General features: G+C 40.4%; 1 protein-coding gene across 1 annotated transcript; it reads left to right on the top strand.

Annotated features, from left to right (window-relative positions):
* The first annotated feature begins 16,212 nt into the window (after positions 1 to 16,212).
* egln3 (egl-9 family hypoxia-inducible factor 3) lies at positions 16,213 to 51,203 on the top strand. Its single transcript, XM_060828387.1, has 5 exons — positions 16,213 to 16,827; positions 39,839 to 39,958; positions 43,583 to 43,719; positions 50,545 to 50,618; positions 50,706 to 51,203. The coding sequence occupies exons 1-5, from the start codon at positions 16,489 to 16,491 to the stop codon at positions 50,735 to 50,737; spliced, it is 702 nt and encodes a 233-aa protein (XP_060684370.1). The 5' UTR covers positions 16,213 to 16,488; the 3' UTR covers positions 50,738 to 51,203.
* Positions 51,204 to 72,089: the final 20,886 nt, after the last annotated feature.

Raw genomic sequence — 72,089 nt, 5'->3', positions numbered from 1 at the left:
CACTGACTTTGCAGTCAGAAATTAATGGAAGGACCCACAGTGTTTTTCGTGCACATAACAACAGTAAAAATGCTCACTGTTCACTCCAGTGTGCTATGTCCTAGATAACGTGTACATGAGGTTACACTTCAATTCATAAGAGAGGGCAGAAATGTATTTTTGCAATAGGTTTGTGTTGAAATTATCAGAAGAAAATTGCGTTATAACAATTTATTGGGCAATACCTTTGTACCATAAAAACAGAAATATTCAGCATGTCCATCAACATATGTGGAGAGAGAAACAAAAACAGTTGGAATTTTACCCCCATCATGTCTACGTGCCTCTGCTGGAGTTTTATCAGTGGCAGTGTAGTTGTTGGGTTGTCTGCCTGCCTTTTAGGCCAATTGAAGTAATTAGTTTCATAATGGTCTGAAGAGAAATGCAGTACTCCTCATAGCAATAGAGGGCTCTCTTCTGGCATAATGGTAGTGTTTCTACCCCTGGACCAGTAGACATGTCCATAAAGCCTCTTAAACTAACTTTTATTGATGCACCATTAAATGCATCCTATCTGGATACATCACAGCTTGGTATATTCACTGCTGTACCCAATACCGCAAGAAAGTACAGAGAGTTGTGAACTGAGCCCAGTCCAACACAAATACCAGCCTTTCTTCCATTAACTCCTTCTACACTTCCCTCTACCTTGGGAAAGCAGCCAACATAATCAAAGATATCTCCCACTCTGTTTATACTGTCTTCCACCCTCTTCCATTGTGCAGAAGATACAAAAGTTTGAAAACACAGACCAACAGATTTAAAAACAGCTTCTTCTCCATTGTTATCAGAATTATAAAATGACTTCTCATATATTAGTGCTTATCTTTCTTTGCACCTTCTTTGTAGTTGTAATACTGTACTTTGCATTGTTCTAATACCCTGATTTACATATGTAAGGTATGATTTATCTCTCAGAACATGTGACAAAAATAAATCAAAATTATAATCTCTCACCAAAATAGAACACAATCCTCCATGACCACAAGTTTTGCAGGTGAGTATCCTGCATTTGGGGATATCGCAAATGTCAGTACACCCAAAGTATCATGGGATAGACCCATCCTGGGAGAATGGCCTTCATGCTCATAGTTTGCAGGGGACATGAGAAGTAGTTAGGATCAAGGAAACCCTAAGGTTTTCTATAGGTACATCAGGAATAAAAGAATGACTAAGGTAAGATTAGGGCCAATCAAACATAGTAATGGGAAGTTGTGTGTGGAGTCAGAGGAGGTAGGGAAAGTGCTAAATGAATACTTTTCGTCAGTATTCATACTAGATAAAGGCAATGTGGTCAAGGAAAATACTGAGATACAAGCTACTAGACCAGTTGGGATTGAGGTGCATAAAGAGGATGAGTTAGCAATTCTGGAAAGTTTGAAAATAGATAAGTGTCCTGGACTGAATATGATTTATCTTGGGATTCTCTGGGAAGCCTGGGAGGAGATTGCCGAGCCGTTGGCTTTGATCTTTATGTCATCATTGTCTACAGGAATAGTGCCAGAAGACTGGAGGACAGCAAATGTTCAAGAAGGGGAGTAGAAACAACCCTGGAAATTATAGACGTGTGAGCCTTACTTTAGTTGTGGGTAAAGTGTTGGAAAGGGTTATTAGAGATAGGAATTATAATCATCTAGAAAGGAATAAGTTGATATGGGATAGTCAACAGTTTTGTGAAAGGTAGGTCGTGTCTCACAAACCTTATTGAGTTCTTTGAGAAGGTGACCAATCAGGTGGAGGAGGGTAAAGCAAATGATGTGGTGTATGTGGATTTCAGTAAGGCATTTGATAAGGTTCAACATGGTATTGCACAAAATAGGGAGGCATGGGATTGAGAGTGATTTAGCAGTTTGGATCAGAAATTGGCTTGATGAAAGAAGACAGTTAGTGGTGGTTGATGGGAAATATTCATCCTGGAATTCAGTTCTGTTTTGGGTCCACTTTTTTTTTTAGATTAGATTACTTACAGTGTGGAAACAGGCCCTTCAACCCAACAAGTCCACACTGACCCGCCGAAGCGCAACCCACCCAGACCCATCCCCTACATTTCCCCCTTCACCTAACACTCCGGGTAATTTAGCATGACCAATTCATCCAACCTGCACATTTCTGGATTTGTTGTTTGTCATTTTTATAAATGACCTGGATGAGAGCATAGGATTGGTTAGTAAATTTGTGGGTGATACTAAGGTTGGTAGAGTTGTGGATAGTGACGAAGGATGTTATAGGTTGCAGAGAGACATAGATAAGCTGCAGAGCTGGACTGAGAGGTGGCAAATGGAGCTCAATCTGGAAAAGCATGAGATGACTCATTTTGGAAGGAGTAACAGGAATGCAGAGTACTGGGCTAATGGTAAGATTCTTGGTAATGTCGATGAGCAGAAAGATCTTGGTGTCCAGGTACATAGATCCTTACAAGTTGCCACCCAGATCGATAGGGTTCTTAAGAAGGCATACGGTATGTTAACCTTTACTGGTAGAGGGATTGTGTTTCGGAACTATGAGGTCATGCTGTAACTGTACAAAAATCATTTGGAGTATTGCGTACAGTACTGGTCACCGCATTGTAGGAAGGATGCAGAAGCTTTGGAAAGGGTTCAGAGAAGATTTACTGGGATGTTTTCTGGCATGGAGGGAAGGTCTTCCGAGGAAAGGTTGAGGGACTTGAGGCTGTTTTCGTTAGAGAGAAGGTTGAGAGGTGACTTAATTGAGACATAAAAGATAATCAGAGAGTTAGATAGGCTGGACAGTAACAGCCTTGGATGGTGATGGCTAGCACGAGGGGACATTGCTTTAAATTGGGCGGTGATAGATATAGGACAGGTGTCAGACTTAGTTTCTTTACTCAGAGAGTATTAGGGACGTGGAATGCGCTGCCTGCAACAATAGTAGACTCACCAACATAAAGGGCATTTAAATGGTCATTGTATAGGCATATGGTCGAGAATGGAATAGTGTAGGTTAGATGGGCTTCAGATTGGTTCCACAGGTCAGTGCAACATCAAAGGCCGAAGGACCTGTACTGCGCTGTAATATTCTAGTTCTATGTCTTTCCTTGCCAGGAGAGACAGAGAGACTCTTACAGAGTCAAAGCTACTCACTTTGGAAAAAACTACATAAAACTGTCCATGTGTATAATCAGGCCTGGGAATATAATTCCAAAATCTCCCTAGAGTCTAGCCTGAGACTTGTTTATGGTCATAAAATGTGACAGACTATTTCAGAACTATTTTCTCCTGATTGAACAGGCAGGATTCAATACTATTCAAGGAACACCTTTTTTTTATACCTGCCTGTTATAATTTCAGCATTAAGGAAAACAGTTTCCTTAGTCCCAATCTTATTCCATGGTCAAAGTCCTTCTTTAGGATTCAAATTAGTATAACTGTTCTTTCCTTGATTCTAAGTATGTGCAGTGTCATGCCATTTGGAATTAGACTGGGTAGAAAATCCAGAGAGGATAGATTTAATAGTTGTAAAAGCCAAAGAACTGTGGCTGCTGGAAATCCAAACCAAAAACAGAAATTGCTGGGAAGACTTAGCAGGTCTGGTAGTATCTGTGGGGAGAAAGCAAATTTAACATTTTGGGTCTAGTGACCCTTCCTCAGAACTGACCGTAGGTAGAAAAAGGTTGGTCTATAAACTTAAGCTGGGCTGTTGAGGAAAGGGGAGGAGTAAATGATAGATGGAGATGGAATAAAACAATCAAACAAAGGAATAGATAAAAGTTTGTTTGAGGGAATAAATAGCTATTAATTGGGACTATCATGTGATATCAAGGCTGGTGTGTGAGGGTTGGGGAAATGGGACAAGGTACTCAGGCTCCAAAATTATTAACTTGATATTGAGCCCTGAAGGCTGAAGAGTCCCCAAGCAGAAAATGAGGTGCTGTTCTTTCAGTTTGCATTGAGCTTTGTTGTAGCACTGCAGCAAGCTCGAGGCAGAGGCGTTGGCCAGGGAAGAAGGTGATGTTTTATAACAACAAGCAACAGGAAGCTCATGGTCATGTTTATGGACAAAACATAGGCGCTTTGAAAAAAGCAGTTGCCCGGCCTACGTTTCATCTCCCCAATGCAGAGGTGAACGCATGGGGAGCAATGAATACATAGACTACGTTGAGTGAAGGTATTTTGCAGTTTCACCTAGAAAATAGGTCTGGGGGTTGGAGAGAGGAGAGAGGAAGTAAATAAGGAAGTGCTAAACTTTCTGTGATTGCATAGGAAAGTGAAGTGGGGATACGTGGAGGTGTTGGGAGTAAAGGATGAGTGCACCAGAATGCTCTAGAGGGATTAATAGTTGCTTGGTAGGACAGATCAAACAACCTGTCATATCAGGACTCGACATAACTCCCTTAATCTCCAAGTTCTAAAATCACCCTTCCCTTGAACATGACGCTCCTCCTCCCTTGGACCTAATTTCCTTCTTCCAAGATGGGACCCAACACCTTCCCAATGTCAGATGTGACACCATCTCTCACTCTGAGACCTGACACTGGCCCTAACCACAGGACCGGATATAACCTCCACTTTATTCTAGACCTGACAATGTCTTCTCTCTTCCCCTCACCCAAAGGCCCAAAACAAATCCTTCTGACTCCGGGAGCTGAAAACACCCCTCATCTTGGATGCCAACGTTCTCCTCCTGCCAGGACCTGAAATCCCCCACACACCTTAAGACCCAATACATTTTCCCCTCCTATCTACTCTCCAGCTAGACTCAACAGCCACCTCTCACTTGGGACCCAGGAGCTGTCCTCTCCACTGGACTTGACACACCCTCCACCCTCTGTGACCCAATTACTCCCTATCCCTCTAGTACTCGACTATACAATTCCCTCCATGGCCTGACATACTCTTCTCCCCTCCCCTGCTGCTCAACAACTGTTCTCCCCCAGACCTCCTTTGCCCTCAGGGATCAAAACCAGCAGCTCCAGCTGCTACCACCACCAGTCCTGACACTTCTCCACTTAACCAAGACTTGACACCTTTTTTCCCAATATCTATCTGACACCCCACCTTTATCCAACAGTCCTGATAGATGACTTCCCCCTTTCCCCAACCTGTTATCCTACACACTTGACAGTCTGGAACCCTATCAACCTGGTATCCTATGTACTTGCCTGACACCCCAAGTCCTTACTGTCCTTACCTGGCATCCTTCTCACCTGTCACCCTTAGCCTTACACTTACCTTCAAACTTGTCCTTTTACCAGGAGATGTCAAAGAGCTGTCTGGGATGCTGAAGATTTAAAGCACAGAAAATGACAGTCAGTGCTGTGAAAAAGGGGGTGTGGCTTGCCTTTGCCCAACTACCTTGCCCTATGAGAACACAGTTGGATTTAAGCTATATCCTGCATTTCTGTAGAATCCACAATCAAAATGTCCAAAATACAGAATTCTTCTTCAATCTAAAAAAGTAGGAGTGACAATTTAACTATGATGGCCTCGCCTCAAAAAATATGGCACAATAGAATTTATTGAATAATTGTCCCTGCCATTTTGCCACACTTTATAACTTACATTAAGTCATCTAACTCTTCTCTGCTATTCCAACCCATGCCATTCCATCCTTTGCACAACGGCTTTCTTATACCATCCTTATTCTCACAAACTTTGAAATCCTTATCCCATTTCTTCCAATGTTGCCTCATTCTGCAATATGCTATCCTGAACATTCTTGCACCATTCCAATGCCAAACTTCATGGCAACAATCTCTCCAACCAGGATAACTGTTGCTGACCTCCCCTTACCATCCAGTTCTTCTTCGCTATAACTATGTACTCTATTCCCAGCTTATAAATTAGGAGCAGGAATAGGTCATTCACCCTTGAGCCTGCTTTGCCATTCAATAAGATCATGATTGATCAGTTGTGGTCTCAACACTATATTCTTGCCTACTCTTGTTAACTTTTGACCCCTTTGCTAGTTAAAAATATACATAAATCTTTACATGTTATATTTGACACATTTTAAAATTGATAAGATTCAGTAATTTATCTTTATATTGTTGATGTTGAATTGACACAAAACTTGGAAGAAATCTAAATTTTGATTAGTGATAAATTTCAACAGCAGAGAGACAGTGAGACAAATAAAAGTTGATAGGTGATGCACAGAAAAGCTAAGTGATTCCTTTTGGTGGGAACAACATTGGTTGATAATATAAAACAAAGAGTCCTATTCTAAAAGGGGTAGGATTAAGGGTGTACTGGGGCATTATTGTTGAAGAAGCAGAGTAGGTTGAGAGTGGTTAACTGATTTTACGAATAAAGACAGAGTACAAAAGCTCTGAAGTTAAGATGAACCTGCATAAAGCTTAGCTCACTGGAGTTTCATGTTCCAATTATGGACACTACACTTCAAGAAGGGTGTAAAAGCATGAAAGGGGTTGCAGCAAAGATTAATGAGAATAGTTGCATGGATGATAAACTTCAGCATTGCGGATAAATTGTTGAAGCTGAGATTGTTGTCCTTGAAGAAGGGAACATTAGGAAGAGATTTAACAGAATGAGGGATCTTGACAGAGTAGATAGGGAGAAGGGCGTGCTCACTTCCAGAAGGATTGAGAACCAGGGGTCATTGATTTGAAGTGATTGGCAAAAAAAAAAGCAAGGGTGAGAGATAAAGCTTTTTACATTGCGCATGGTCAGGATCTGGAATGTTTTGCCTGGACGTGTACAGGAGACGGATTCAATTAAAGCCCTCAAAAGAGAACTGATTAATTATGAGTAGCAAAAAAGTTTTAAGGCAACTATAGGGAATGGCTTTAGATGAGTTGTTCTTCCAGAAAGCTTGCAGACAAGTGACTAACTTGTGTATTTTAAGAGCTAACCCCTGATTTTCACGATTTGTTGGACATCCCTTAAAGAGATATCATTTGTCCTTTATTTCTCGGACCAGCTTGTGGGAAATTAAATTTAGGAGTCTCCTTTTTAATCGTGTATGTTTTTTTGTGTGTGTGAAGGCACCCTTCCGTATGGTCATTAGGTCATCAGCAATGGACTTTCCCCGTCACACCCCTGAGATAACCAACCCCCTCCATAAAGGTCAGAATGCGTTTCTTCTGTGCTATAAATGTAACATGATTCTACTACTTTCACAACAATACTTAAATTTGTGAAGGAGTACTATCCCACACATAAGCACAAATAAAACATTAACGTCCCTACTACAAACATTCACTTTGATCAGTTTTCAGTTTACTTGTCTTCCTACATAATGCATGCTATCACTCAACTCCCAAAATACATTAGTCACATGCGTAGGAGTATAAATAAAAACAGCTTGGTATAAATCGAGAGTTGTGATGTACCTTCTCATGCGTGCATATCAAACATTCATTCCCCAGTACATTTTCTAACTTTATGGACTCGTTTTATAGATTGGGTGGGCGGAGGAGGTAGATGCCCTTTGGGAAACGTCCTAAGCATGGAAAAAGCTCCGAAAGCGCGTGCACTTGAAGGTTGCCTCAGGTACATTGGGGTTTTGTTAATGCAGCATAATCTGTGACTGACGATTTGTCAAAAGTTACAATCAGTGCTTGTGAATCGTTGGAAATGCGGAGTTGGGTGAGGGACGCTGCAAAGCAGCGGCAGGACAGAGGCCACGTGCAGGAAAGACAAGAAAATGACAGGGTCTCGCGGCACATCGACTGCGCCGAGGGAGAGCCCGTTACGAGCACGCGCACCAGGTTCGAAGAAGGGAAGCAAGCGCGAGATCGGGACTGTTCAAAGACCGATGCGAATTGGCTCGACTTTGGCGACTCGGTTTCCTCGCTCCACCGGCGAGACAAGGGGAATGGCACGCGTGTCGGTAACCGAGCGGGCGGCAGGAAGCGAGTTTCGTTGCCGGAGGCTTGTTCTCGTGCTCCAGAAGTGAGTGGCATGGATAACGAAGCCGAAGACGATGACACCGGGGCTCACGGCGCATTGGGCACAAGGCGCAGGTCGGGGAAAGCCGCTGCGGAGCTCGGGCACGGTGACGGTGCAGGCGGCCCGCACCGGATGGCTGTGGAGCGCGAGCGCGCGAGCGAGCTGCAACGGCCGCCCGTCGAATCTGAGGGCACGAGCGGGCTGGCGGTGGGATGCGCGGCGAACGATAATGCAGGACGGCGCGTGGAAGCCGGTGACAGTTGGCACTTCCTGGAACTGCGCTGGGATCGTGACAACCGTGCGAGCGCGCCGCTGGCAGGCTGGGACAGTGCGGAGCCACTGCGCAAACGCCCGTGTTCCCAACAAGTAAATAAACAAGCGGACATGTCGCTCCACACGTACAACATGAAGTCTCCACATGCCAGCACGGTCCACAATCCTCCAGTTGTACAACCCCAAATAGCAACACTACGCGGACATTCTTTTGATCCACTGAACACATCTTTAGTCAAAAGTTCGGGTAGTTTAGCAAGTGACGAGAAAGTGAGGAAACAGGATGCAAGTAGTGAGGATGAACCACCAAAGTGTTCGAAGGGAGTTTCTAATAACAAAGAGGATCAGTGTCAAGTAAAATGCGAATCATGGAAAGCACCTGATACCTTGAATAAACACCTTTGTACCAAAACTACAAGTAGTAAGAGAATGAACCTGTCAAAGCTGGTGTTAGATCACATAGCACCTTGCATGAATCAGTACGGGTTATGTTTTGTCGATAACTTTTTAGGCAACAAAATAGGTGACAAAATTTTGCAAGAAGTTGTAACTCTCTATCAGAGTGGTAGTTTTGAGGATGGAACACTGGCAGGGCAGAGTACCGCTTCAGATAAAGAAGTAACTGCACCATCTGGCACTTCCAATAAAACTATTCGTGGAGACAAAATAATGTGGGTACAGGGTACTGAGCCTGGCTGTGCATCTATAGGGCTTCTGATGCAAAGAATGGATAAACTTATATTGCATGCTGATGGGAAACTTGGGCACTACAGAATCAGAGGAAGGCACAAGGTCAGTAACTAAAATTTAAGTAATGATTGAAAATGTTTTTCAATATCAGCATTTTTTCTGTTTCAATAAAATAAAATTATGTTTATGTTTCTACAATGTATCCTACAATACATGAACATGTATTTTGCTATTTTGGTTGCATCACTAAATTACATTAGAATTTTTTTGGTATACTTCTATTAGATCAAATTTAATTTATTCATTAGATACATAGATAACAAGAGGCATTTTCCAAGTTAGAATCTGGTGTGTTAATTAGAAATTATAACACAAGAATTGTCAAATCACACAGTACCATCCAGCTAAGTGTGCCAATACCTCCACCTGCAATAAGGTTGTTGGCTATTGCCAAGTATTACTTGGACTAAAGAGATCAAAGGATATCGGAAATAAGTAGAACAGACAATTGAATTGAATCAGCCATGATCATACGAGTGTTGGAGCAGGTTTGAAGGGCTGAATGATTTTGGCCCTTCAGTATTTAGAGTGCTAAATCTGAACTGGTAACTATTGTGGCAGCCACCATTGGCATAGAGGCCGACAACGTCTGGGTTACTTAGGGGTCTGTACCTGCACTCTGGCCTGCTGCTGCAAGTATGAAATACTGCAATGGGTTAGAAGTTTTACAACAGCATTGCAACATTGAATATCAAACCTTTTAAAACTATCACAAATTTTCATTCACAGCAGTATGTTATCCCTGAAGAGGCAAGAAAGTAGAAGGAACAGGTGGGAGAATACCAATTTAAACCAAGTAAGGGCAAAAAGTCTAGTGAGGATCAAAGGGATAGAGTGAAATGTTTCAGTCGGAACTGAGGAAGATGCATATGAACTGTCAGCATGAATTGAGGGGAAAAGGAAGGGGAAAGAACCATCATAAACTGGGAAAGGAAGAAGAATACTAGGGTAAAATGTGAAAATTGCAATCATGAACTGGAAAAGAGAGCTTACAACAACAACTTGCATTTCGAGAGGCGTTAAAGTGGTAGATTGACCAAAGGCACTTCACAGGAACATTGTCGACAAAATTTAATATTGGATTAGATGAAGATATTTTAGGACAGGTGACCAAAAGTCTGTTCTGAGGTTCTAAGGAGCATTATAAACCATAAAGGAAGGTAAGAAAGGAGAGATTAAGAAATAAAAATAGGGAGTTTGGGAAAAATTTAGCAGGTCTGGCAGGATCTGTGGAGAGATAGTGGACTCAACCTTAACTATTTATCTCTTCTTCAGAATTGAAGGGGGCTGGAAAACAGTAATTTTTATGTTGTTGTCAAAAGGGAAGAGTACCAAGTGGAACAGAGGTGACAGTGCCCAGAGCAAAGATAAAGGGAATGCTAATGGTAGTAGAGAAATATACAGATGCTTCGCACCTCTGCACCCATCCTTTTTATTTGTTTTGAAAATATTTTATTCATGTCATGCATTTTTGTTCTCCACACAACTCATCAACTCATCGTGAATTTCTGCCCAAGTCATCACATATGACCAGTTTCAAAATTATCTAAATTATTTGTACAGGAGACTAACTTTGCTCAAATTGTTCAGACTTAGAATTCTTTTTGTTTCATGGAATGTGGACATCATTGGCAAGTGTTGACAATTCTTAATTGCCCTTGAACTGACTGACTGGCTTGCTAGGCAGTTTCAGACAGCAATAGAGAGTCAACTCATTGTTGTGGGTCTGGGATCGTGTGGGCCATACCTGATAAGGATAGAGACAAAAAAAACTGCAAATGCTGGAATCCGAAGTAGGCTGACAGGATGCTGGAAGAACGCAGCAAGCCAGGCAGCGTCAGGAGGTGTTGATGTCAATGTTTCACGTGTAATCCTTCTTCAGGACTGGCAGTGGGTGTAGAGGAAGCTGCAGATAAAGGGGGAGGCAGAGACAGGGTGGTGAACTGGGGATAGGTGAAGACAGGTAGAAGGTATGTCTTGGTTAGTCAGTGGGAGAAATGGATCCGGCTGATGGCTTGGTGCAGTGTCAGTGAGGGAAAGGATCTGGGAAGGGAGTCGGGGGATGGAAAGGGAGGTTATTTGAAATTGGAGAACTAAATCATGAGTCCTCCAGGCTGTAGGGTGCCCAGGCAGAAGATAAGGTATTGTTCTTCCAATAGGCGCTGTGGTTTGTCTTGGCAATGGAAGAGGCCAAGGGAATGGTTGGGGGAAAAAAAATGGCGCTGACTGGGAGGTGTGGTTGGCCTCTGCGGACCCGGCTGCGATGCCCGGTGAGTCATTTCCTGAGTTTACGTTCAGTCTCCCCAGTGTAGAGAAGGCTACATCGAGAGCACCTGATTTAATAAACTATGTTGGAAGAGAGCAGGTGAACCTCTGTCTCACTTGGAAAGACTGTTTGGGGCCATGGATGGAGGTGAGTGGGGTGGTATACTAGCAGGTTTTGCATTTTGCCTGGTTGCAGGGGTAGGTACCTGGGAGTTTGGTGGTGGAGATGATGTGAACCAAGAACTGTCAGAGGGAACGGTCCTTGCGGAAGGCTGAGAAGGATGGGAGGGGAAGATGTTCTTAGTGGTGGGGTCTATTTGGAGTTGACAGAAGTGCTTTAGGATGATGCGTTGGATGCGGAGACTAGTGGGGTAGGTGAGGACAAGGAGGACTCTGTCCTTATTGCGTTTGGAGGGGGGATTTAGAGCGGTGGAATAGGGAATGAAGGTGGTGTGGCAGCATGCTGTCTAGATGACGGAGGAAAATCACATTACTCAAAATAGGTGGACATTTGGATGCTCACGAGTGGAATGTCTCCTCATCTGAGTAGATGAGGCACAGGAATTGGGAGAATAGGATGGAGTTTTTGCAGATACTGGGTGGGAGGAGGTGTAGTCCAGGTAGTTATGGGAGTCTACAGGTTTGTAGTAGATGTCTGTCTGGAGACTCGCCGGAGATGGAAATGGTGAAGTCAAGAAAGGGGAGGGACATATCCAAGAAGTGAATTTGAGGGCAGGGTGGAAGTTGTGGGCGAAGTCGATGGAATGCTTCAGTTCAGCCTGGTTGCAGGACGCTGCACCGATACAGTTATCGATGTAACGGCGGAAGAGTTGGAATACGGTGCCTGAAGGTGCTGAAGAAGGACTGTTCGATATGGCCAACAAAGAGGCAGGCATAGCTGGGGTCTATCCGGGCTCCCATGGCCCCCCCTTGATTTGGAGGAAATGGGAGGAGTTGAAGGAAAAGTTATTGAGGGTCAGGCCCAGTTTGTTGAGGCAGAGGAGGAGGACTGGATGGATCTATTGGAGAAGAAGAACTGGAGGGCCTGGAGGCTGTCCTTGTGGGGTATGGACATGCATAAGGACTGCATGCCATAATTAAGGGAAAGTGCTGTGGGCAGGGAAATTGGAAGTTGTTGAAGTTATGGAGGGTATGGTTGGTATCGTGGATGTCGGTGGGAAGTGTCTGAAATAAGGGGGAGAGGATGGATTCGAGGTAGGACAAGATGAGTTCAGTGGGGCAGGAGCATGCCAAGACGATGAGAACTGGCAGTACGGGGTTGGGGCTCTATGAGTTTGGAGGCACTAGAGGGGATATCACTGGAGGCAATGATTGCACTGACGGTGTCTTGGATTTGGGCATGATGGGTCGCGGTGGGGTCAGAGGCAAGGGGAGGTAAGATGTAGTGTCGGAGAATTGGCGTTTGGCCTCTGTGATATAAAAGTCCATCCTCCAGAATACCACCATTCTGCCTTTATCAGTGGATTTGATGGTGAACCGGGGTTATTGTGGAGTGAGTGAAGTGTTGCATGTTCAGATGGGGTGAGGTTGGAGTGGTTGAGGGGGGGATGGAGAAATTGAGGAGGCTGATGTCATGTTGGCAGTCTGCAATGAAGTGTTCCAGAGCAGGTAGAAGGTCTTCAGGTGGTGACCAAGTGGAGCTGACAAGGATGGCAGATTTCCTTCCCTAAAGGCCATTAGTTAACCAGGTGGGTTTTCTGCATTAATTAAAAATGGTTATCTTTACTGAGATGCAGCTGCTATGGTGGAATTTGAAGCCATGTTCCCAAGTGTTCGGCTGGACCTTGAGATTTCTAGTCCAGTGACAGTAGTAGCTCTGTGCTACTATCTCTACCTTCATGACGGAAAAAGGCTAAAATCCCAGAAAATTATACACAAGGTACTTTAAGGAGCGTTATGTAGTGGTATAGCAAGGTGGAAAGGGTGAGAGGTTAAGGAGAAAATTGACATGCTGAAACAACACTTTGATAAAAAGAACAGATGGCAAATTTAGTAGGTTTGGAAAAAATGGGTTTTCACCTAAAGCAGAACTACATATACATTAATTGTTAGGGGCAATTTCCCTTTTTATTTTACTTCAAACATTCAATATAATTGTATTCCCTATTCATAAAATAATCAATCGCTTTCAGATTGTTGTTCTCCCCTTTTATAAAACTTCTATTTATTTTCATGTGGTAATCTACTATAGCCACAAGATCATTATTTTTAATGCAGTTACACCTCAAGGTTTGCCTTCCGAAATGTCTCTGCCTTTCCATCTCATTTTGTGAATTATAGGAAGTTGACATCACTGGCAAAGCAGCATTTATTACTTATTTCTAATTACTGGAGAAGGTGGTAGTGATGCACCATCTTCAACCACAATAGTCTGTGTTTAAGGTACTGTTTCAGTTTTGTTCGGGAGGCATTTTCTAGATTTTGACCTCAGTGCCTCTGAAGGAATGGTGATGTAGTTGTAAATTGGGATAGTGTGTGATCTGAAGGGAAACTTAGATGGTTGTATTCCCATGCACCAAGTGCACTTGTCCTTCTTGGTCATACGTTTGATCAGTGCTGACAAACAAAATGGTGAGTTGCACATTGGTACTACAAATTTCAGTCAAGGTTTGCTTGTTGATGGTGGAGGAAGTGAATATTTAAGGTGGTGGACAATGTCCGTGAAGATACTCGTTAAAACTGATGTGTGATCAAATTTTCAGCCAGTCTCTTTTGGCTAGATCTAATTTCTTTATTTGACAGTACATCTGTGTAGCTCTTTGGGACATCATCTTAAAGTGTCGCTTAAATAAAAGTTGCTATTACTTCATTATTATACTTGTTTGGTGACAACCAAAAATGAGTCCAGAAAGTGAGACTGAAAGATTTCATTCATGAAAATCTCACTTTGCTTTATTCTGGTACCTTGACGCTGGATTCAGAGTGCTGTACTGTGATTGGAGAATTGGTGCAAATGCACCCTCAAGTTTGTTTAAAATCAAATTGCATTCACCTGCACTTCTAACCTGATCTATTGCGTCCATTGCTCCCGATGTGGTCTCCTCTACATCGGACACACCAAGCTCAGACTCGGGAACTGGTTCGTGGAGCATCTGTCTCTGTATGCTTCAATCAACACCACCTTCCAGTCACCAGCCATTTCAACTCCCCCCTCCCAATCATTTAGTGACCTGGCCATCCTGGGCCTGTTCCACTGTCAAAATGAGGCCACACATAAACTGGAGGAACACCTCCCGTTCTGCCTTGGGAGCTTACAGCCCAATGACCTCACATAGGGTTCATCAACTAGGGGCGGCACGGTGGCACAGTGGTTAGCACTGCTGCCTCACAGCACCAGAGACCTGGGTTCAATTCCCGACTCAGGCGACTGACTGTGTGGAGTTTGCACGTTCTCCCCGTGTCTGCGTGGGTTTCCTCCGGGTGCTCCGGTTTCCTCCCACAGTCACAAAGATGTGCGGGTCAGGTGAATTGGCCATGCTAAATTGCCCGTAGTGTTAGGTAAGGGGTAAATGTAAGGGTATGGGTGGGTTGCGCTTCGGCGGGTCGGTGTGGACTTGTTGGGCCGAAGGGCCTGTTTCCACACTGTAAGTCTAATCTAATCTAATCTAATCAACTTCAAAATCTCTCCACCCCCAGCCTTATCCCATGTCCAGCCCTCCCTCTCTCCTCGCCTCCTTGACCTGACATACCTGTTCATCCTCCTTCTCACTATTCCGCTCCACTCTTTCTACTGACTAATTGGGGGGAGAAAGTAATGAAAAGCTTATGCTTGAAACATTGATTCTCCTGCTCCTTGATGCTGCCTGACCGGCTGTGCTTTTCCAGCACCACATTCTTTGTCACTGACCAATCACAATAACACCTTACCTGCATCCACCTGTCATCATCCCACTACCTTCCACTGCCCCCACCCTTGTTTCCCTCAATTTATTTCTGAGTATCCTTCCCCTCCCATGTCCTCATGAAGGGTCTGGAAACATCCACTTTCCTACTCCTCTGTTGTGTCTGACCTGCTGTGTTTTTTCAGCTCAGTGTTTTATTGATTCTGACTTGCAGCATTTGCAGACCTTAAATCTCCAAATTACTTAATCAAAACAGTTATTTCTTTGATAGATATAATATCCTTGAAACACATTTAATGATTAGAGTCGTAGTTTGTACAGCATGGAAACAAACGCTTTGGCCCAACTCGTCTATGTCGACCAGATATCATAAATTAATCTAGACCCATTTGCCAGCACTTGGTCCAAATCCCTCGAAGCTCTTTCTATTCATATACCCATCCAGATGTCTTTTAAGTGTTGTAATTGTACAAGCTTCCACCACTTCCTCTGGGAGTTCATTCTATACATGTACCACATTCTGCATGAAAAAGGTGCCCCGTCCCTTTTATATCTTTCCCCTCTCACCCTAAACCTATACCCTCTAGTTTTGGCCTCCCCCCACTCTAGGGAAAAGACCTTGCCTACTTACCCTATCCATGCCCCTCATGATTTTATAAACCTTTGTAAGGTCACCCTCAGCCTCCTGTGCTCCAAGGAAAACAGCTCCAGCCTATTCAGCTTGTCCATACAGCTCAAATCCTCCAACCTTGGCAACACCCTTGTAAATCTTTTCTGAACCCTTTCAAGTTTCACATCCTTCCAATAGGAGGGAGACCAAATTGTACTACTTTAGAAGATATTTAGTGATCAGTTGATATTGCTCCTACTTGGAAATACCCAAGAAAGAAGCGAACTTTATTTGTGTTCGCTTCATCATTCATTCATTTTACTAACAGTCAGGGTTTCCCAACCATAACGAAATCGAATGAATATGTCACCATTTCTTTTCACGGTTCATCTTTCTGCGTTCCGGTGCATACGAAAGGGCTATTGCCTGGTAGGGTCACCTATGAAACTTTGTCTACATGCTGTGCTGAAATTCCTCAATGGCGGTTTGCTCCTCCCACTCCCACATTCTGCACGTCGCGTCCAGTGACTAAGAGCACGTCATTGCCTGAAGCTTAACATGCAGTATACAGGCTAAGTTTAATATAGTTGGTGCTGGAAAGACAAATTTAGAATTGAGGTCCAGGTATTTCTGCGACCTAAAGTCATCCGAGATACAGAAAATATTACTAAGATTCTGAACCAGAGGCGGAAGCCGCGATATTCGTGAGAGCAAGAAATCTTGCAAGCTCACTGATTAAGGGTTACTCAAAACTTGCAGTAATTGGAAAAGTAGCATCTTGGATCCTCTGATAGGATTCGATTTACGATTTCACAAGATGGTTTTAAATCTTGAGAAGCTAGTGAGGGAGAGCGTCGTACCTCGTTTAAATGAACACGGTTATTATTACATTGATAATTTTTTGGGAAGTGCAGTCGGAGATTGTGTTTATGAAGAAGTTCGTAACTTGCATTCTGTAGGAGCGTTACGAGATGGGCAATTGGCCGGTCAAAGAACTGGTTACTGCAAGAGACATCTACGGGGTGATCAGATCGCTTGGGTGAGAGGAGTCAAGGACAGATGTTATGCGATAGACTTCTTTCTTTCGTTACTAGATAAACTTATTATTCTTTGTGAAGGAAAACTCGAGAATTACAACATAAAAGATAGATCCCAGGTAAGTTCTCTGGATACATTCGCATTATCCGGTTTGTATGAGTTTGACTGAGCTAATTAACCAGAGGTTAAAATGGGTTGTTACAAATGTTTGAAGTACTTACAGAAAAACTGATTTGAAAAGCTGTCATCAGTTGCAGTGTCCAGTTTAATATCTTCAGTTTAAAAGAGATTTTGTGCAGAGAAGCAGTATTGCACCCGCCCCCTCCGTTTCAAAAGTGTTATATTTGAGCAGAAACTTTTTAACATCTGAATGTAGAAACATGATCTTGTGAGTAAGGTAAGGAGAGAATTGTTTTCTTAATTTGATTCATTTTGAGGAGGTAGTACCTCAATCACACTGAGTCATATATAATTTGGAGGTGCTGGCGTTGGACTAGAGTGCACAAAGTTAAAAATCACAACAGATTTATTTGGAAGTGCTAGCTTTCGAAGTGCTGCTCCTTCACCAGGTAGTTGTGGAGTATAAGACTGTAGGAGACAGAACTTATAGCAAAAGTTTACAGTGTGCTGTAACTGAAATTATATATTGAAAAAAACCTGGATTGTTTGTCAAGTCTCATCTTTTGGAATGGGCATGTTTCATATGTAAATTCCAGAACTTTCTCAAAGTTACTTACATAAATCCGCATGTGATTCTGTGAATTCCTTTTTTAGATTAGAATCAGTCTGATCATTGGGGCACAGACAACCTCACACCTTCAATGCATTATCTGGGCCAATATGGCACCTATTGTTAAAGTTCACTTGAGAATGTAACTTTAAGAAAATTCTGGAATTTACATATGCAGGACCTGAAACCAACATGCCCATTCTAAAAGATGAGAGACTTAACAAACAATCCAGGTCTTTTTCAATATATAATTTCAGTTACATCACACTGTAAACTTTTGCTATAAATTCTGCGTCCTACGACCTTATACTCTACAACCACCTGATGAAGGAGCAGCATTCCGAAAGTTAGTGCTTCCAAATAAACCTGTTGGACTATAACCTGGTGTTGTGTGATTTTTGATTAGATTTCTACAAACATCACTAAGCTAAGGGCAGAAGCTGTAAAAAAAAGTGATGGCCAACGTGAGCGAGATTCTCCACTTGGTGTTTTTACTAGAAGTTATAAAAGATATGTTAGTATTATATACGATATGGGCAATTTGTACCACATTATTTTTTCTAAGTGTTAGGAATCAGAATTAATAGAAATATGAGCAAAGTATTTTCAGGTATGAAAGATGTGAGAAATATTGTTATTGAGGTATACTAAATAGGCTGTGGAAAGTGACGCCAGAAAATTAATTAAGGTAAAATTGTCAGTTTGGATCAAAGGAACAAAGATCTAAACTAGTTGCAGAATCGTAGTGTGGAATGGACTTTTAGATAGAATAACAAGCAAAAACCATGTAATAGCAAAATCTTAATTGTTCTCAAGCACCTTTATTAAGATAGCAACATGTGACAAGATGTTGCAGAGGAAAGCATAAAATTGAAATAGAACCATGCAAGGAGATATTAGAACTGGTGCAAAAGTTGGTCAAAGAGAACTTAGTTGAAGGAGGCCAGAGAAGTCAAAAGGCAGACAGATCATGGAGGGGATTTATTATATTCTGATTATTCAGTTCCAGAGACATAGTGCCATGTTTATGCTACTAGACCTAAGTGACTATAATGTATTTGGCATCTGCTAAGTAATCAGGTTGGGACCATGCATTTCACCATTGCATAGCGAGGGCAACTACAAGAACCAGCCCAACATTGATAACTGGAGTTGAGATTGATAAAGGGCTTTTTGAAGAACATTATGAGATTTTGATGGGATTATATAGTCTACGTGTTGGGTCAGAATTAGATCAGGTATGCTGTATAGAAGTAGATACAGTGGGGAGTCTGATATAACCGGCCCCAATAAATTAGGTAGGCCTATAAAAGGGAGAAGGTTTCAAATGAGAAAATTGGGCATTTTGTTTTCACAAGTCACAGGGAAAGAGGTCACTAAGTGCTCAGGCAATATAGGGATCACCATGATTTTGACAAATGGGTGGCATGTGAGGAAGGTCAAGGCTTCCAAACAATTGGGGTGCCACCTGAATGCAAGGATGGCATCAGTTTGCAATGAGGAGCAACATATTTCACAGGAAAGGTAGATCCCTGGACATAAGAATGACAAAGGAAAGGAACTAGGTGTTATATGCTTGTTTACCCTGCATGGATAAAAAGTAACCATAGTTAGTTTTACATCTGTTATTGGGGAAAAAAATGTTAGAGTTAGTTAGAAAGGATGTAATAGCAGAGTATATGGAAATGTGTACTTTACGAAGGGAAAATGATCCCTTTAACCTTGAGAATTCTTTGAGGAGGCATCCAGCATGTTAGATAAAGAAGACGCAGTAAAATATATGGAGTTATACTTGGATTTTCAGGAGGCATTTGGCAAGATACCACACATTAGACTACTTAAGAAGAGTCCATCGTGTTGGTAGTACATTAGCATGAATAGAGGATTGGCTAATTAATAAAAGACATAGTTGGGATAAAGGGGGCACATTTAGTATAGCAACCTCTAACAGCTGGAGTATCATAAGGATCAGTACTGGAGTCATAATTATTACAATATATTAATGACTTGAAAGTGAATGCCAAAGTTACAAGTGGCAGAAAAGTGGGTGAGAAGGCAAGTAATGAGCATGATACAGAATCTGTAGATCAAAATAGTCAAGTGAGTAGGCAAAAATTTGCCAGATGGACATAATATAAGAAAATAGGAAGCTATGCACTTTGGTCAGAAAAATAAAGAAGCTGAATATTATTTAGATTGAGAGATTGAGAAAGACTACAGAAAGTTACAGCATAGAGTAGAGTGTAAAAAAAGGGAAGTATTGCTAAAATATGAGGCAGTCGTCAGACCACACTGGATTACTGTGAACAGTTTTGGGTCCCCTAACTAAGGAAAGATTATAATTGCATTGGAAGCAGTGCAAAGACGATCTTATGAGGAGAAGTTGAGTAGGTTGGGTCTGTATTTATTGGAATTTAGAAGAATGAAAGGTGACCTTTTGAAACACAAGATTCATAGCAGATTTGACAAGTTGGTTCCCCTCATGTGAGAGTTTAGGAACAGAGGACATAATCTCAGAATAAGGGGTCATGCATTAAGAGCGATATAAGGGGGAATTCCTTCTTTCAGTAGGTAGTTAATTTGTGGAATTCTTTACCACAAAGGGCTGTATTCAAGGTCGACATAGATTTTTAATCAGTAAGGGAATGAAGGGTTATGGGAAAAGTCAAGGAGGCGGAGTTGTGGATTCAGATCAATCCTGATCTTATTGAATGACGGAACAAATGGGCTGAATGAACTGCTTCCCCTCTGATGCCTTATGGTCTTCTGGGTACTCTGCTGGCCTGTATGGTCAATGCCAAAATTGGACAGGAGTGTGTGCTGCAAGGATAATTTTTTATAAGTGATTGGGATGTGAATATAGGAGGTATGGTTAGTAAGTTTGTGGATGACACCAAGGTTGAACAGTGAAAAGGTAACCCAAGAGTACAAGAGGACTTTGATCAGATGGACCAAGGAACCTCAAGTAGAGTTTAATTTAGATAAATGTGATGTGTTGCATTTTGCAAAGGCAGAGCAGCAGGACTGTATGGGTTCTGGGGAGAGTTGCCAAACAAAGATCATGGGGGCAGGTATTAGTTCCTTGAAAGTAGAATCGCAGGTAGACAGGGCAGTGAAGTAGGCGTTTGGTAACGCTTGCCTTTATTGGTCAGTGCATTGAGTATAGGAGTTAAGATGTCATGTTGCAGTTGTACATGATGTTGGTTAGGCCACTTTTAAAATACTGCATTAAATTCTGGTCTTCCTGCTATAGCGAAGGATCTTGTGAAACCTGAAGGGGGTTCTGAAAAAATTTACAAGGATGTTGCTGGGATTGAAGGGTTTGAGCTATAGGGAGAGGCTGAATAGACTGGGAATACTTTCCTTGGAGCTTTGGAGACTGAAGTGTGACCCCTATAGAGGTTAACAAAATCATGAAGGGCATGGATAGGTTGAATAGCCAAGGTCTTTTTCCTAGAATAGGAGAGTCCAAAACTAAATGACATAGGTTTAAGGTGAGAGGAGATAGATTTAAAAGGTACTTGAGTGGCATCCTTTTCACGCAGAGGGTGGTGTGTGTATGGAATGAGCTGCCAGAGGAAGTGGTGGAGGCTGGTCCGATTACAACATTTAAAAGGCATCTGTATGGGTATATGAATAAGAAGGGTTTAGCGGGATATGGGCTGAATGCTGGCAAATGGGACTAGATTTATATAGGATAGCTGGTCAGCATGGATGCAATGGACCAAAGGGTCTGTTTCTGTGCTGTATATCTCTGTGACTCTATGATGAAGGAGGAGGAGAGGCTGTGAGTTGCCTTCACTGACTGAATAGGAAGCAGAGAGTAGGGGAGTTTAGTAATTTGGGGGGGGGGGGGGTGAGTTGGCTGCGAACCACTGAGTGAACATGATACTTGAAATAATGAAAGTTGTAGTCTATGACCTTTGGTGAGAAGCATTTGCAGTGATAGGGTTAGTGAGTGGTGGCCATGTCAGTATGAGGTAGCAAAGATGGTATTTAATTTCACAGAACAAAGATGATCAAAACCTTCTTCCTGAACCAGGACACTGCATTTACCCAGCCTCTGTCTGAGTCCAGGCTGTCTCTCTGGTGCCATGGCCTTCTTTACCAGCACTGCTCTCTTCTCCACCATCCAACTTCTGCATGCACTCGGCACCTTTCTATCTCAGCCATTGAAATGAGGCACTAACCTTCCTTTCCTGGCCATTTCCTTGGGGATAATGATGCACAGCCACAGTATGAAGGGAAGTTTGTGTTTTGCAGCACAGAAGTGCAGTGAAACTAATTGTTTTTAATATGACGCCTTAGCTTCTCCTGTCACACAAGTCGATGAAACAGGCACCAAAGAGGCTAACCACTAATAAGATGAGGAGTGGCTGTTTGCATGAGAAGAGTCGATGTGGGCCATGGAAGACTCTTGCCAAGTTGGGAAAATTCAGTCCATTGTATTTCACTTACAAGACTAGTTCTACTGAGTATGAATTTTTAAAATCTGTTTAACTGGATTTTTCCACCTTTAAGCAGTTATAACATTTAACTTGAGCTTTTTTGCCTTTAAACTGTTCATAGATATTTTGTTATGTAATGATCATTTTAAAGATACGTAAATATACATATCGCTGAATTTTTTTTTGGTTAAGTGCGAGTTGCATCAAGTTTGGTGGAGTGATTCTGGCCACGAGGCTGAATGGATTCCCTTGCCCTATTTTGTTAAACTTGATATTAAGTGAGATTTTTAACCCTTATGGCGAGTATGAAATGCACTCCTCAAACTGTTGTGAGCTTGGAGTTGTGACTTGTACAACTGGTTTCAGATCTTCTTAGTGAAGACCAAATGTCTTGCACATTGTTTCTCACTGTCTCAAGTGAGCGAATTGCTCCCATTACATCCTGGCTGGATATGACCACCTGTTGGGCTTATGCCCGAAACGTCGAATTTCCTGTTCCTTGGATGCTGCCTGACCTGCTGCGCTTTAACCAGCAACACATTTACAGCAATTTCCATTATGTCTTGCCATGCACTATTCTGGAGCAACTCGTTACTCACCAGTCACTCCAAATTGATTGTTATCCCTGCCACTGTTGGCATATTTATAGAGTCCAGTTGGACAATTTGGTTCCTGACATCTGCACCAAAATGATAGAAAGGGTGAAATTACTATCCTGCTTTATGGACATGGCCCTGCAGCTCCTCTTGGCTGTGATGCATTGGTGGGACTTATTCTTCTCAAACGATCAGCAGTGGAGAACATGACACCAGATCATGCTAGCCTGGTGTGAAGTTGCCACTGAAGTTAGCAATTGCAGCCAGTTGGAGGAATGGCCAGCACTTAAGGAAGAAGGTCAATGTGCTTCTCTATTCTATCAGCTTCTCTCCGATTGCTTACCCTCCCTCTATCTTTGCTACTGGACTTACCTCCCACCTAGGCTCATGCTCTATCACTCCCACTAATGCTTACAGCGTCATCCCCAATTGCCCTCACCCACCTCAATGTTTGACACCATTAACCCCGCTGTCACCCTCTGTGTGCCAAACTACTCACTTGGGAAAACTCCCCACCTGCACCAACAATAATAATTATGCCACCCACTTCCATCTTCCATAATATTTGCCCTTCTGTCATTCCAGGAGCTAAACAGCTCAAAATAGGGCAGTAAAAGTCAAAATAGGTGATGTGCTGCCCATCATTTGGCTCCTCACCCATTATTAAGAGTGAATCATGACTGTGACCATCTAGAGTAGGATTTGGAGTGATATATAAGGTTGCCCTTGACTTAATGTGCCAGGATCCCCGAGTGAAGGCTATCCTTCTTGACTAGACTGAGATCAGCCGGGTAAGCTTCCTGACTTTGTCTGAGCTAACTGGCATGTCACCATGTTACTGCTCTCTTGAAACATGGTATTTCTGACTGAGGCAGCAATGCACAAAACGGCAAGGCAATACAAGGCAGGGAAGCTACACACACCCAGGTAGGCTCTGAGTGAAAGAGTGCTATGACAGCAAGCAAAAAGCTGGAGATGTAGCCTGGTTCTGTCCACAACTAGGTGCATGTCTCTGAATGCAAAGTGCCATTGCTACATCATTACAGTGATAATTGCTGGGATAACTCAAGGTACATCATTGAAGCGCAAAGGTGTGCCATGAGAGTTCACAGAGGCTGGTACATGTCGAATGCCAATGTCTGTGAACTACCAAACTGCTCCTAAGACTATCATTGAAAGGATGACTGGTGGCGGCACTATGCCCCAATCACAATCTAGTACCCAGATATCATATGTTATGACATGATGAGCAGCTCTGTGGACTCCATTTACCTGTCTCATACCACATGCTTGCAGTGATGGACTCTGTTGTGTGAAGTCCAAAAGAGACTAAGAGTGAAAACTACTCAGAATCACCTGAAGAAAAGGAACAACATTTGTAGACCTCCCACTCCACCAAGGACATGTAGGTGCTGGGCCTCCTCCTTCGCCAAACTCTCACCACCCGATGCCTGGAGGAAGAACGCCTCATTTTCTGCCTTGGGACCTTGCAACCACATGGGATTAATGTGAATTCCACCAATTTCCTCATTTCCCCTCCCCATCTTATCCCAGTCCTAAGCCTCCAACTCGGCACCGCCCTCTTGACCTGTCCATTGTCTTTCCCATCTACCTGCTCCACTCTCCTCTCTGACCTACTGCCTTCTCCCCCACCTTCATCTACTTATAGCATTCCCAGCTACCTCCCCCCCAGCCCCAAATTATGAGCAATTTTAAAAGTACAGGCTTTCCGAAAAAGAACAGTTTGAAGCTCAAAGCAGTAAATCACTACAGAACAACCAACTGTTTTGGAAGAATTTGATTTAATTCAACAGTGATGCATATTTATCAAAAATAGGCAAATATGAAAAAAGGTACAGAAAACAGCAGCAAATTTTATAGTATTTTAAAATAAAGTTGTATTCCTGAATAGAAGACAAGTTTATAGAACATAAAATATAAAACAGTATTGAAATTATTCAGATTTAAAATGCTTTCCCAGGCATATGTTTCATCAACACATGAAGTAGTGGAAAAAGTCAATACTTCCTAATAAATTCAAGATTTAGTCCTAAAGAGCACGAGATTGGACCAAATGGAGAAAATGATTAAAATACAAAATTGCTTCAAAACTCAATGTCAAATCAGAAGTGGAACAAGTTAATGCACCACTAGATTATGCAGCTGATGAAATTATGAATTATCAGAAGATTAAGAAAGATAGACATTACAAAGTATTGAAAATGAAGAACAAATAGAATTCTAGAATGGGCATGATTCAGCAGAAAAGCTAATCTTCCAGAAGAAACTGCAGACAATTTCATTAATGATTTCATTAATTTCATCAATTCTAAAATTATAGCAATGTTATGAGTGTCACTACAACATAAAGAATAACATTTGAGAATGTGTACATCCAGAATCAAGAAAGCTTACCCCTGAGTAAAGAAGTGGACTTTGCCCTCACCATTCTGTAGTTAGTTCATGTGGTTCAACCACTTCATGAGAAAGCTACCAATGTCAGATTTATGAAAACAGAATCCATGGAAACTGTTATAGGTTTCCCAAGATTAATTGCTGAACTTGAGAAGTTTCAACCAGCACAAATCACTTATTGGAATTAGACTTACTTTACACCATCAGCATGGAAGAAAACACTTATTTCACAGGGTTATAGGAAATGTTTTCTATCCCTGACTGCACTGAAAGGTATCCTCAGGCGATAGTTATCAGCAAGATGTTCGACAAAAACCAAAATACAGCAGCTGAAATTAAACCATACAATCCACCTGAGCTTATTTGGTGAACTTTACTTGAACCAGTAAAGACAACATCTTAGCCTGCTACACAATTGGATGACACATAACAGTCAATACCACTGATAATGTTCATATGAAAGAGATCTCCAAACCAAATAAAAGAACAATAGGTTGTTGGAAGACTTATCCTACAGATGTTGCTTGAACTACCAGTCAATGTATGATCGTCTGCATTACTTTTAAATAATTTTCCAGTATGTTGCATATATATAAAATTTGCTATTAGTATACCATCCAATCTGGACCTCAATGCCTGTATAACTCCTTTAGAGATGGAGGATGAAAGTATTAGATCTGTTGGCCTTCGGGTCAGTAGTAACATCACAGTAGCGCCACTGAAAGATGTTGCTCCTCGTATATCACCACTGCAGACGTATTGAGTATTTCCAGTGTTTCTGATTTGATTTCATATCCTTTGTCGTGTATATTTCAATACTGTGTGGCTGAGCTCTTAGATCTTGCCTAAGATAATTATTACAGGTGCACTGCAAGGAGAAGTTCGGAGACCATACTTAATGAGATGAAGAACTATAATCTTTGTCATTGGAAGTTGCCGATAAGGGCAATTCAGTATTCACTCCAAATAGTACCTTTCTCCTCACTCTGATTCTTCTGAGTTTCCTGTAGGAATGCTTCTATATTTAGAGTCATAGAGATGTACAGCATAGAAACAGACCCTTTGGTCCAACCCGTCCATGCTGACCAGATATTCCAACACAATCTAGTGCCACCTGCCAGCACCCGGCCCATATCCCTCCAAACCCTTCTTATTCATATACCCATCCAAATGCCTCTTAAATGTTGCAATGTACCAGCCTACACCACATCCTCTGGCAGCTCATTCCATACACGTACTACCCTCTGCGTGAAAACGTTTCCCCTTAGGTCTCTTTTATATCTTTTCCCCTCTCACCCTAAACCTATGCTGTCTAGTTCTGGACTCCTCAACCTCAGGGAAAAGACTTTGTCTATTTATCCTATCCATGCCCCTCATAATTTTGTAAACCTCTATAAAGTCAACCCTCAGCCTCCGACGCTCCATGGAAAATAGCCCCAGCCTATTCAGCCTCTCCCTGTAGCTCAGATCCTCTAACCCTGGCAACACCTTTGTAAATCTTTTCTGAACCTTTTCAAGTTTCACAACATCTTTCTGATAGGAAGGAGACCAAAATTGCACGCAATATTCCAACAGTGGCCTAACCAATGTCCTGTACAGCTGCAACATGTCCTCCGAACTCCTGTACTCAATACTCTGACCAATAATGGAAAGCATACCAAACGCCTTCACTATCCTGTCTACCTGCAACTCCACTTTCAAGGTGCTATGAACCTACACTCCAAGGTCTCTTTGTTCAGCAACATTCCCATAGACCTTACCATTAAGTGTGTAAGTCCTGCTAAGATTTGCTTTCCCAAAAAACAGCACCTCGCATTTATCTGTATTAAACTCCATCTGCCACTTCTCTGCCCATTGGCCCATCTGGTCCAGATCCTGTTGTAATCTGAGGTAACCCTCTTTGCTGTCCACCACTCCTCCAATTTTGGTGTCATTTGCAAACTTACTAACTGTACCTCTTATGCTCACATCCAAATCATTTATGTAAATGACAAAAAGTAGAGGGCCCAGCACCGATTCTTGTGGCACTCCACTGGTCACAGGCCTCCAGCCTGAAAAACAACCCTCCACCACCACCCTCTGTCCTCTACCTTTGAGCCAGTTCTGTATCCACATGGCTAGTTCTCCCTGTATTCCATGAGATCTAACCTTTCTAATCAGTTTCCCATGGGGAACCTTGTCGAACACCTTACTGAAGTCCATATAGATAACATCTACTGCCCTGCCCTCATCAACCTTCTTTGTTACTTCTTCAAAAAACTCAATCAAGTTTGCTTGTATAAGAAAATTTGCTTGTATGTTTCACAGTGGTTTTACCAGATGGTCAGTACAATGGATTGTTGTGATTATAAACAAAAGTTTATTAAAGATGTTTATTTGATGCTTATTTTTCCACCAGTGGACAAGCTCCCATTCAGAGTTACCTCTTGCACTTAAGTCTTATTTTAATTCGATAAAAGACACATTCGTGTGTACCACGTGCAAATACACTGTCATGCTGACCATAGAAAGAATGGAGGGTTTAGCGCAGCTCATCCCAAAATGAGGTTTGGAACCTTAGGTTGATCCTGAGCTTTGAAGAGCAATGGGGCACTGACTAAATTGAATAACAGCAGTGCTCTTGCTCCAACAGGCCCCTGCTCTCATGGGCCCCCCCCTCGAGCTTAATGTCTCAGTTCTTCCTGAGGGGTTGTAAATAATTTTCATCCTTGGGATGAAATTACTTGGGAAACACTGATTGCTTGTTAGATTGGGGTAGAGTGAGACTTTGGTAAGTGCACATCTACAATACAGCTTACTAAGTATACCCAAGAAGTGCAAACAATAAATTGGCCTATGAAAAATGCTGATTTTTTTACATTACCTCCAGCATAAAAATTGACATAATACTTGAAATAAGTCTCCTAAGTCCTTCATCTCCAGGGCTCCAGAACTTGAACTTGTCTGGATCCTTAGGTGCTTTAGCTGCTTTGGTCTAGAAACATTCTTTTGAGGCTCGGCCTGACTGCTCCAATTCACAATCCATTCTGACTAAGGGATTGGATTGGGAATAACTTGTTCCACCCTCTGCTTCAAGCACTGCTGGCTTTTTAAGGTAAAACAGAAGTTCGACCGTTGCAAAACCACAAAAGATAGTACGTGTGCAACCAGCTGAGTTTATGATTGTTCTGATAGACTAAAGCTCAGTTTTCATAATCTAACAGAAACAATCATGGATTTCTGGGCAATGATATACAAACAATCAGCATTTGTATGCCCAGGACTTTAAGATTAAGCACTTTGTTCTTGTAAAACCACTGTTTTCATACATTAGCAAGATTTCATGAAGAGGCACGAAATCATTGCAAATAACATGTCTCTATCTGTTTTTCATCTTTCTTCTACATAACTTCAAAGTCAATCCCAGTTAAATATAATTGCTATGCCATTGTTAAACCAAGACATCTAAATTAAATTGTTAACATACATTTCAGTGCACTGCATTCATTTGAACTCTTGAAACTAGTCAACATTTGGATATGTGAATAACTTGCGTATATATTTGTTCTGCTTTTATCAAAGACAAATTTTGATGACCACAATAACTGTTATAGAATGTGTGCAACAAAACACCATTTTTAAATTCCTATTACATTTTCAAAATTGTTGTCACCTAGTAAAAACAGATGAGCATCATCAAGATACTGGACTTGAGTTGTTAATAGATGTCTAGTTTAGACATGCTCCATTCAGTGATGCAACTTGTGCCTACAAAAAAATTCAGTGAATTGATGGAAGCAGAGAATTGGTGCAGGGATCAAGAACCTCTGGCATATCTCAGCACTCCCAGGAATATAAGCTGAGAACTTGCTGGTTTCATCGTGCCAGTTTCTTTCTAATTAATTAATTAGAATTAACTAATTTATTAATGTTCAGTTTTGATGATTCTTAAGAAATGTCAGATTTTTAAACTTTTGATAACCCTCTGAAAACTGAATATGAAACACGTGCTGTTATGGTAGTTTATATACTTTGGTTTACAAAGGCAATTTAAAAAGTCTGATTGCTTTTCCTGATTTCACTGCTGAGGCTTTAAAATTACTGTTTACTTGTCCCAGAATAGGTACTTTATTTATTTGCAACTTTGTACTATCAAGTTCTGCTTTGATTGAGGTGTCCACTTGTACATTAAGTTACTTCACTGGAGTTTGACTATCACTGTGTTCACGTTCTGCACGTAGCACTGTCGTTAAATCAACAAGCAGTTGGCTAAGAGCCAGACCTCACCGGAAGCAGCTATCCTGCTCCCAAACATTTCAGTTTATGATTATGTTACAAAATATATGACAAGTTACATCTATTGATAATTATTTTCCAACATTATAATTAAATTGACTTAATGCTTTTAAATATCTTCATTCTTTGTTCAATTTACTAGTTGTTGGAGTTTTATCAGATCTATAACTAAGAAACTCTCAGCTATTCATAGGCACAAAAAGATCCCTTTATCTAATGCTGATTGCATCTCATTCTTGAGTTGGTGATGTTTATTACTTCTAGGAAGTTTGGTTTCTCTGGTCGAGTGGGGTTTGTGGTAGAAAGCTGCTGTGGTTGTTTATAGATTTCACTCTTGATTTATCTTGGTGTATGAATCTCATATTTTGTGAGAGGACGAAGTGGTTAAACTCCAATTTACAGTATCTATGTCTGTCACCCAATTTTAGTTTTTCTTGGTCTTTTGTTGCTAATGTCTGTACTTTTGTCGTAATATCCTATTTAAAGGTGTTGACTTCTTCCTGAGGTACAATCTCATTTCTGAGATGCAGGTTCACAGGTATGTTCTAGTACCTCACTCAAGTCAATCATCAATGAAATTTGACATTAAATATTGGTAGGCTATTTAATTAATGAAGGCAGTACAATAAAACTCAATTTTATTCTAACTTGACATCCACATGCATCTTTGAATGGATTACATTACTTACAGTGTGGAATAAGGCCCTTCAGCCCAACCAGTCCACACTGACCCTCTGAAGAGTAACCCACCCAGACCCATTTCCCTCCTAACACTAACATTAGTGGGCAATTTAGCATGGCCAATGCACCTGACCTATAGGTCTTTGGATTGTGGGAGGAAACCGGAGCACCCGGCGGAAACCCACGACACACTGAGAACGTGCATACTCCACACAAACAGTCACCCAAGGCTGGAATCGAACCTGGGACCTTAGTGCTGTGAGGCAGCTGTGCTAACCACTGAACCACCATGCCATGGTTATTGCATGTGGGATCCTTGGTTGATGTACCACTTGTTAACCTAGGCTGTAGAAGCAATTGATACTACCCTAGTGCAAAGAATCAGAGTATGGTTAAAGCAAGAAGAAGGTAATTTGGTCTGTTGAGTCTCTACTCGCTCTACAAAGGATCAGGTTACCTATTCACTGTGTAGTCCTAAAATGGTTCCTTTTTAGATAATGATCCAATCCTCTTTTTAATGTCTCAGTTGAACTTCCACCACAGTCTCAAGTAGTGCATTCCAGACTCTAACCAGTTGCAGTATGAAGAAGATTTTCTTCGTGTCAGTATTGCTTATTTTGCCAAATACTTTAAATTTTTTGTCCTCTTCTCAATGTTTCCACCAATGGAAGTAGTTTTCCCAAAATACTATGTCCAGACTTCTCATGATTTGAGTACCTCTGTCAACTGTCTCTTAACCTTCTGTTTTCTGTGGAAAGCAGTTACATTTCTTCATCTTTTCTGTGTAACTGATATTATTCAACCTTGGAGTCATTCCTGTGATTTCCTTTTCTGCACATTCTTTATTGCCTTCACATTTTTTTTCTGAAGTTTGGGGATCACAACTGGACACAGTGCATCAGTTGAGATGAAACCAGTGTTTCATACAAGTTTTAATATCACTTTCTTGCTTCTCGCAATGCCCCTCTATTTATTAACCATTCCATCAATCTGACCTGTTACCTTCAATAGTTTATGCACATGACTTCCTAGGACATCTGTTCCTGTACCTCATTTACAAATACAAGCAAGCTTTCCTTAATTAATTGAATTTGTCCCTTTTGACTATTCATTTTGTTCCAAATGATCTTTCTAGAAACTTCTTCAAGTACCAAGATTGAACTTTCTGGCCACCGGTTGCTGGGCTTATTTTTGCAATTCTTTACTCTCAATTTTCTGCCTCAGAGCACTGTGGAAGCTCCGGCTTTGGATATGTTTAAAGTAGAGATTGTAATCAGAAATCTACGAATAGTGTAAAGGATTTTGGAGTATAAGGCATTAAAGTTTTTAATCAGCTATGATGAGATTAAACACAGAGCAGACTTGATGGACTGAATGGCCTATTCCTGTCCTTATGTTCCTTTTGCACCACCCCGAGTCTAAGGAAGACTGTAAAATTATGGCCACTGCCTCTGCAATTTCCACGCTCATTTCTCTCAGTATTCTTGAATGTGTCCCTTTGGTCTTGCTGTCTTAGCAAACTGAAGTGCAGAGAGTCTACACATTACTTCCTTATCGAGTTGAGACTAGCCAACTCAGCACAAATCTGGACTACTCCTGTGATTTATTTTAAAATTATAAAGGTTTACTTTTCCATTCTATTTCCCTATTCAGAAATAAATGATAGCTGGGAGTCAGAAGCTGTGAGAGATCAGTCACATTAGCTGCTGTGAATGGAAAAAAAAGTATGTATTTAGTTTATTAAGATATTGGCAGCATGTGTTCTTCCCCTCTCTTTCAAAAAGGAAGTGTAAATCCAAAAATGCACAGCATCTTTTCTGTCTTTCAGTTTAAAAAAAGGTGTAATGATATAAGTTAAGTGCTGTTGAGCTTTTAACCCACTGCTAAATACAGCAATATATGCGTAAGTCACCTTGAGAGTAAAATCACTTTTGCATTTCAACATTCCTGGACTAACTAATTTTCCAAATCAATGGTAAATTGAATAGTTACAACAACTGGTTTGCAGTGCTTTAATTGTGCTTTAGATATGGCCTTGGACTTGCTGAAAATAAGCAGCTGTAATAGAAAAACACAGAAGCAAAGGAGATAGGAGCAGGAGGAGGCTATTCAGCCCTTTGAGCCTGCTCCGCCATTCATCATGATCATGGCCGATTCTCCAACTCAACAGCCTAATCTTGCTTTCTCCTCAGAATCTTTGATCCCATTCGCCCCAAGTGTTATATCGAGTCATGCCTGGAATGCATTTAATATTTTAAAAAGTGATAATAGAAGAGAGGCTGAGGGGTGGTGATTTTGGCAGGTTGATGAAAAGTGAATAGTGGCAGTTAAGCCCAACCAAATTCTTGGAAGGAGACCTTGTAAAGAATAAGGGGCCCTATTTGCTTGTGCCCTGAATACCAATGGAGAGGTCTTAGTCAGTACGGTGTACCTCTTCCATAAAATGGAATGTGGCATACATACCTGTCTAGGCCCAAAATTTTGTGCAACCAAGCAATCTTGGCTGATGTTGATTATATAAATTGCTACAACCTACCAACATCAAAAAAATGGACTAGCATCAGTCATTTAATAGAGATAATTAGCATTGATTATTTAAAAATGCTGCAGAACCAGTGGCATAATAAAATTAACATTTTATTTGCAAGTTTAATCAAGAAGTTCAAAGTAACTTAAAGCACAATTTTAAACTTATTTAAATGGATTTGCTGTTCCATCAAATCAATCTTCGGTCTTCGTTTTGGTGCTAAAATTGATCTGTGGTAGTGGTCTTTGTTTATTTAAAATTCCAATATGGTGACTTTGATAGAATGCAATTGAATTCTTCTTTTATATTTCTTTGTTTTAGTTCATGCTTGGAATATGGAAGTCACTGGCATGTGCAGCTATTATTACTCACTCCTATTAACAAATGCTTGTTACAAATGCTTGAGTTGCTTGTCATGCCACTTCAGAGGGCAGTTATGAATCACATTGGTGGGGGAAAAGGAAGTCACTCTTCAGTCAGAATGGATAAGGTAATTAGTAAACCAGTTGAGCTATCACAACAATTCACCTCAACCGCTGTTTCTGTTTTCTTTCCAGATTACTTTTTAAATTCAAATTCTCTAAACTGCCTTAGTAGGATTTGAATTTGAATTTTGATTAGTAGCCTCAGCCTCGAGTACTAGTCCAGTAATGTGTAGGTAATTATATTACAGTGATTACATAGGGTGTAAATATGCATTGCATAGTGTTTGACATTCTGACAGTATTATCTGAATATGATGCAGGTACTGTTGTTGTTGACATATTTCTTTTCTTGTTCGGTGGTTCAATTTTTTCTTGAAAAGCATTGATATCAGTCTGTACAAATTGACTTTTTAAATCTTAAAAATCCCTCCAAAAGCAGGGGTTAACTTATATGTTGATTAACAAAAATGAACCAACAGTGTGGGTAGTCACCAGTTTTGATGTTCGTCACACAGGGTCAGTTCTGTGTGGGTGTGAAAATTGAGACGACTGCTAATATGAATTTAGTATGTTGCGGCTGAAAAATTATAATAGGGGCTTGACTGATGATGAGTAGCTGTGAAAACATTGTTTATGGGGCAAAAAGTCTTTGGTCAATTTATATGCTGTGATCTATTTTATTTATGCCACCAAACAAGCCCAGTAAAGTCTGTACATTATGGATTTAGTCCCTCAGCTGTGCTGCCTGTCTTTGCAAAGCCAAACTGAAGTATAAGTTATTGGAATGAAATCAATAGTTTTGCAACTGCTGTGGCTTTCAGTTCATGATTGTGAGCACGTACTGCACTGTACACTTAAGGCATGAAGTATTTGCAGATCACACAGAGCATTAACACTGACCTCATTCCATTCAGCTTACTTGCCAATGGAAACTGTTCTTTGTCATTGACAGAAGATAAGATTGGAACATTTTGAGTTTTGAAGAAAATACTCTACTAATTTTTGTGCAGATGCTAATTACATGCAGGATTTGTGATCAAAATGTAAAATATGGAGTTGATCCATGTACTAGGTGGAACCATATATGAAGCAGGCTATTCATATAGTGCAGTGCCAACAAAAAAAAAATCAGTCTTGCAGCCAAGTTTTTTTTTCACATATCTTTCATAAACCTTAAATAAGGCAGCATTAAATAAGTATAATGACTGATTTTGCTGTAGTTTTCTACTTGCTTTCTAAGACGTTTAAAATACAATTTTGAATGTAAATTTCTCCTGTTAAAAACTGATGATAGACACCAAAAATTTAACCATAGATTAAGTAAAAATATTAAAAGCTATATAACATTAGAATCTTTTAAAACTTTTTTTTACTGGATGTGGTATATGCAAAATCTATTGTTGATGGGGGTTTGTAATCTTAGTTGAGATTAGAAAATTACAGCTATTACTGGTGACATTTGCCCTCTTGTTCCCTAGTCATTAAATCATTAATAACATTTGAATTATCTGGATTCAATGAGGGAAACTTTAAGATTAAAGCTTTTCTGTTAATTGTGATTGCATTTCATGACTCCATTTTCATGCAATTCAGTTATATTGTTTCACTCACTGAAACACAATACTGATGAAATCGCCTTCAGTGACAGTACAGTGTTTTTTTCTGCAAAGTAGAAATATCCACTCCACCCTTGCTGAATCCACCTTATTTTTTTATCCTGGGGATACACACTGTGCCTAGACTGCAGGTGTATGACCAATTCCAGACTTGTGCTTAATACTAGAATGTGCATTAGAATGGGTTGAGTTGAATATAAAACCTGGCATTTCACAAATTACACTTAGAACTCAAAATGTTTGACATTCTAACTAAAACACACTTTTATTGCATGTAACTTTTTATTACATAATTCATACTAGGACCTGTGGTCAGAATGTTAAACCATTGGAGATTGGAGTTGGGAGGCTTTTCAATTTGGTGAGTGCGATAGAGTGCTCTCCTCATCACCTTTCTGCTACCGCTGGCATTTCCCAGTTGCAGGTCAGGTAGAGTGCAGTCTGCCTACCTTTACGTGAATTGAACATGTTCAGTGACCATTAATGGTATTTTACCAGTGGCGGTTGGGCTCTGTGACATTTAAGGAGGCCAATCTAGCAGCCTCGGTGCAAGCATGTGGAGGGTGGAGAGGATTAGTTCCTTCTGATTGAAACCTTATGGTTCACAGAGAGTTTCTCCAGTAGCAGCGAGTGTATCCCTTGTTGAAAGATCTCCTGCCCTTGAAATCAACCCAATTAATTTCTATATTTCTAGGATCAGTCCCAGCATGACCTGAACCCATTTTCTGTATCAGTAGTGACTGATTTGGGGACTTCTACACTTCTAACTGTGGACACTACTCCCAGTGACGTTGTTGGGGTTGGAAAGTTCTATCCCTATAAAAGAGTTACATCTTTCTTGGATATAGAACATCAGCATTTCCAGAGCTTAGGCATAGGCTTCTCTAATTCTTTGATCAAAACCTTTGTGTAAAATGCAAACTTCAACCATAAGGTTTCTGTTTTAGTTGTATTTATTCCATCACATTTATGTGCTGATTCCTAAATTATTTTAAATTATTCTTGCATGCATTTTTGATATAAAGACTCTGACACCTGCCTGGAATTAAGTCAGAAATGGCTAAAACGTGACCTTTGGAATCAGAATTTCAAGTTAGCTCTATTCATGACCTGTACTATCTTACCCTAATTTGAAAACTATTGGGTTGCAACCCCACAAACCCATCCTGTGATGTTGGGATTGTCATTACTGAACAACTTCGGTTATCTCAGCATCAGTTATCCAAATTTAGGATTATCCGAACAAGATCTCAAGGTCCTGTAAAAACATTATCAGTTATCTGACCAATCGGTTATCCGAACACAATATTCGCTGCCCGTCTCATTCAGATAATCAAAGTTGTTCTGTGTATGAACTAGGCAAAGTCTGAATTTCATATCCAAGGCTATTTTTTTCATCATGTGAAAGATTATAGAAGCTGGAGGGAATGTCATTAGGTAAATTTAATTTGCAATTGGGGAAACCTGCTGAAGATTCAGGAACCTTTTGACAAGTATGCTTTTTTTAAAAAGTCTTACTAATGTCTCCCGTATCTACTCATATCCCTCCCCACTCCATGACTCCTATGCATCCTCCAGAGTCTCTCTTCCAATATTTAGTACATGTAGAAATAGGCTGTATAACTGTGACACGTTTTTTGAAATGCTCCTAAATTTGTTAAAACAAGCAAACAGGCATTGATAAGCTGTATTACAAATATCTTCTGATCTTATAATATCATGAAATTGTCAAATCAACCACAGCTTATCAATGAATCAAACTTATTTATCATTAATCCTTTTTCAAAGCAATTGTGCTTATTGCATCAGTTTCAGGAGCATTTCAAAAATTGTCAGCCTTGCAAATAGCTCAGTGATTCTGCAAAATAATACGAGGAGAGTGGGAATGGAGAATCCATAGAGTGGACATGTGTGCAGTGGATAAGGCCTGGAAGGGAAATGAGGCAATGAAAAAGAAAAGGAAGGAAAAAATCCGGCTGGAGGAAGCATGGGACATGAAAGATATATGAAGGACATAGAAGGGTCAGGAAATATGAGGGGTGAGGAATATGAAACCTAACAACCCCGTGCAGGATTGGAGCAATGCCATAGCACACTGAGAAGGACCTTCAGATTTAGCTTGCCGTCATACCTATTTTGCCACCACATATCTGCTTCCTGGTGTGACATTACTACCACCTGACCCTGACTCCCGAAGGCTTAAAAACTTGAAGGAGTTTCTTGACTTTCGGAAATCATAAACACAATGTTGGAAAATGTCTCAGCTTGTGTTTCCTCAGAAGGAAACACTAAAAGAAAAATCTGATCTGGATGGTTCAAAAGAGAATTGATTAGATGAATTTCCGTGAAGCATTTTATATAATTTAAAACTTTTATTCCAAAGCAGGCAAGATCTTTAACTAAAAATGTAAAGAACTGCAGAGGTTGGAAATCCGAACCAGAGATTGCTGGAAAAAGTTAGGTCTGGCAGCATCTGTGGAGAGAAATCAGAGTTGACATTTCGGGTCCAGTGACCCTTCGTCAGTCCTTTAACTATTATTACAGCAAACATTTTATTAATCGGCATCTATGGGACTAGAAGTGTACCAATTGATCAAATATTCTGACTGATCAAGAGGTCGATATAATCAATGTAAGAAACATATGTTAAGTAATAGAAACATTATGCAGGGCGTATACAAATCATGGTTATATTTTATTTACAGCATAAATCACTCAAATAATAATGTATTTTTGCCTTTAAGAAAACATGACAGCAGAAAGTCTTCTTATCCGCACCTTTTATTGACTATTTGGACATCACTGTAGATCACAATAATACAGCAAACATTCGGTATTTCAAGTATGTAATTTTTGCCGATACATCAAGAGTGCCTGTTCATAATGTGCTAGTTAAAACAAAGTTTTCTGCATTTTGATAAACAACGTGTTTATAGGCATTGAACGCATTGGACCAGTAGTGATTATTATTAGGGTGATTCTGCAAAATAATACAAGGAGAGTGGGAATGGAGAATCCATAGAGTGGGCATGTGTGCAGTGGATAAGGCCTGGAAGGGAAATGAGGCAATGAAAAAGAAAAGGAAGGAAAAAAATCCGAGCCTTCCATCCAAAGACAGTTGTTCAATGACATGTCATTTCCCAATAATCAATTCTCTCTGATACCATTAGTAGGGCATTAAATAATTCTAATTTTCAGTGAACACAGACAAGTGAAACTTCATATTTGCAATAAACAAGCTATGGCTAAGATTTTTCACTTTGCAGTCTCTGTGAGGGGGTGGTTGCCATCAGTGGTGACTGACACTCCATCCCCAACAACCAAGAAGCCTGCTGAATTGAGGTCCAACCATCTTGTTTTTGATGGTCAAAATCTTTTAAAGAGCTCATCAGCAAGCTTCTCAGCAAATTGCAGGCCTTGATATTGAAATCCTGTCTTGCCAGAAATTGTCTGCCACTCAGAGGCAAGCAGTATTAGGTCTTGGACATCATTGCTGAAGACCTTGTCTTCAGGGGATCCAATGACGAGAAGGTAAATCTTTTTCAGGACTTTCTGGGTGGGGACCATGGGGAGAGTGGGGTTTGAGGCAATCCTACCCCCAGTTGGCTCTTCTTGGCATTTCTCCAAGAGCAAAGAATTTAGGAATGTTGAACTCATTGGTACCTACTTAGGCCTATCTGTGATCGGCATATTCGCTCACAGCAGATGGAAGTGAAGATGCAGTCACTGCTGGGGCCAAATGCCCCTAGTCTTCTACACCAATTCTCTTCAATGAGTCTCAAAGGTGTCTGGCACTTCTGATGTAACATCTCCAGTCGTCATGACCTATGGTCTGTGTTTCCTGCTGGCAGTAGTCAACATGATATGCTTCTTCAGGAGTCCTTGAAACAGTTGCAAGAGGCCCTATTGTTCCACTGTTCGACCAGTGACCAGCTCGCCATGCAGCACGATCTTGGGCAGGTGACTGTTGTTCACCTTGTCAGTATAACTAACAGAAATAGTTGCAGCTATTAATTTTAATTTATCTTTAATTTCTGGATCTAGCTTCCATCTACTTTTTTACATTGCACCATTGGACTGTGATCACCCACTGAGTTCTGCTGACTTTGTGTCCTTTTATATGATTTCAGCCAATAGTTTTAGCTTCTGATCTCAGTTTCACTCCTGATTGCCATGGAAACTGGGCTGGCTAATTTCGCTTTACAATTGGAATTTGTCTCATAACACAAGCTGTGAAACTACAGAATTGAACATAGCACTTTACTCTTTGGCTTTGTATGTTTGCCTGAGGAGTGTGTCTAATTTCCAACCCGTACCCAAACCCCTCAATAACTGTTCCCTAATCGTGTCCTATTTCATAATGTTTATCAATCAATTAAATGATGTGAATAAAAAGCTACATATTTTTGTTAATGAGGCCAAGATGGGTGGTATGGTAAGCAGTTTTAACAGAAGCATAAAATTGGAAATATTTGTAGATTTGTCCTCTTGTGTGATTCCCCCTTTCCCATTATTTAATTTACAACCCTCTCCAGCCCAAGTTACAAGATTTGTCAAGGTATTAGTCCCTGCATAGTTGATGTTAAGCTAATTCCAGTGGAACAACTTCCTCTTTCTTCAGCACCGGTATCCATGCCCCATGAAGCAAAACCAGTTCCTCCCACACCAACCTTTGAGTGTGATTTCAACTTCCTTTCCCTCTTTTTTTTGCTCTGTTTCCCTCATTGTTTACTGAAAATGTTCTTCATTACCATACAAATGAAGAGTTTCTACCTTGTGGTGAATTCAACCAGAGATCCTTTTAAGTTTTGCACCAACACATGCTCACTTATCCATTTCCCATTTCCACTCTTCACAGCGTCTTATGCCTTTACTAAAAGGACTGCATCTAGATCTTTAACATACCAGGACCACAAAATGGCAATTGTAAAATCACTCCTTTTATATTTTCTGCACTTTAAAACCTCAATTTTTTTTTCAAAAGTGATTCAAAATATATTTAGAAAAATGGCAATGCAACAAAGCCTAATAGCACAGTTATATAAGGTAGATAACCAAGACCACAGCTCTGGTGCCAGTCTTACAGAAGGTCACTAATGGCAAGGAAATGTCACTAAAAACACACATGACACAAGTGGATTATGAGTTGGATTGAAGAAAAAAAGCATGCCTTTCTTCATTATCTCTACTTAAAGACAAAGCTAACAGAACAATGAGTTGTCTTTAAACAGAAGAGGGTTTACATACAGTAAGTACCATTTCCATGAGGGAAAAGATAGGGCATCCAAAACCTACACCTGGTGTACTGTCTAGACTGTACCCATTCTATGATTATAACCTACATTGTTGCTCGATAATCAAAATCTAATAAATCTAAGGAAAATTGCTTGCAAGTAAACTTTTTCTATTTCTTCAGGCAATGGTAGCCTGCTACCCAGGGAATGGAACAGGGTATGTCCGGCACGTTGACAATCCAACTGGTGATGGTCGTTGTGTGACATGTATTTATTACTTGAATAAAAACTGGGATGCAAAGGTATGAGATATTCCTTTCTTTCTCAAGTTATTGTTCAGCTCAGCTTTCTAGCAGTATGGTTATACAGGCTACATTTGTGCTTTTATTATTTCAGACAATGCTTCTTAAAACAAATTGACTGAATAATGAGTTTTTTATTATTTAAATGTAAATGTTTCTATTCTGTTGGTTGCTTGTTTTGTAATATAAACAACTACATCAACAACTATACTTTCAAGAACATTTGGAAGTATTAGATACATGTACTTTTAATTTCCATCATGCATTAAGCAATGATGGTAACATAGTTTTCAGCTTTAATGCAGGCCACCAATGATCCATGTGATGAGCAGGGGATGAGCACATTAAAAATGTGGAGCTTATTCAAGGAAAAGCTCCTGTGTGTCCTAGATAGGTATGTACCTGTCAGAGAGGGAGGAAGATATAGAACGCATTAGCCGTGGTTTGATAAGGAAGTGGAATCCCTGGTCAAGAAGAAGAAGAAGGCTTATGTTAGGACAAAATGTGAAAACTCAGTTAGGGCGCTTGAGGATTACAAGGAAGTCAGGAAAGACCAAAAAAGAGAGCTCAGAAGAGCCAGGAGGAGACATGAGAAGTTGTTGGCGGATAGGATTCGGGTTAACCCTAAGGCTTTCCACAGGTTTGTCAGGAATAAAAGAATGACGAGAGTTAAATGGGGCCAATCAAGGACAATAGTGGAAAGTTGTGTGTGGAGTCAGAGGAGATAGGGGAAGCACTAAATAAATACTTTTCGACAGTGTTCACTATAGAAGATGAAAATGTTGGCGAGGAAGATACAGAGATACTTGCATCTAGACTAGAAGAGATTGAGGTTCACAAGGAACAGGTATTAGAAATACTGCAGAGTGTGAAAATAAACAAGTCCCCTGGGCCGGATGGGATCTATCCTAGGATTCTCTAGGAAGCAAGGGAAGAGATTGCCGAGCCTTTGGCATTGATCTTCAAATCGTCATTGTCTACAGGAATAGTGCCTGAGGACTGGAGGATAGCAAATGTGGTTCCCTTGTTCAAAAAGGGTAGTAGAGACGACCCTGGTAATTATAGACCAGTGAGTCTCACTTCAGTTTTTGGTAAAGTGTTGGAAAAGGTTATAAGAGATAGGACTTATAGCCATCTAGAAAAGAATAATCTGATCAGGGACAGTCAGCATGGTTCTGTGAAGGGTAGGTCGTTCCTAGCGAGTTTTATTGACTTTTTTGACAAAGTGACCAAACAGGTAGATGAGAGTAAACCAGTTGATGTGGTGTATATGTATTTCAGCAAAGCTTTCGATAAGGTTCCCCACAGTAGGCTATTATACAAAATGTGGAGGAATGGGATTGTGGGAGACATAGCAGTTTGGATCAGTAATTGGCATGCTGAAAGAAATCAGAGGGTTGTAGTTGATGGAACATGTTCATCTTGGTGTCCAGTTACTAGCAGCGTACCGCAAGGTCAGTGTTGGGTGCACTGCTGTTCGTCATTTTTATAAATGACCTGGATGAGGACTTAGAAGGGTTGGTTAGTAAATTTGCGAACGACACTAAGGTCGATGGAGTTGTGGATGTATTAGGTTACAGAGAGACATAGAAAGGATGCAGAGCTGGGCTGAAAGGTGGCAAATGCCGTTTAATGTGGACAAGTGTGAGGTGATACACTTTCAACGGAGTAATCGGAATGCAAAGTACTGGGCTAATGGTAAGATTCTTGGGAGTGCAGATGAGCAAAGAGATCTCGTTGTCCATGTACACAAATCCCTGAAAGTTGCCACCCAGATTGACAGGGTTGTTAAGAAGGCAATACAGTGTTTTGGTCTTTATTAATAGAGAGATTGAGTTCGGTACGACCACACTTGGAGTATTGTGTACAGTTCTGGTCACTGCATTATAAGAAGGATGTGGAAGCTTTGGAAAGGGTGCAGAGGAGATTTACTAGGATGTTGCCTGGTATGGAAGGAATGTCTTATGAGGAAAGGCTGAGGGCCTTGAGGCTGTTCTTGTTAGAGAGAAGAAGGTTGAGAGGTGACTTAATAGAGACTTACAAGATAATCAGAGGGTTAGATAGGGTGGACAGGGAGAGCCTTTTTCCAAGTATGAGAACGGCAAACACAAGCAGACACAACTTTAAAGTGAGGGGAGATAGGTATAAGACAGATGTCAGAGGTAGTTTCTTTACTCAGAGAGTAGTAAGAGTATGGAATGCTTTGCCTGCAACGGGAGTAGATTCGCCAAGTTTAAGTGCATTTAAGTCCTCATTGGACAGGCATATCGACATACATGGAATAGTGTAGGTGGGATGGGCTTCAGATTAGTATGACAGGGCGGTGCAACATTGAGGGCTGAAGGGAGGTGCTGTAATGTTTATGTTCTGTCTGGATTAAAATCTGTTTGCTCTGATACTGTGTTGAAATTTGATTTTCATTGTGCAGTAGAAATCAGGAAAGAGATTAAGTTGAAGATTGCTATTGATGCTTTGTCCTTGCAAATTTCATAATGGTCACCACACCTAATGATGGTGAAAGTTCAGGAACAGATTGTCTATTGTCCATGTGATAATCATGTGTATATATCAAAAGAAAGAAAGACAAAATGTGTTGAAACTCAATGCCATTTTGTTCAGTTGGCACATCAGTTTCATGAAGTAACACTTTGTGAGCCTTCCAATTGTTGGCTGCCCATTTCTCACTTGCTAAATTGATGATTGACACTTGTAAATTTGCCATTGCAAATATTTTCAAGTTTCAGTCAATGATCAAACAGATTTTTAAATGATCGGCCAACATTCTTGCCCATAAAAGGCAGGAAATTGTGTTCAATATATAATTTAGAATTGCCTTTTTTTAAGATCCTGACTGTACCTTTCAAGCTAAAATGTACAAAGCATTTTGTGTATCTTTACTGCCAGTTGTATTTCTCCAGGTATTGAATGTTGTTGGAGACCTCCCTTAAAATTGTAATTTTGTCTTTCCTAAATTTTTGTGAGCAAGGAAGACCAGTATTGCAACTATATTCCGCATTGGCTGTTTGTTATCTGCTGCGCAGAATCTTTTATTGAACTCACTCCACTATCCCAGATATGTCTTGCTGCATTTTGTATCCTGATGATTTTCCTCATTGAACTGACTAGCTGAAGTGATGTGCTCATTTAGCACCTGTAGCGCACCAACAAATATTTACAATCCTGAAATTACAAGTGGTTTGGGCTATCGAATATTGTGTTGGCCAAATACATGAGCACATTGCCAACACCACACTATTCCTGAAAGCCTCCCCATTTAATTTGGATGTCAAGAAAAGATCAGGCTGTTTTAAAAATGAAACCATATTGGCAATGGTTATACAATCAGGCTCTGTCTGATTTGGAGATCTGCCATCACTTGCTATGGCTGGTTACTCCTGTTAGAAGAAGTTTTGCAGTATCCTTATTTTTTGCTTTGATCCTTGCCTTAATATGTTCAATACTAACTATGTTGTACTTTCTATTTAAAAGCGCTAGTCATTATTTTAGTCAACTTTCATCCGTTGAAAACTATTACAGCAAAGCTTATAACTTTAGTAACATACCTGAATTGTCTTTCCAGAGCTAATATTTCTTAGCCATTCTGTCAAAACTTCTTTTTTATAGGTTGATGGTGGTATTCTCCGAATATTTCCAGAAGGAAAATCATATGTAGTTGATGTTGAGCCAATGTTTGACAGATTATTGTTGTTCTGGTCTGATCGAAGAAATCCACACGAAGTACAACCAGCATATTCTGTCAGGTATGTCCTTGTTGGAGTCTCTTAGAAATAAGTATAAGACATCACCACCTTCACAAATACACTAAGGGATGGCAATAAATGGCCCATTGACAGTGCCTGCATCTGTGAACAAATAGATGGAGGGAAAAAGCCATACCAAGCTTCCTAATGTGAAATATTGGGCTGTTCCACTTTTGTGTTAGTTGTAAAACTTGAAGTCATTTTGTCATTTAAATTTATTACAGCTTTGCCATAAACTAACAAAGTAGAACTTCCTGAATGTCAGCTTTAACCAATAGCTGAATGAAATTTTCTAAACAATACATTTTGATAAATTATAAAAGAAAATAATGCAAAGAAAAAAAAATTATGACCCTCCCATTAGTTAGATTTTTAAAATCTGCCTGCACTGCACAGTTGTATCAAAAATATTTGTCAACGAGTTTATGCTTCTTTTGATCTTGGTTAAATGTGATGACCATTCATCGTTCCAGTCATTAACACCAGTGACATGGAAATACAGACTTGTGGAAACCAAATTCCTCTCTCAAGATTCTGTGAAAGTTGGGACTCAAGCCAAAATGAACCAAACCAAATGTTATTATTAAGGTTTACGTTTTGAAAGAACTTTGATATGCCAGTGTTACTGTTTGCGAAAGACTTCCAACCCTTGATTTTGACAAAATTTAAGATTCCACATCCTAGTAAATGTACTTATCCTAAATATCATTGAGATAATGATATGACTCAAAAGAAATGGGTAATCCAAAATGGAGGATGGGAAAAAATTGTGCTCCTTTTTTGAGCTATTTTAGGTGTTGGACATGATTTACTCGAATTCAAGGAGCAGAAATTACTATTTTATAAGCTTTTGGCTTGTTTTGGAACTTTGGGGAAAAAAGATCAAACAACGGCACTTTTAAAAGGAGGAATACAGGCAAAAGGCAACGACTACATGGTCAGTGAAGGGGAAAGAAACATTCACTCCTGACTGACACAGCAGTGGATCTGCAGTTATTGCTTTTATTGTTTGAGTTCATGTATCTGTAGATATTGGGCTGCATCTAGGAAAAATTAACAAAAAGCAAAATTATCCGTGTGGGAAATCATGTCTCATGAACTTGATTGAATTATTTTGAAGAAATAGCAAAGAGGATTGATGAAGACAGAATGGTAGGTGTAATCTGTCTTGACTTCAGTCAGGTGTTCAACAATGTTCCTCATGGGAGACTGGTTAGCAAGGTTAGATCTCATGGAATACATGGAAAACTAGTCATTTGGATACAGAACTAGCTCGAAGGTAGAAGATAGAAGGTGGTGGTGGAGGGTTGCTTTTCAGACTGGAGGCCTGTGACCAGTTGTGTGCCACAAGGATTGGTGTTTGGTCCACTGCTTTTTGTCATTTATATAAATGATTTGGATGTGAACGTAGGAGGTATAGTTGGTAAGTTTGCAGAGGACACCAAAATTGGAGGTGGAGTAGACAGCAAAGAGGGTTACCTCAGAGTAAAAAGGGGTCTTGATTAGATGGGCCAATGGGCTGAGGAGTGGCAGATGGAGTTTAAATTAGATAAATACGAGGTGCTGCATTTTGGAAAAGCAAATCAGAGGAGGACCTATGAACTGAATGGCAAGGTCCTGGGATGTGATGCTGAACAAAGAGACCTTGGAGTGCAGGTTCATATTTCTTGGATGCAGGGTCACAGGTAGATAGGATCGTGAAATAGGCATTTAATATGCTTTCCTTTATTGGTCAGAACATTGAATATAGGAGTTGGGAGAACATGTTGTGGCTGTACAGGAAAATTGGTTAGGCCACTTTTGGAATATTGCATGCAATTCTGGCCGTCTTCTTATTGGAAGGATGTTGTGAAACTTGAAAGGGTTCAGAAAAGATTTACAAGGGTGTTGCCAGGGTTGGAGGATTTGAGTTATAGGGAGAGCTGAATAGGCTGGGACTGTTTTCCCTGGAGCATCGGAGGCTGTGGGGTGACTTTATAGAGGTTTATAAAATCATGAGGGGCATGGATAGGATAAATAGAAAGGTCTTTTCCTTGGAGTGAGGGAGTCCAGAATTAGAGGGCATAGGTTTAAGGTGAGAGGAGAAAGATGTAAAAGGGACCTAAGGGGCAACTTTTTCATGCAGAGGTAGTGTGTGTATGGAATGAGCTGCCAGAGGAAGTGGTGGAGGCTGATACAATTGCAACATTTAAGAGGCATCTGGATGGGTATATGAATAGGAAGGATTTAGAGGGATATGGGCCAGGTGCTGGCAAATGGGACTAGATTAGGATATCTGGTCAGCATGGATGAGTTGGATCTAAGGGTCTGTTTTCGTGCTGTACATCTCTGTGACTCTAAGTTATGAGGTTGATAGTAATGTTGCTCAAAAAAGTTAGATAAGCTACCATGCCATCTAGACATAGTCTAAATCAGACAAGTGATCCCACTGGTAACTTTAATGAGAAAAGGACTCTTGTATCAAGATTTGTATTCTTTTATTTCAAGGTGGGGTGTGGGCATCTCTAGCTAGGCCAGTATTTATTGCTTTTCCCAAATTGCCTTGAGAAGATGGTAATGCATCAATTGTTGAGCCACTGCAGACCTTGGAACATAGGAAGATAACCATTCAGCTCCTTGAGCTTTTTCTATCTTTCAGTGAGACCATGACTGATCTATGGCCTAATGCCATTTAGCTGCTTTTGGCCCACCTTAAAATCTTCGCTTAACAAAACTTTATCTGTCTCGGATTTAAAATTAACTACTGATCCAGCGTCCACTGCTATTTATGGAAGAGAATTCCAAACATCAACCACCCTTTGTGTGTAAAAGTGCTTCTCAATATTTCTCCTGAATGGTTTTGCACAAATTTTCAGATTATGTCCCCTTGTCGTCGAAGCCCCAACCAATGAAATTAGTTTATCTTTATCTACCCTATCTTTTCCTGGTAATGTCTTGAAGACTTCAATCAGATCACCCCTTAATCTTCTAAATTCTGGGAAAAAAAACAGCCTAATTTGCATAATCTGTCCTTATATTTAACCCCTGAAGTCCAAGTATCAATCTTGTAAATTTACTTTGTACTCCTTCCAAGCTAATTCATCATAGGTCTGCTGACATTACTCTTAAGTGGGGCTAACCTAGACATTTGTGTAACTGCTGCATAACTTTTGCAACAAAAACAGAAGTTGCTGGAAAATCTCGGCATCTCTGGCAGCATCTGTGAAGAGAAGTCAGAGTTAACATTTCAGGTCTGGTGACTCTTCATCAGAACCTCTGCATCCTTTTACTCCAGTCCTCTAGATGTGAAGGCCAGCATTCCTTGAGCTTTGTTGATTATTTTCTGCGCCTGATCCTGATATTTTAAAGATCAACGTCTCTTTGGGCATCCATTGTATTTAACTTCATACCATCTAGAAGTAATCCAATCTGTCGTTTTTTTGCTCCAAAATAGATAACCTCGTAATTGCTTACATTGAATTCCATTGCCACAGTTTTACTCATTCACTTAGTTTATCACTATGTTCAAAATATTCAGTTACCTCATCCTTTATTATAGACGCCAAAAATTTCCTCATCACATGTTACGCTAACTGGCTTGTAATTCCCTAGTTTTCCACTTTTGCTTTTCTTAAAAAGCAGAGTGACATGCAATTTTCCAATCCGAAACGAGCTCTCAAAGATCTTAGTCGATCATGTGTTCCCCTACTTCGTTTAACACACTTAAATGGAAATCATCGAGTCTTGGGGATTTCCCCAATACCAACATTGTACTTGCATTAACTTTATTTATTCCCTGTCCCCGATCCACTGTTCATTTCCCTGGGATTTCTGGCAAGCTAGCTTCCTTTTCTCTTTTCTCCTGTTCTGTATTGAAGCAAAGTAAATGTGCATATATGCTATTAAGACAAGAGTTTAAGGATTTTAAGACTATGGCAGTGAAGGAACAACAGTGCAGTTCAAGGCAAGATGGTGTGAGGCTTGGAGGGGAAATTGAAGGTGGTTATGTCCTATGTATTTTCTACCCTTATCCATCTAGATGGTAGAGGCCACATGTTTGAATGGTGCTGTTGATGGATACTGGGTAAGTTGCTGCAGTATATTTTTTTAGAAGGTACACACTGCTTCCAGTGTGTTAGTGGTGAAGGAAATGAATGTTGCAGGTGTTAGATGGTGTGCCATTCAAGCATGATGTTTTGTCCTGTATGGTGTTGTAGCTTTTTGAGTTTTCTTGGAACTATGTCCAACCAGGTTCTAAAGGGTATTGCATCAGAGTCTTGACTTGTCCCTAATGGGTAAACATTAGAAAGACAGGGATTTGAGTGACTAGCCACAGAATTCCTTGCCTCTGACCTATTGTAGTTGCAGTTTTTATGACTAGTCCAATTCAGTTTCTGGTTAATGGCAAATTCCATGACATTGATAGCGAGGGATTAAGCAATGGTAATGCCATTAAATGTCAAAGGGAAGGAGTTAGATGGCTAGGTGTTCCAGCTGACGCTGAAAAATCTGAGGTTTAGTTGCAGATGTTCAGCAATTGAAGGGATGATTCATATTTATATAACAACTTTATCATATCCCTAAGTATTAGATAACAGAAACATTTATTTTAAGTTAAGCAAATGCAATGGCTACTTTGCACAAAGCAAGAAACCTCACTGGTTGAGGAAGGAATTTGTATAGAATGCTGAGAGTCCCTTATCCTGGAATATCCTGGTATAGTAGAATCCTATACATTGACAGCAATGGCTTCAACTTTTCTTTGTATCAATAATTGGCTTAGGACAAGTACACCTGAGGGACATTGACCAATCAAATAGCTGGCAGCTCTCTAGTTCAAGTAGCAGCAACAATGGGCGGCTTCTGCTTGGATTGCATTCAGTCCCCAATGGGGATTTTTTACTAGAATTAGTGAGTGGTGGCATCGGCTGTTGAGGGTAGCACAGCCTGGCAAAGTTTAATGAGGTTGAGGGTGTGCGGATTATCAAGCTGAGAAGGATTGTGCTCGAAGGATCTCTGGGAACTTTGGCCTCTAGCAGCTCGAGGAGAGCTTCCAAACTTTTCACTTGGAATCAGATTGGGTCTTTCATTGGAAGTATTATGGTGAACTGAGAAGAGGTCTGCAGGTAATTAGCCAACTAAGGATGTCATTTGGCCCAAAAGCAGGCAGACTGTTCAACACCTCCCACGCCATTAAAATTGTAGTGGTGTGGGCAGATTGGCATCAGAAATGGCACCTGCAGAATTACAACCAATTTAATTGTCCTAACTGCTTTTCAACCCACTCTCAGTACAGCACCCCTTCTAGCTCCAAAACAAGTAGCTCAGTACATAGAACTTCTACCAACAACTCCTAAATGCAGCCAAGGAAGAAGGCAATGAATAATTCAAATCCAGGCATTCTCTTTACAAAGGCATCTGGCTGCCTTTGTAGTCCTGTAAAATACAAACTACTCTGTGAATGAAAAATCATTTCAAGCAACTTTCACACCTTCAGACGTTTGCTAGAGTTCTGTGACATACATTTGCAAACATAGCATGTGTTATGCACTGTACACATAACCAGAAAATGGCTATTACTTTTGTCAAACCCCAAAGAAGCCTGATATATAAAGACCCCATCCCCAACAAATGCCTTTGTCCTCAGGAACTAATGGGAAACTGTTACCGGCAAGAAATGAATACATTTGTATCATTTAATGATGTTTGTCCACTGACAATGAAATAACAGGATTAAAACAGGAAAATAAAGTTCACAGCTGATGTCCCCTCCATCCCACCATATACTCATTGGAGACCAGGTTTGCCAATATGCAAATTTTAACATGTTTATTGTTTTGAAGTTTTGTTATGATTTGCTTCATTACTGCTTAACAATTGGTAAACAATAGCATTGGGTAATTGCAAACTTGGTTTTTAATTAAAAGACTGGCAAGACAGAAAGCCCAGCAGGTGTTAAGTAGCAAATTATTGAGGGCATAAAAGGAATCTAATGAAAGTACCCAAGATATTTGAAGAGAAATTTGTGATTTTGGTTCCTGCTGAAAGCTGTCACATTTGGTCCTGAAATTGACCTAATCTACATTTGAGATAATTTACTCTCCAAGGGTAACCTAAGGTTTGAGCAGGTTAGGCTAGCTGTTTCACACTGCTCCTGTGTAGAGGCAACGTTAGTGTTATTCACCACCAACAGTATATTGCCATCGACCAAAAGCACATTCATAAATGGGTAACACAATATATGAATTTCATTGTCCATTTGATGCAATATGTGTAGGCTCTACATCCCAAAGACTGGCAATTCATATCAAGTAAAGCTGTTCACAACAAGCAAGTCAGCAACTGTATCTAACCAGCATTTGCTTGCAAAATTCAAAATGCAGTGTCCAGTAGTAGATGTGAAACTACAATTGGCCTACATATGCCAAATGCAACTAAGTGTGTGAAGAATTATGCAGGCAATTAATTTAGGGTTATCATGTTAGTAGGAAGAATTGTAAAGGCAGAAAGAACATGTACATGCACAGTGATTGTTTCAACTCAACAAAATAGATGACAGCTATTCTGTGGTTTGATTTTCATGGCAATATTTTAAGAAATCAGTGTTAACCTTCCAGGTTTAAAATCTAACAAAGCTTGGTAGTTAACTGGAATTAACTTTGCATTCTCCTTGGCAATGCCCCTGCCAGTCAGCGTTCATTTGCCAATCAAATAACAATTTCCTCTCATATTGTATAAATTTTGTTTTTGCTTTGGCATTTCTTGAAAATTGTCCTAATGAGTGCAAGATGAAAAGCTTTGAAAAAATGTGCCTCTTTCAGCAAAGCTAATATTTTTGTGTTCCAGATATGCTATCACGGTATGGTACTTTGATGCAGAGGAGAGAGCTGAAGCCAGAACTAGGTACCGTAATCGCACAGGTAAAATGAATTTTGATTAACCTTTTTCTAAAGAAGTTATGTATAATTAGTTCATACTATTTAGTAACTTTCTTTCTTGTCCTTCAGCTTCTGGAGAAGCAACAAGCTTTACATCATGACTGTAAGAGTGGTGAAACTTGACTGATGAGCTAAGCCTTTGAACAGTGGTAATTCACATGACCTTTACATCAACTCCAAAGAAAAGTGTCCTTCCACAATAATCTTATTAAATGCCATGCTTACGAATAATAGTTGTATGTTGACTCCTGCTCTTATCTATAATAGAGATGGTACTGGCTGCTGTTTAACCTATCTTTCAATGAAAACGGTTTTTAGCAGAATTAATCTGTAATCCAACATTGCACAAAATAAAATTCAATGTTAATGTAATTATGCATAAAAATATAGCAAGCGTGACATGGTGTTAAATATTATGACCATTTTACATAATTAGGTCTAATATTGCACTTTATATAGATTATTTCCAGATTGCAAAGGCGCTGATTAATACATTTTAATGGCTGTATTTTTCCTTTTATATTTAAAAGTAGTTGAATGATTTTGTTTGTGGCATTTTTTTCATCTTCCACCATGATGGTATTTGACCATCACCTACTGATTGTAATTAAGAATGTTCAATTTTTGTGTAACGTAAATAAACCTGATAACCTTACAGCTTTATTTAACTTTATTTATATGGAAGCTAAATATGTTGTGCAAAACAAAAGCATTTCTCCTAATGTTACGATAAATCTTTATCGCACTTCACTGTGATTAAACTTATTAAGTCTTTTACTTCTTTTCTCCAATGATTTACAGTTTACTCTTGTTTATGAGCGCATTGTGCATTACTGTATCAAACTTGTGTTAACTATGTCTGAAGAAAGAACACAGCATTACAAGTGAAATATTTTCTGTTGTTGCCTTTTAATAGGGAAGTATAGTTCCATGGGAATTCCTGACGTAACTTGAACATGTGAGCAACAAAATTACTGAATTTGCAACTGGATGCCATCGTGTATGCTGGTCAACAATTTGGCAATTCAGTAGTGGCAATAGACAAGTTGTACTGGAAGGTTTCTTTGAAAACTATATTGCCAGATAATAAAATGGTCCCTCCTATAAGGACACAGATATGATTTTATACAAATATGGTTGGTGTGTATTTTTTGTTTCCTCTCCTCTTACTGCAACATTATTAAATGAATATGGTTCTGGTTCCATGTAACTATTCTTTAAATAATTAGGCTTGTTTTCAGTTATCCTGTATTGCTTCATGTTAGAAAAAATATAGATCTTGCCTTTGCTTATAAAATTTGCTTGTTAGCATATTTGGCAGTTTTTAACAGTTGACCAAGAATTTCTTAATTCATAACTGTCTGTGACGTCATGTGGCTGGGAGTTACATAAATCAGCACATATGCAGATGCCCATTGGCATAAAATTTACATTGTAACAGGCAGTTTTGCCGAAGTAGTCTTTGCTAGTGTTTATACTTGAACATTGAAAAAGGTGTGCTTTATCTATCCAAAATGTACTATTACAATTATTGATGTTTTTCAAAGTATTCGCTGGCCAAAAGTGAGAAATATTAAGGAATGTCAGAGGCTGATCTCTAGGCAAGGACTGTTTTTTTTAAAGAATATGCCTTTGCACTATATAAATCAGAGAGTATTAAACATTTCATTGGAAAAGTAAAGATTTTAAAATATATGATAGGCATTATTTTTTGATATCGAGTGTTAATGGTCACTAGGTATCAAAAACACAAGATATGGAATGGAGTGTTTATCCTTTAGAACTGGTGTTCTTATTCCACAGTAGTGTTTAAAACTTACTCATCTGCATAGTTTCGGACAAAAAGGAATGCCTTTTGTCCTCAATTATTTCTGAAACAATCTTCATTACTGAACACCGACACATAGAAATTAAAGCTGAACGTACTTACAGAAGATCCGAAGTTCTAACAGTAGGTTGTTTTACAAATACAATGATCCCTAACCAAAGACTTGAGTAACAGGCCACTTGTTTGCACAGTGAATTGCTGATGAAACTTGAGTGGTTATTATATTGGCCATTGCACTGACTGTGGCAGAGGGTGCCCGTGTCACCTGGTGAAGCCGTCAGACCGTGGAAAGCCGGACAAATGTGAGGTAATGCATTTGGAAGGTCAAGTACAAGTGGAAATTATACAGTGAATGCCAGAACCCTTTGGAGTATTGGATATGCAGAGGGAAAGTATGTGTAGGTCCATAGATCACTGAAGATAGCAGCGCAGATAGATAAGATTAAAAAAAGACTTATAGCGTGCTTGCCTTCATTGAAAGGGGCATTGAGTATAAGGATAGACAAGTTATGCTGCAGCATTATAGAACTTTAGTTAGGACACACTTGGACTATTGCATATAGTCTGGTCACCACACTACCAGAAGGATGTGGATGTTCTGGAGAAAAGGTTAACCAGATGTTGCCTGCTATGGGGGATTTTATCTGCAAAAAAAGATTGGATAGGCTGAGTTTGTTTTCACTGGAACACAAGAGTTGAGGGGTGACCTAACAGAAGTTTATAAGATTGTGAATGACATGGATAGAGTGGAAACTATGAGGTATTTTCTGCAGTGTGAAAGGATCAATTAGTAGGAGACACAGACTCAAGGTGTGAGGGGGATGTTTAAAAGAGGTGTGCAAGACGAGGGTGGTGATTTCCTGGTGTTGCCAGAGGAAGTGGTGGAAAGAGACACAATAGCAGCGTTCAAGAAGCGCCTGGACAGATACATGAATAGGAAGGGAATAGAGGGATATAGATTGTGGAAATGAAGATCATTTTCGTCTGAAAGGGCAAAATGTGGTTGCGCAGGCTTGGAAGGCTGATGGGCCTGTGAATGTGCTGTATTGTTCTTTGTAAGTCTCTTGAAAGGGTGGAGGGTCCTGATCAGTCATTCTGTGTCCAACCAAAGCTTTGAACATTGCTATCCCATCCCTGCTTATTCCCATTTCACTCTAGACACCAGGTCACAGCCTCACACCATCATTTCCAGGGCTTGCATGATTGGCAATAGCAAAGCTGCCCACTTCCTTTGGTGTCCTAAAGGAGGGCTACTAATGTTACAGCACAGATCATTACTTTCATTGGTACGGAAGAGCAACCAGTTATTTGATTGGCCAATAGTGTTCAGTGGTAAGACAGTGGGGGGACAAAGTGGGAATTTAATGGCTCTTAAATCTGGTCAAGGCTTCCTGGCGATGTAGAAGATTAGATTAGATTCCCTACAGTGTGGAAACAGGCCCTTCGGCGCAACAGGTCCACTTTGACCCTCCAAAGAGTAACCTGCCCAGACCCATTTCCCTCTGACTAATATACCTAACACTATGGGCAATTCAGGATGGCTAATTCATCTGACCTGCACATTTTTGGACTGTGGGAGGAAGCCCATGCAGACACAGGGAGAATGTGCAAACTCCACACAGACAGTCACTCAAGGCTGGAATCGAACCTGGAACCCTGGCGCTGTGAGGCAGCAATGCTAACCATTGTGTCGCCCTAGAAGCAGGACTACGGACTCCTCACAAAAATTGGTGTACTTAGTTATAAGAATTTGGTAGTTTTTGATTCAAGATCTTGTACTGCTATTAATACTATATTCAAAGGTGGCGTATGAAATGTGTACAGAATTTCCTTGAGCTGAGTAAAACATGCAAGTTTACTGAGGGCATACTTAAAATCATAGAACTGTACAGCATGGAAACTTTCAGTCCAGCTACCATGCTGACCAGATATCCTAAATTTAGCCAGTCCCACTTGCCAGCATTTGGCCCATATCCCTGCAAAACCCTTCTTATTCATATACCCAGACAGATGCCTTTTAAATATTGTAATTGTACCTGCCTCCAGCACTTCCTGTATCAGCTCATTTCATACATGTACCACCTTCTGCATGAAAATGTCACTTTGGTTCCTTTTGAATCCTTCCCCTCTCATGATAAATCTATGCCATCTACTTTTGGACTCCCACACCCAGAGAAAAGACCTTGGCTATTCACCCTATCCATGCCATCTGTAGATGGATTCTATAGATTGGCCTTTGTGATTGACCGGGCCAAGTTCACCACTCTCTGTAACCGTCTCCGATCCTTAATGATACAGTTCCATACCAAGTAGTGATACATCCAGACAGAATGCTCTCGATGGCGTACCTATAAAAGTTGGCAAGGGTATTCACCATCATGCCAAATTCCCTCAGCTGCCTGAGGAAGAAGAGACGTTGTTGGGCCTATATAACCAGTGCATCCACGTGAAGAGTCCAAGAGACCACTCACCGAAACTTGACATTCTCCACTCATTCCACCTCTGTGCTGTTAATGTGTAGGGGGGCATGAGTAACATCCCACCAAAAGTCAATAATGTGTTCCTTGGTTTTGCCAGCATTGAGAGCTAGGTTGTTCTCAGTGCACCATTTTTCCAGATCTTCCACCTCCCATCTGTAGTCTGTTTTGTTGCCATCTGAGATTCGACTGACTATGGTGGTGTCATCAGTGAACTTGTTAGTCTGGTATTTGGTGATGCAGCCATGGGTATACAGTAGGTACAGTAGGGGGCTGAGTACACAGGGGCTCCAGTGTTGAGTGTTAGTGACGATGAAATATTGGCCCCAGTCTTCACTGATTGTGGCCTGTGGGTCAGGAAACTGAGGATCCAGTTGCAGAGATTGGGGCTTAGTCCGAGATCACTAAATTTAGTAATCAGTCTCGAGGAGATAATAGTGTTGAAGGCTGAACTGCAGACAATGACTAGGATTCTTATGTAGCTGTTCTTCGTGTCAAGATGTTCTAGGAAGGAGTGAAGGGCAAGTGATATGGCATCGGACATGGATTATACCTGTATTAGTCCCATAATCCCTAATTCCCCTACATACAAAACCCATCCAACTGTGTCTTAAATATATTTAATGAAGCTGCCTCTACTGCTTTTTTGGGCAGAGAATTCCATAGATTTACTAGTGGCTGGGAAAAGCAGTTCCTCCTCATCTCTGACCTAAATCTACTCCCCTCATCTTGAGGACATGTCCCCTAGTCATTGTCTCACCTACCAGCGGAAAGAATTTGCCTCCTATCTTATCCGTCCCTTTCATAATTTTATATGTTTCTATAAGATCCCCTCTCATTCTTCTAAATTCTAGCAAGTACAGTCCCAGGCGGCTCAACCCCTTCTCATAGGGTAACCCCCCTCCTGTCCAGAATCAACCTCCTCTGGACTGCCTCAGGCAGTATATCCTTCCTCAAGTAAGGAGACCAGAACTGCATACAATACTCCAGGTGTGGCCTCACCGACACCTTGTACTTTGCAATAGAACCTCCCTGCTCTTAAATGGAATCTCTCTAGCAATGAAAACCAGTATTCTACTTGCCTTCCTGATTAACTGTTGCACCTGCAAATCACCTTTTAGTGATTCATGTACAAGCACTCCTCAGTCCCTCTGCAAAACAGCATGCTGCAATCTTATACCACTTAAATAATTCTCTGACCTACAATTTTTACTTCCAAAGTGGATAACCTCACAATTTCCAACCTTGTACTCTCTGCCAGACCCTTTCCCACTAACTTAACCTATCTAACTCTCTCTGCAGACCCATCACATCTACTGCACAGTTTGCCTTTCCACTCAAGTTACTGTCAGCAGCAAACTTGGATATATTACACTTGGTCTCCTCTTCCAAATCATTTATATATATCATGAACAGTTGCGGGCTGTACACTGACCCCTGCGGCACACTAGTCATTACTGATCTCCAACCAAAGAAACATTCATTTATTTCAACTCTCTGTTTTCTATTGTTTAATCAGTCCTCAATCCATGCTAGTACATACTCCGCAACTTCATGCATTCTTAACTTGTGGTTGAGTCTTTTTTGTGGCATCTTATCAAAGACCTTTTGGAAATCCAAGTATACAACATCCATCTCTTCAGCTTCATCCAGAACGCTTGTTGCATCAAGAACTCCAGTAAGTTTGTCAAATACGACCTTCCCTTCCTGAATCCATGCTGTGTCTGCCTGATGAAACCCCCTCCATTCAGATGTTTCACTATTTCTTCTTTAATGATAACCTTCAGCATTTTCCCAACTACAGATGAGGAACCTTGTTGAATGCCTTAACTAAAGTCGATATACATCACATCCACCACTCTTCCCTAATCAAACATCTTCGTTATTCCTTTAAAAAACTCAAGTTGGTAAAACACAATTTTGCAAAGCCAAGTATCCCTAATCTGTCCTTGCCTCTCCAAATACATGTAAATCCTGTCCCTCAGGATTTCGTCCAACAACCTGCCCACTACTGAGGCCAGGCTCATGAGTCTATAGTTCCCTTACCACCTTACTTAAATAACGGCACTACATTAGCCATACTCCAATCTTTGGCACCTAATTCATGGCTATCACTGATACAAATAGCTCAACAAGGGGCCCATTAATCACTTACCTAGCTCCCCATGGAGTTCTAGGATACACTTAATCAGGTCCCAGGGATTTATCTACCTTCATGCGTTTTAAGGCATCCAGCACTACTTGATGGGGGCTTGTACAAAGTTCTCGCATGAAAGAAATAAGTGAAGAAACATTATATCTAATTTGGGGCACTACAAACTAGAAAGGACGTAAAGGTTTTGGAGAGGGTATAGTAGAAAATTTACTAGAATGGTTTCTGAGATAAAAGATATTTGAATAGATTGGAGAAGTTGTTTGTTTCCTTCAGAGCAAGGAAGACTACAAGGAGATTTAATAAGAGCCTTTATCATTGTGAAGCATTTAAGCAGGATAACAAAATTAGTTTGAAGGCTGAAACCAGAGGGCAAATTTAACATGATAAGTAAATAACTTGTTAAAATCTTTTTTTACACGCAATAATAAATTGCAATTCCTGTTAAGTCAGTAGAAACACATTTAACAAGAGAACATTCTGTAGGGCATGCTGTCGTGTTGAGTTCAAATGATTATGCTGTATTAAAGCCTCCTTGAGGTTTTTCCCAGCTGAAAAAGTATGTTAAGAGCTTTCCTTTCACTGAGATGACTTCAAGCTAACCCATGTGCGTATTCTGCTCTGAAAATGCTGTTCATATTTTAATGGCTGTGACAAATTCCTTCACAGCAATTGAGTCAATACACAAAGTTATAAATAAAATTCACCCCATTCTTTAGAAAAAAAAACATATAGACCAATTTCCCAATAACGTTTTAAAAGAAAAACCTAGGTTTTGATTGTTGAAACCAATTGATTCATTTTTAAGATGTATTTTCGAACTTAGACTGACAAGTGTTGGAAAATCTTAACTGTTCCAACTTTTAGTGACAAATATAATAAATGCTTACAAGAGGAAACTAAATCCATACCTAAAAGGAATTTCATGGATATACTGAAAGAGCAGGTTGATGGAACTACGTGTATTGCTCTTGGAGGAACTGTTACAAGCTCCTATACTGCACTACTAAAATACAAGAGAAAAGTCTTCCTCACAAGTGAAATGTGCAATTTGCAGTCCTTATTTATTCATGCATTCATTCTGATACGCTAAAGTAGTTTTTGTTGGTGTGAATGTTCTCTAATATAGTGCTGCAAAATTTCTTTCGTTGCAAAAACATCATTTCAATCGTAAGCAGTAAACTGTCTAATGAACTTTCCAAAATGAATGCTGGTGAGCTTTAATACAATGTTAAACTTGCACATCCTGTTTAAAATCCTGTGAGGTTCATTGATATTTAATGACCAATTATTTGGGAAAAAAAAGTTGATGTGATTTTCATCAACTTAAAACTCAAAGTTTGAGCAATGCTGTGATAGATTTCAGCAATCTATCTGTTAATGTTAATGGTGAGTGAAGAATTGCGGTTGAAACAGGAGCAGGTTACAGCATCAAGTTTTAGAATATGCTGAGGTATTGTTTTCTGAACTCAATATAAAAAGAAAATTAAAATGCTCCTTCAAGCATGGAATGAAAGCAACCACAGTATGTTTTAATTACATCCAATGGTGAACATTGACACAAAAATATATTTTTCAATTTACACCTAGTTAATGAGCTAAAACATCCGAGCTCCATGAATTATATAGTATTTTGTAGGTTTATGCTACCAATGAAATTGCTGTAGGAACAAGCTGTTAAGAAACATGTTATTTATCAAAATTATAGTTATTCTGATATGTTCTGTTTATTAAATAATCTTTGTTGCTTTCAAATGAATAGATCCAAAATATTCCAGTGTTGTTTTCACACTATGTTAAAATGCATTGCACAGACTTTCTCTAAATCAATGACCGTAAATCAACACAGCATTATTTTAAAAAGAACGGATCATCCACTTTGTTGGAATATGTGCTTTCCTGTGACCACTATAATTTCAAATCCCTTCCATGTTCAGGGTTTATGTGGCTGAGGCCGCCACTAGTTTATTTATAGAAGTTACCGTCCATTTTTTTTCGAGATGTTGCACATAATTATCCTAGTTCATCCAGATTGTTATAACATCAAATTATTAAATTTCTCAGGCAACATAAGGGTTAGCCACCATAGAATAATGTAATTTAGAAATTAAAAAAAAATTTGACTTGCAATGTAGGATGCGCTGCCAATCAATCATAGAAATGCAGAGGAGCATTGATTGCTGAAGATTTTAGTCTTTTTCCAATAGTGCTGATAGGCAAGGAAAGCAATTCAACAGAAAACGTTACAAAACTCAAGTTAGTAGTTATTCATAAATGAAATCATTGCTTGCAACCATAGTTTGAAAATATTTTGACACCTAACTATGCAAGGAAGTGGGACCTTGCATTTTTACCCTGTTCTAGCTGACATGTCTTTGACCAGAGTTTGGTTATCATATTTGAGTTGCCAGAGTATGACTTGCATCTCAATCCCAGCAAAGAGAATGTGTCTCCCAGCAAAGAATTTAATATCAGAATTGCAGTATTCGAAATAGTTGGCCTTTGCAACCAAATTACAATTTTGTAAATGCATCCTGAGCCTACTGCCAGGGTCTGATTTGGCACCTGATGAAACTGGAGCAAGTCTTCCAGGAGCAAATGCACTTATAATATGGTTACTGCTCTGGAAACATGTGACAATGATTATGATCTTGCTGCTGTGAAGTGTCTAAAAGGATTCCTGTCCCCTAAGCAATCCAGTTAGCATAAACAGTTAAATCAGGCTGTTACGTCTTATAGCCAATATCATCGCTGTCACCCCAGGACATACAGATCTCATACTCCACTGTGCCTCAGATCACTTGTATGATACTATTGGAAGCATGCTGTTCTTTGGAGTCTACTAGTTTAACGTTAGCCCAGGCACTTAAGTATCTGAAGAATGTAGGTTTTACTGAATGTAGGCTAAACTATAAGAAATGTCTGTTGGATTTTTCAATTCAATGATATCCGCAACCAGTTTCTTATGTTATGAAGGATAATATAAACATTGCTATATCTCATAAAACAGGTGTCTGGAAGCAAACATGCCATAGTAATAGCAATGGGAGAAAGTGAGGACTAGCCTTATACCTGAAACATTGATTCTCCTTCTCTTCGGATGCTGCCTGACTGGCTGTGCTTTTCCAGCACCACACTTTTTGACATAGTAACAGCAATGGCCATCTATAAAAAAAATTCCAAAAATCTGAGGTAGATATTTAGAAATCTAATTGAAGACCAACTGGATTACTGACAAAGGGACAATTTCAGCCATACAGATCAATAGATAGGGCATTAACATTTAGGAAGTCAGAACTAATTTATTTTTGAATATCGGATAAGTTCTTTCAAGATGCATAAATTTCTAGGAGTGCCTTATCTAAAAATAAAAAAAGTTGAAGTTGCCTGTAATGTAATGCAACACAACTTTTACATTATGTAATAGCAAAACTAAAGGCTATAAATCTGTGCTGAAGCACAGTTACCTACCCTTTACCCTTTTTAAAACAATACATCAATTGTCTACCAGTTAAGTGGTACTAAAACATGCTTAAAAGTGTTATTAGAAGAAAATGCAACTTAAAAACATCAAAAAGCCTTTTGCATTAAAAGGTTTATGTGCCCACATGTCAGTCAGTTCTACTTTTTTTTACCCAAATTGGCACTGAGGGCAGGGAGTGAGTGAGGGAATGAGGAGGAAGTGAAGGCAGGAAGTGAAGGAGGGAATCAGTGGAGAATTGAGAGTAGGGGGTGGGAGTGAGGTCTGAGAGATGGGAAGGAGGGGTGTAGGAAAGAAGGCAAGGAATGGGGTGAGTGAGGGTAGGGGATTGAGTGAGAATAGTTGGGAGGGAGTGGGAGCAATGGGTGAGGAAATGAGTATTGAAGTTCTGAGGAAGTGAGGGTAAGTGGGAGGGGAAAGAAGGATTTGAAGATAAAAAAAGGCAGTGATGGGGAAGGGTGGATGGGCTCACCCCTGCTCAGATTCTTTCTCTGACCCCTTTACAGCTGCTTTCTTAATCCCCTTTCACTGCTCACAGCAATAGCCTCACATGTTGATAGTAAAAGATTCAGTAGTACTGATTTCATTGAATGTCATGAGGAGATTTTGAGATTCTCTCTTTTTGTAGATAGTCATTGTTTGGCACTTCTATGGCACAATGCTACTTACCTGTTATCAGTCCAAGTCTGAGTGTTGCCTACATATTATTGTATTTGAACACCCTGGGACCTAGATCCCACCCCTGTTGTGCCTTGACTATTCCCCCAGACTTACCTTCTCACTGAGGATGAATGTTCAGTCCTCAGCAAAGGCCTCATCTTCATCCCTCTATGCTGCCGGATTAATGTGTTCGACACGCGTCACAAACTTGAACATTCTTCCGCTGCCTCTGTCTCCAGAGCAACCTTTCAATCAAGACTCCCGCCCGCCTATTGAGGACCCTTTCTCTCACCTCCAACACACCCGATCGACCTGGACACCCTGTACTGGCCTGTTACCCACCTTTGATCTCTTCATTCCTAACAGCTGTTGTGGCATAGTTTGCCTCAACCTGTCCAAACCCCGCCCCCCCATCCATTCCAATCTCCCACCCTCACCGCGCAGCCTTCCATGCCTTCTGTTGCAATCCCAACCTCACCATCAAACCTGCAGACTGGGGAGGGGGGGGGAACGATGTGGTAATTTGGCGCACTGACCTCTACACTGCTGAAGCCAGGTGCCAACTTGCAGACACCTCCTCCTAATGCCCCCATCGACCACGATCTCACTTCCCATCATCTCCCAGGTTATCCACAACCTCATCACCTCTGGGGATCTCCCATTCACAGCCTCCAACCTCATTGTCCATTAACCCTGCACTGCCCGATTCTATCTCCTTCCCAAAATTCACAAACCCAACTTCCCTGGTCAACCAATTGTCTCAGGCTGCTCCTGTCCGACTGAATTTATCTGTACATATCTTGACACCATCCTGTTCCCCCTTAGTCCAGGAACTCTCCACCTACATTTGGGACACCACCCTCAACCTTCACCTCCAGCAAGAACTTAGTTTCCCCAGCCTCCAGTGCCTCATCTTCACCATGGACATCCAGTCCCTGTACACACCCATCCGCCATGATGAAGGCCTCCAAGCCCTCCGTTTCTTCCTCTAATACCATCCCAACCAGTATCCTTTCACTGACACACCCATCCACCTGGCTGAACTGGTTCTCACCCTTAACAACTTCTCCTTCCAATTCTCCCACTTCTTCCAAACCAAAGGGGTAGCAATGGGCACCCGCATGAGACCCAGCTATGCCTGCCTGTTTGTCAGATATGTGGAACAGTCCACCTTCCACAGCTACATTGGCACCACCTCCCACCTGTTCCTCTGTTACATCGATAACTGTATCAGCGCTACCTCGTGCTCCCTTGAGGAGGGTGAACAGTTCATCAAATTCACTAACACTTTTCACCCCAACCTCAAGTTCACCTGGACCATCTCAGACACTTCCCTCCCCTTCCTGGACCTCTCCAACTCAATATCTGGTGACTGACTAACCATGGACATCTACTACAAGCCCACCATAGCTACCGAGACTACTCCTCCTCCCACCCTACGTCCTGTAAAAATGCCATCCCTTATTCTCAATTCTTCTATCTCTGCTGCATCTGTTCCTAGGGTGACCAATTCCACATTAGAAAATCCCAGATGACCTCCTTTTTCCAAGATCACAATTTCCCTTCCCACGTGGTCGACAATGCCCTACAGAGCATCTCCTCCACTTTCTGCACCTCTGCCCTTGAACTCCACCCCTCCCAACACAACAAGTGCAGAACCCCTCTGGCCCTCACCTTCCACCTACCAACCTCCACATACATCGCATCACCCTCCGCCACTTCTGCCACCTGCAAACGGTTCTCACCACCAGACATAGTTTTCCCTCCCCACCCCATTAGTGTTCCAGAAAGATAATTCCCTCCGTGACTCCCATGTCAGATTCATGGCCCCCACCCGACACCCGGCTCCTTCCCTTGCACCACAGGAAGTGCAAAACCTGTCACACACCACCCCTACTCCCCCCCCCTCCCCCCACCTCCATCCAAGGCCCGAAGGATCCTTCCACATCCATCAGAAATTTACCTGTACCTCCACCAAGGTCATCTACTGTATCCGTTGCACCCGATGTGGTCTCCTCTGCATCGAGACAGTAAGCCAACTTGAGGATTGTTTCAGAGGACATTCTAGGACACCTGCACCAACTGACACACCGCCCTGTAGCTGAACACTTCAACACCCCCTCCCAATCCGCCAAGGACATCCAAATCCTAGGCCTCTTCCACCGTCGAACCGTTACTGCTGGACGCCTGAAGGAAGAACTCCTCATATTCCGCCTTCGGACCCTGCATGGGATAAATGTGGCTTTCACCAGTTTCTTCATTTCTCCTCCCCGCACATTATCCCAGTCCCAAGCCTCCAACTCAGAACTGACCTCCTGACCTGTCCGTCATCTTTCCCATCTATCTACTCCACCCTCCTCTCTGACCAATCACCTTCTTCCCACCTTCACCTACCTAATTCATTCTCAGCTACCTTCCCACCAACCCCACCGCCTCCCATTTATCTCTGAGTCCACTAGCCCACAAGCCTCATTCCTGAAGAAGGGCTTATTCCCGTAATGTCAATTTTCCTACTCTTCGGATGCTGTCCAATCTGCTGTGCTTTTCCAGCACCACACTCTCGACTCCGCATTTGAACACAGACTGTTTCAGTATCTGAGCAGCAATGAGATGTAAGAGGTACTGAACATTGTGCAATCATCAGTGAACATCCCCAATGCTGACCTTATGATTAAAGAATATTAATGATGAAGCAGCTGAAGATGTTTGGACCGAAGACCCTCATAGCACAATGGAAGCCTGGTTCAAGTCCTATCTGTTCCTTGAACAGACTGATGAGAATATTGACCCTATGGAATTGGGAGCATGAATGGCTCGTTAGAGCATTAGGTTAGAGGGTCCCCGTTTAAGTCATGTCAGCTGTCAGGGCCCTGCAGGTGCAGGGGTAGTGTCCATATTCTGGTCCAGGAGGCTTGGATTCATGCCCTATTTGCTCCAGCGGTGTACAGTAGTATCTCTGAACAGGTTGATTAGAAAACATCTTAACCTGAGGAACAGGATAATCTGGGGCATCCATCTTGATCATAAGAAAGCACACATACCTTTCTTACAAAATACTATATTTGTAAAATAATAAGGCACATAAATTCTGACTGTGACATCAGTCAGAATAGCTACAGCTGCATTTTTTTTTATATGTGAGTTCAGCGTTTCCTAGATTCCTGGAAGAAGTCACAAGGCAGTTGGGAGGGGACACGCTTTGTTCCCCCAATGATCTGATTGGAATGCTAAGTGTACTAAACACTTGGACAACATGGAAGTATTCATAATTATGGATGGGAATCTGGACAAAGCACACATGTATGTCACTAATGAATTTATTAGTGAATCAAAGCTCTTCTTGTTTAAAAATAGTTCTGGTTGCTGATGGTGAGTGAAAGGACATGCATTTACACAGCACCTTTCACAAACACTAGATATCAAGGCACTTTTCAGACAATTAAATACTTTTTGAATTGTATTACTGTTAAAATGTAGGAAACATGGCAGGCAACTTGCACATAGCAAGCATTCAAATACTAAAGTGATGATAAATCTGCTTTTGAAATATTTACTGAGGGATAAACATTATCCAGCTGACTGATTCCAACTGAGGTAACTCCCTGGCTCTTTTTCCTAAATAGTGCCATGAAATGTTATATACCCACATGAATGGGCAGAAGAGATCTCTTTTAATATCTCATCCACATCACTCTGAGAGGGCAGCACTCACTTAGAATAGGACTAGGGTGTCAGCTTTGTGTTCATGAACTTGGAGCGGGGATTAAATCCAAAACCTTGTGACTCAGGCAAAAATAGCACTAACTTATATGGCTGATATTACAAATGCATGAACTCAGCAGGGTAGGCACATTCTTATGCTCTTCTTGATTACCATCGCCTTGGAGGCTGACAATCAGCTATTGACGCTACGAGGAGTTTAAAGAAGTGAAGGGTCATAATAACACATGCAGTACATATCCTGATATTGGGCTGCAATTCCTGCTATAAGAAGTTCAGGTATGATAAATGCAAGATATTTCAGATCTGAAATAAAACAGGAAGTCCTGGAAAAAACTCACTGGGTCTGACAGTAACTATGGAAAAAGTAACTGAGATAATGTTGATATTGATTCAAGTATGATGTTGACTTCCAAACCACTTTATGGTACTTCCTGCACCCTTCTACAGCAGCAAGCATCCTTGATGTCTGCCTTGCTGCTACTCTTTCTGACTTGGTGGGGGCTCATCACTAAGCTGTGAACATCTCAATGTTCAGCACTTGAGAACAAGCAAATGAAATAAAGAAGTTCTTGTTTTCCATAAATTCACTCCATTAAAATATCTCAGAGAAATACTTGCCAAAGCTGCCAGAAATTTGACTAAGAGCTACCTTGGAAACAAACATGATTAAGTAGAAACTTACTTTAATATACTTGAGGATCTGACTAGATACTGCTTGTGAAGTCTGTCCCAGCACTAATTGCTGGGCAGGTTTAGGACATGGTATTTATGGCACACATGGTCATTAATTTCATAAAACAGCCCTAAAAATTTGAATATAATATCTATATTCAGATGGCTGTCAGAATGCCAATTAAGTGTCCAAACCAATGGTGTCAGCTTCATTTCCATTTTTATTCTGCTGTGAGATTGACTTGTTTTGGATTGGGAAAACATGCAAAATACATATCCAATGTACTTATAAAAGTTGCATAGCTCAATAGGAGGGGACGCATCGTGCATGACGTTAATGTATCTGGAGACAATGCTATTTCCTTGTAACTGAGAGTTTAAAAATCAGAATGACTACCTCTCAGCATCTCAAATTGACATCTGAAGTGCAGGTAATGTTCCATTGAGATTGGTCCTAAGTGTAGTGGAATGGTAACAGCTATTATACCTCACTGATGCAGTGCTGGAAATCAAACTCAGATATTTCTGGAGTTGTCACAGAAATGAGAAATGCCCCCAATTTCCCTGTCAGATAGATGCAGACAACAGAAAACAAAGACCAGGTTTCTGCACTTAAGAAGAACTACAAATTTAAACCACAAGTAGACAATTGGAACCAGCAATATATAACTCAACTAGTTAAAACTCAAAGCCCTTCCAAACTACTTCAATCTCCAAGATACACATGCAGGCACACAAAATAATGCTAGTGTTATGAAGAGAAAAAAACATGGGGAAGCAATTCAATGGCCCAGTCCACAGGGTTCACTGAGATGATTTTTTTTGCTTGCCAGGACTTGCTGTTCTTCGTTCTTCAGGTTCTTTTCAGTTCTACGTCGGAGGCAAGTGCTTTTTTCATTGGTTCAAACAAGAGTTTACAGCAGCTGGTGAGTGAATAGACTGGCTTTCTTCAGGCTCTGGGTATTTCACTCGAGAGAAAGACATAATATCTGCCCCTTTCAGCAGTCCAAAACTTCTGGCAGAACTGCTCGCGCCCACAAACTGTTTAGCTACTCAGGAGCCAATCAGATATTTGTTGCCTGTTAAAGCTAAGAAGGCAGACATAAATAAAGGACAAGCACAGTACTTGAGTTTAGAACAAATAGGTGACAGGCTACGTACTCTGGGCAGTTAGGTAATATGGAATTGTATTTGAAACAGTTTTAGTATGAGGAAAAGTTAAAGCAACTCAATTTAAAAAAAAACTGTAAGTGGAATTCCAAAGGGAAGAGAGAGTAAAAGAGTTTAGGAAACTAGAATTAGAATTACAAAGGGAAAGAGAATTGAATGAGAATGAACATGAATGTAATCTTAAAATACTGCAATTAAAAAAAGACATTAAATGCTGACAATGCCTCCAATGAGGAGAACATTAATCACTACTGAATGTCCAGTAAAGAATTTTTATATAGAACCCACAAACATCTGAGGGAAAGGATGTGGTTGCAGCTTTCATGTTCTTTGAAAGAAATGAATTAACCAAAAGAACTCTGGATATTGCCAATGCAAAACAAGTTGACAGATAAAGCACATAAAATTTAGGTTTCACTGTCAGAGGAGGTTTCTAGGGAATTATGACACTTTAACAAGATCTATATTTGGTGCATGGTTAGTACTTGAGGATGTAGACAAAGATTTCAGGATTTAAGGAAACATCCTGGGCAAACTTGCATTGAGTTTGGAAGGATTAAGAAAAGTTATTTTGACTGGTGCACGTGAGCATTAGAAGTTGAAACCACGCATGAAGTCCTGAGAGAGATCATTCTCTTTGAAGAATTTCAAAACTCACTACTCTCTGTAATAAGAACCCAGGGTGAAGAGCAAAGGGGTGGTCCCTAGCAATGAAGGTGAAATGTCAATTTGACTTCTTAATTGGTTACTGCATCTGTATGCTAACTACATAGTGTTTCATGTACAGGAACACCCATTGTGCTGCACATTTTTGGAGTCTCTCTTTATTTAAGTAATAATCTGTTTTGTGATTCATCCTACCAAAGTATACAACCTCACATTTTTGTATGTTAAATTCCATCTGCCATGTTTTGCACACTCACTCAAGCTACCCATATCCTTTGTAAATTCCTTATAACCTCATCACAACATGCTCTCCCAACTATTTTTGTACTTTTAGCAAATTTGCCCTATCCACACTTGCCCTATCCTCCACATCATTAACATAGGTATTAAATAATTGAGGCACTTAGGATTGGTCCTCATGGCACCCGACTAGCTTTATCTTTCCAATCTGAAAAAGACCCATTAATCCTTTTTTGTGTTAACAAATTCTCAACCATGCTAATACATTATCCCCTATACCATGAGCTCTTACATTGTGCAGCAATCATTTTTGTGGTGCTTTATTGGATGCTTCCTGGAAATTCAAATACACCACATTTATCAGTTCTCCTTTATCAACTTTTACTCAAAGAACTGTAGCAATTTTGTCAAAAATGATTTCCCTTTCACAAAACTATACTGACATTATTTTGTTGAACTAAGGTTTTCTCAATATCCTGATACTGCTGTCTTATTAATAGAGGAGTATCACAGTAGCAGTTTTCCAACCCACCGGAACTCTCCCTGAATCCAGTGAGTTTGCAATATTTGATTAATGTCTCCACTATCTTTGCACTCACTTTCTCTAAAACGTTTTGATGCCGTTTGTCAAGTCCTGGCAACCTGTCTAGCTTTAGTCCTGCTGATTTGTCAAACAGTTTGTCCCACAACATAGAAACTGTTACACAACCTTTCCTCCATCATCACCTTGTTTATCACCTTTTAGATGTTTACTATGTCTTCCACTGTGAGGACTGATGCAAAATATTGGTTTAAATTATCTGCCATTTCCATATTTCCAGCTCCCCAGTTGCATTCTCCAAGGGTCTCCCACTTAGTTTGATCTCTTTGCACATGGCTGTGGATGGATTTGTTATTTGCCTTTATATTTCTTGCTAATTTATTTTCATAATTAATTTTCTCTCTTTATTAGCATTTTAGTCATTTGCTGCTGGTTCATAAAACACTCCCAATCCTCTGGCCTAAATTAGTTTATCACAACTTACTATGTCTTAGCTTTTGATTAGTTACTCTCCTTGACAGCCTTTATTAACCGTGGATGATTCATCCTTCTCATTGAGTCCTTCATTTGACTAAAAATAAATTTCTGTTGAGTGTTATGAAATATCTGCTTAAATATCTGCCACTGTTCAGCCAATGACCTCTCCTTATTCTATTTTCCACTCATTTTAGACATCTCTTCCTAGATACCTTTGTAATTGCCTTTAGTTAAGTTGAGGGTAATGGCTTGAGACCTGAGTTGGTCTCCCTCAAACTGATTTTGAAATCCTACCGTATTGTGGTCTCTACCCCCAGAGAATCATTAACTACAAGATCTCTTATTAATCCTACTTCATTACTCATTACAAAATCTAAATTAGCCTGTTCCTGGGAATGGTCTGCAATGTAACTACTCTAAGAACCAATTCCTGATACACTCTACAATTTGCCTTTCACGTTATGCTTGCCCGTCTGATTTGTCGAGTCAGTAACCAGATTAAAATCCCCTCTGACACGCCTCTATTAAATCCTGGTTTATACCATGTCCTACAGTGAGATAAGACACTCTTGAACTGAATAGTTTACTTGGTTAGTTCAGAGGGTAGTTAAAAGTCAAGCAACTTCCTGTGAATTTGGAGCATATTAAGGCCACACTGGGAAGAACACCACTTTTCTGTCCCCGAAGGCATATTGAACCAAATAGGTTTTTACAGAAATCAGTGCAGTGTAAAGCCACCCCACCTTTTTCCCAGTCACTTCCATTTTGCTGGATTCTTCCCAACAAAATGCATTCACCTGATTAATAAGTCAAACGGAGGTTGCAACATATGGACAGTGAGGACCATGACTATGTTTGGGTTCAACTGTGCAAAGAGATGTTTTACACACCACAGTGATGGCACCTGGGAAATTAGAGTAGCTGAAAGCTTCGATTCTGTGAAACCAAAGGAAGCAAGGGTGCTCTGCTGGGCATCCCAAACTGAGTCTGGGCCACTGTCTCCCACAAACTTGACTTCTGCCTATACCAAGAACTTTCCTATACCTGACTGTAGGTGTGGCATTGCCCTGGAATGTTGTTTCTGACCATAGCCTGAAAGCAAATTAATCTAATATCTATCCACTAAGCAGCCCATCACAAGTCAGATATTGCATTTTTGCTTTCCTTTTATTACTATGCCTCTGACACATCAGCAACCATTCATAAATAGAGAGTATGCAAATTCAAAGTTTAACTTTTGTGCATTTCAAAGGTGCTCAATTTATGAAGGCATTTTGTTTTAAAATCAAATTGCAATTTAATGTTATAGTGTCTCCACCAAGTGGTTTACAAAGGAATTGACACATAGATTGATAGCTCCAGTGGGATTAATAATATTTCCATATTTATTTTACAAGATTGCTATTATATGAATGTGAGGAAAATGACTGCCAGAACAGTCCTGATAGGTGCCTGATTTTATTAGCTATGATGCATCATGTAAATCAGTTATAAATCAACTTGATTTAAAAATGTTCACATGGAGTGTTTTTGTGTCCAATATACAAAATTGGTAGCTTCAATATGGTCTTTTTTTCAGAATGTTTTCCAGTTTTGATCCTTTTTAGAGAGGGATCATCAGCATTTATGACCACAGCTGCACTGGGTCTTGATCAGTTCTAGTGACAGTCATTTTAGTATTTGGACAAAATAGTGCTATTGCTGGTGAAGGGATGGCTGGAAAATGGGAAGCCTTCAAAAATGAGAATCCAGAGACAGTTATGTTCTTGTTAGGCTGGTAGTTGTGGGGAATGCTGGATGATAAGAGAAATCAAGGTTTTGATTAAGAATAAGAAGGAAGCCTATGTGATGTATACGTGACAGAGATCGAACGATTCCCAAGAAGAGTGGAAAGGCAGCAGGACGATACTTAACAAGGAAATTAAGAAAGCAAAAAGAGGATGTGAGAGATCTTTGGTAAATAGGGCTAAGGGATTCTACAAATACATTAAGGACAATAGTGTAACAAGGGAGAGAATAGTGCCCCTTAAAGGTCACTTATGTGTGGGACTGCAGGAGATGGGGGAGATACTAAATCAGTATTTTGCATCAGTGTTTACTGTGGAGAAGGATATGGAAGGTAGAGAACATGGGGAAATAAATAGCAATTTCTTGAAAAATGTCCATATTACAGAGGAAAAGGTACTGGATGTCATAAAATCCATAAAGGTGGAAAAATCCCTAGGACCTGATCAGGTGTACCCTAAAGCTCTGTGGGAAGCTAGAGAAATGATTGCTGAATCCCTTGCTGAGATTTTTGTATCATCGATAATCAAAGGTGAGGTGCTGGAAGACTGGAGGTTGGTTAATGTGGTGCCACTGTTTTAGAAAGATAGTAAGGAAAAGCTAGGGAACTATAGACAGTGAGCCTGAGATTGGTGGTGGGCAAATTGTTGGAAATGATCCTGAGGGACAGGATTTACATGTAGTTGGGAAGGTAAGGACGGATTAGAGATAATCAACATAGCTTTGAGAGTGGGAAACAATGTCGCACGAACTTGATTGAGTTTTTTGAAGAAATAATGAAGGGGATTGATAAGGGCAGAATGGTGGACATGATCTATATGGACTTCAGTAAGGCACTCAACAAGGTTCCTCATGGGAAACTGGTTAGCAAGGTCAGAAATACAGGGAGAACTAGCCATTTGGATACAGAACTGGCTTGAAGGTAGCAGGCAGAGGGTGGTGGTGGAGGATTGCTTGTCAGGCTGGAGGCCTGTAACCAGTGGGGTGCCACAAAGGTTGATCCTCTGCATTTTGTCATTTATGTAAATGAGTTGAATGTGAACCTAGGAGGTATAGTTAGTAAATTTGGAGATGACACTAAAATCGGAGGTGTAGTGGACAGTGTTGGAGGTTAACTTAGAGTACAATGGAACCTTGATCAGAAGGGCCAATTGGCCAAGGAGTGGCAGATGGAGGTTAATTCAGAAAGCTGTGAGGTACTGCATTTTGGAGAGGCAAAAAAGGGCAGGACTTCTACACTTAATGGTAAGTTTCTGGGGAGTGTTGCTGAACAAAAAGACCTTGGAGTGCAGGTTCATATTTCCTTGAAAGTAGAGTTGCAGACAGATAGAATATAGGAAAAGGCATTTGATATGCTTGCCGTTATTGATGAGTGCATTGCGTATAGGAGTAGGGAGGTCATGTTGTAGCTGTGGAGGACATTGGTTAGGCCATTTTTGGAATACTGCACACAACTCTGTTCTCCCTGCTATAGAATGGATGTTGTGAAACTTGAAAGGGTTCAGAAAAGATTTACAAGGATGTTGCCAGGGTTGGAGATTTGAGCTATAGTGAGAGGCTGAACAGGTTGGGGCTGTTTTC

This window comes from Hemiscyllium ocellatum, chromosome 8 (assembly GCF_020745735.1).
Source record: "Hemiscyllium ocellatum isolate sHemOce1 chromosome 8, sHemOce1.pat.X.cur, whole genome shotgun sequence".
NCBI lineage: Eukaryota > Metazoa > Chordata > Chondrichthyes > Orectolobiformes > Hemiscylliidae > Hemiscyllium > Hemiscyllium ocellatum.
Note: the sequence above shows the minus strand (reverse complement) of the source record. Positions and strands in the feature narration are given on the sequence as shown.

Bases quoted from the DNA above. Each gene is read 5' to 3' on its own strand.
- egln3 (XM_060828387.1), top strand. From the start codon at position 16,489: ATGGTTTTAAATCTTGAGAAGCTAGTGAGGGAGAGCGTCGTACCTCGT. The intron at 43,720-50,544 runs GTATGTCCTTGT...TTTGTGTTCCAG, and splicing joins CAACCAGCATATTCTGTCAG to ATATGCTATCACGGTATGGT. The intron at 50,619-50,705 runs GTAAAATGAATT...CTTGTCCTTCAG, and splicing joins TAGGTACCGTAATCGCACAG to CTTCTGGAGAAGCAACAAGC.